We start from the raw sequence: 72089 nt of genomic DNA, 5'->3' as shown, positions 1-72089 counted from the left end.
TATGAAGACCCTAACTCAGTGACAGCAAGAACATAATTAGCTAAGCTTTTAGGAAATACTGAATTTATTAAAAGAGTTAATAACCATACCTCCTCTAGCCCTCTCTATACTTTTACTTCTCACAGCCTCTGAATGAGGAAAGGGATACATTTATGTCTAATTTATAAATAAGTAAGCTTCTTGCCTAAATAAAGACTATTGAATATTTTAAGTCACAAAATGGGTTAATTTTGTACCCGGGTTTCAATTCCAGGCACCCTCATTCCAGAGCCCAATATACCATTTTATCTCCCAACTCCTAGCTCAGTTGACTTGTTCATGAGGGATGTACAGTGAGCCCTTCCAGCAAAAGGCAGAAAAGAACTGTTCTCGCTACCACTAGTGTACCATGCCACCATTCAACTGATGGAGGTCATGTATCTGAGATGCAATAGCAAGTTTTGGAAGATGGACATTCTCATAGATTCCAATGGTGTTCCCAGTGACCATAGTAATGTAAAACAGAGAGTTGTCAAATAGCTTTCTTGTGAACATTGCATTTAACCTTGCCCCTCGAAGTCATTTATAAAATTGGAAGCTAATATATAAACCATCACAGTTACTATATTTTCATGAATCTAGACTGTACCTCACATTCCTGTGAGTTTCTTGCCTCTTTTAAACATTTTTTCTGGTAGTGAAAATAATATGAGCTAACACAAAGGATCATATTGTCAAATTAGATTCACAAGCACAGAGCTCTGATCCAGTTTTGACTCTCAGTAACTTTAAGAATTCAAATAATTACAAGGCAGAGATCATGTGAAAAAGTCCCAAACTGCCAACACCATGGCTGAGGTTCTTTTTGCTACATTCGGACATGCTCTGGCCCAGATAAAGTGTTCAAGGTCTTTGTGAGATTGGTACAGGTAGCATTTATACAAAAGGGAGCTAATTTAGTCAGGAAGCATTTCTATGTATTTCGATAAGTACATAATTTATGTGATATCTTCCCATGACTTATGCTCCAGAAACCCACAGATTACAGGTGTATTTTACTATAAGCAATTCTAAACAGACCAGATATTTATTGCTGGAAGTGTGTCATAGATGAGTATCACTCACTATTAAATATCACTAATCTGTTTGCCAGAAGGTCTGTCATTTACAAAGCATATTTACAAAGGAACTGGACCAGGTCATCTTTTTCCCCAGGCTCCCCTCCATAAAATAAGAGAATAAAAGCAGGGCTGCTGCTAACCCTTTTCCTTCCCAAATACTAGTCATCTTTGAAAACAGAGAAAAATGCAACATGAGAATAGAAATCACCTATAATTACAAAGCATCCCCTATCAGAAATATTTACTATTAAGAATACTTTGCTTTGCTTCACTCTAAGAATTTTGCTATACAGATTATATTTCTACTAGAGGCCCCTTGCAGGAAGATTCCTGCAATAGGGCTTCCTGCTGCGGTCTCAGCTGTCCCGCCTGCTTCTCTCCCTTCTCCCCTGCCCCACCTGCTTCCCTTCCTTCTCCCCTGTCCGGCTTGCTTGCTTCTCTGCAGCTTCGCTTCCTTCTGCAGCACTTGGCTTCTTTCTACACTGTCTTCAGTCTTCACTCTGGCCTGGATATGCAAATTAACCGCCATCTTGGTTGGGTTAATTTGCATACTCTCCCTGATTGGCTGGTGGGCGTGGCTTGTGGGTGTAGCAAAGGTACAGTCAATTTGCATGTTTCTCTTTTATTAAAGAGGATGCAAATTGTTACTGAGAACCATATACTCTCTATGTGATGCATTCAAAAAAAGCTTATTACTCTTGAAAATGCATTGAAACTATATTCCTATTTTTCTAAATATTCTTTCAAAATACTATTTTTAGTGGTGTTATACTATTATGGCATTTGAATAGATTATTCATATTTAATAAATAACCACCTATATATATAAAAGGTTAATATGCAAAGTGTCCCCTCAGGAGTTCAACCAGGAGTGCTTACCACCAGTGGGAGGTGTGGAACATGGCGGATGACCAGCAGCAGTGGCAGGGCACTAAGGAAGCAAGGGAAGGAGGAGGCGGGGAGGTGAGGAACAGGATAGGCCTTGATTGCCGGCCAGGCCTAGGGACGCTACCCATGCACGAATTTCATGCACCGGCCCTCTAGTTATTGTATATTTAGATTATTTTATGCTGGTGGAATTTTCCTCCCAAAAAAATTTCAATGTATTCTAAACTCCCTATGAGGTATTTAAATAGTAGGACTGAGCTGTTTCCCAATGCTAGATGTTATCATTTTTTTTTAATTTTATTAGTCACATAGGAACCTATACCAGCCTAGATCTCTGAATGGCTACCACTAGTGGGGCCCTCATTTAGCTCCACACTGGCCATGTTACAGGAACAAGAGGTAAACTATTATGTTAAGTTTTTGATATTTAGGGGCTGTTTGTTACTTCAGCATAACCTGGTCTGTTCCTACTGTTACATTTACAATTTTTTTCCAGTTTTTTTTTTAATTTAAATTTAGTTAATAGTGCTTTTGCTATGTAAAAATTATGATGGCAAATATCTTGAGCTTTTTTGAAAATTAAAAGCTTTTTGCTAAGTAAAGATGAGATAACCATTTACCTATGATTCTTCCTAATTCTTTTATGGCTTTGATTTTTACATTTAATTATTCTTTTCTACACAGCATTGTTTTTCCTAATCGTTGGATTAATGTGTACTTGAAGCAAATAAATTGTGAAAAACGTAACAATGAACAAATGAAATAAAGACAAAAATCATGTTATTTAACATCCAAAGATAACCAGTGCTAAATATTAAATTAGTATGTTGATGGTAAATCTTTTTCCTGTACAGAGACATACATTTAAGTGAATAAATGGAATAATAATTTATGTAAAATTTTGAAGCCCACTTTTCAACTACATAAAACATAAATGTTTTCAGATAAATACTTTTTAAAATTTTCTGCTTAGTATTTTTTAAGTGCATATACCAAATATATTTCTTATTTAAAAAGAATTTTTCCAGATTGTCAGTCTTTTGCACTTCAGTTTCAGTTAAAAAAAAAAAAAAACAACATAAAAAACTGTAAAATCAAAACTAATAAACATTTTAAAATGTAATTTTTAATTCATTAATCAGGGGTCCTAAAAATGTTCCAATGTTTCACTATTATACCTTATAAAAGAGAAACATGCAAATTGACCGCACCTTCGCTACGCCCACAGCCAATCAGAGTGAACAAGATGGCGGTTAATTTGCATATGTGGGCGCTGAGCAGCCTGGGTCCAGGAAACATCCTCCAGACCCAGGCTGCTCCTAGCCTGTAGGCCCGTGCTTAGGTCCTGAGCAGCAGGGGTCCCAGAACACCCCCTGGCCACTCAAAGCCTATGGGTGTAGGCGCCAAGCCCCACCCCCAGCGGCTTACAAAGGCTCCCGCACGAAGCGGCAGTTTGGGGCCATGCCCCCAGCCAGGCGCCCAGGACTAGGGGCTGGCTGCTGGCCTCTGGGGTGTGCTGAGATGCTAGTGGCCACTGCTGCGTACTGCCAGGGGTCCCTGCAAGCCTCGAGCCTGGGGCCCATGGTGGGGCTGGCTGCTGGCTTTGGGGCATTTGGAGACGGGGATGTTCCCACCCCGCCCCATAGGCTTTCCAAGCTCCAGCACCAAGTGGCAGATTGTGTCCATGCCCCCAGCCTAGCGCCCTCCACAGGGGGATGGCTGCTGGCCTCTGGGGTGTGTGGAGACCCCGGCAGCCACCATCGGGTGGCAGGGACACGCCCCTAGCCCAGTGGACACAACCCAGGGGCTGCATGAGCTGCAGAGGATACACCTTTAAAAAAAAAAAAAATTATTGATTTTTTTTTTTTTTTTAACAGAGAAGAGGGGAGAGGGATAGACAGTCAGAAATATCAATGAGAGAGAAACATCCATTAGCTGCCTCCTGCACACTCCCTACTGGGGATATGCCTCCAACCAAGGTACATGCCCTTAACAGGAATCAAACCTGTGACCCTTCAGTCTGCAGGCCCGTGGTCTATACACTGAGCCAAACCAGTTTGAGAGTAAATACCTTTTCTGACGACTCATTGGCTAAGCTCCCTGTAGGCCACCACTTGCAGTGTTCTTGGTAATTTGGGTTATAAGAATCCAAGAAGGTGATCTAGGGTTTTTCCACCACATTCTTGAAGGAAAAAATGAAGGTCCCTTGAGGGGTCCCAGATTGGAGAGACTGCAGGCTGGGCTGAGGGACAATACCCCTCCCCTGCCCCCCCTCCCCGCCGTGCACGAATTTTGTGCACCGGGCCTCAAAACTAATAAACATTTTAAAATGTAATTTTTAATTCATTAATTAGGGGTCCTAAAAATGTTCCAATGTTTCACTATTATAAATAACAGTGTAAAGGCTATCCTTATTACATATGCCAGGTAGCAATGAGAAGGACAATGGGACACCCACTGGACCCTGGCATTAGCAATGAGTGCTCCATTGAAGGTTCACCACAATCTTCAGATCTTACGTTCTTCTGTCTTCATATCCCTATCCTACCATATTTTTCGGCATATAAGACAACTGGGCGTATAAGACGACCCCCAACTTTTCCAGTTAAAATATAGAGTTTGGGATATACCCGCCCTATAAGATGACACCCAGCGTATAAGATGACCCCTGACTTTTGAGAAGATTTTCCTGGGTTAAAAAGTCATCTTACACGCCGGAAAATATGGTACTCCCCTTCCCTTATCCATGATGTCGTTATCTAGCCCACATGTAAAAAACGTAGGATCTCTATCCATCTGATTGATTTCATTCTCTCTTTGGTCTTGTTTTTAATTTATTCCAGAAATATTATTATGACTTGTGTTCATCATTTCAGAAGGCCTCGTTTGTGTACATTTTTATTGTCCTAGTCTTATTCTGGTAACATATCTCATGTCTAATTAGTTCCATATATTTCAATAGCAGATGATAGTCTGGCTCAGCTTAATTACAGCTATTGATTCAAGATAATGATATAGTGGTGATAAAAAGACCACATCTTTTTTTCATATTTTCGAATTTACTAAAAACTCCTCTGTAGCTCAAAGAGGATCCTGTTTTCTGATGTGTCAAAAATCACATTTTGGTATTATTTTTTTGCCCAGCTGGCTGTGTGGGCTTTTAGATTGCAATCTAATCTGTTTTATAAACTTTTTTTTTACCTAATTCTTGGCTTTATTCCACCATTAGATACTGAATACAGTTTTAGTTGCTAATTCCCTTGGACAGAACATCAGTACAACAAAATAGAGGCAATGGTTCTCTTTGTAGTCTCTTCTCAAGTTCCAGAGATAACTGGTACAGTTTGCAGTAAAGCCAGGAAAATACATTAATTAGTATCCCATTGTTCATAGATTTCTTAAACATCATCCAGTAAAGCAAAAATAAAGGGATGGACAACTGCCCTATAAGAAGAGCCAAAAACGATTGGGAATCCTATATAATAAAAGGCTAATATGCAAATTGTCCCTTCAACCAGGAGTTTGACCAGGGGGCGGGGCTAGCCAGCCAACCACCCGCGGTCCCTCTCCCCGACCAGACCCCACCTGTGCACAAATTCGTGCACCGGGCCTTATGTATAAAATATATGTACAAAATAATATACATATAATATTGAAATGTCTCCAAAAATAAAAAGATTCCATTTAAATTCAACTGGTGGATTCTGCCCAATATTACTCTAGTTTTAAAAGAGTGTTTTTCTTTTGTCTTCTATCCCATGTGTTAAAGGACACCTATTTAGGTTATAGTACACATAATTTGTGTCGAAATTACTGAAAGTGAGCAAGGCTTACTCTTGTCTCCCTGACTCATGTTCAAAGGGTGTCTATAGAATTGCGTGATAAATACTGGCTACATTAGCTTTAGTTTGAACATAGTTTACCTGATAAAAAAATATATAAACAAAGTTGAACAAAGGAAACCATGCAGTTAAGGGCAGATCAGCATATATCTTTCTCTGTGGCAACGGTTGGTGCAGTCCTTTCTTTTCCATCTCCCAGAGGAATAATTACACAAGTTCTGCTTTCTGCTCACCTGCCTCCTCATGTCAAATTTGGCATCTCTATTGCAAGATAATTGCTGCCTAGAATATTCAATTAGCTTTTAATTAAATATTGCTCATTATAACTACAAGACAATAAAACATATGTCATTTGACTAGCCAAAAATTCAAATATAAATTACATTCATTTTTATGCCAACATGCACTTTACCTAATGAGACATTTGTCGTCCTGTTATGAAAAAGAGTGTATGTCATCTTATTTTCTTTTAGGATTTTTTTAATGCCTGCAAGCAAAGTTTAAATATTACATGCAGCAATTCATAGTCTTTTCTTTATCTTTGCATTAACTATTTAGAACAGAAAGTTATATACAGTTACATACAATGAAACTTCTTCATAACAGCAGATGTTTAGATATTAGCTTAATCCCTAATTTTTTACTTTGTCACTTTACATATCAAAACTTATTATCTGTTAGAAGACAGATGTCTTTTAACTTAACAATGTATTTTTTCTGACTGTAACAGTCATATATAATTATATAAGAAACTTTTGAAAATAGGAAAGAGAAATCTATTAATAGATGGATGTATTTTCTTCAGTTCTTTCTTTCTAAAACCTTTTTTCTATGTTTCTTACTCTGCTTTTTAAAATTAAAGTTATAGCATATATTGTAGCATTTAATTCTCCTTTTTAAATTTAATATTATACTGTGACCATGTACCATGTCACTAACTACCCTGAAAAGAAAAGCTACATAATATTCCATCATCCAAATCAAGTATGATTTTTGGACATTAGGGTTTTTCCATTGATTGTTCACTAATATAGGTACAAGTTAGGCAAATATTTTTATGCCTAGATCTTGACCACATCTCTGCTGATTTCCATAAAACTGACTTCCAGAAATGAAATTATTAGATCAGAAGTATTAAAGGAATATTGTATTCTCAACTCCTGTGTCTTTACAGGATTTGGACAGACCAGGTACAAACACTTTCAGCCCTTGTGTAGACCCTGAACTTGATCTTCCCATAGAAAGGTTGATTGACAGGGTTGGAGAATTAGAGGGAGCTGATACCCTCTGGTATAGGTATGGTTTCTGTGATGTGCACTCCACCACACTGCCACCACCACAACCCCAGCAAGGAGAGACTGCTATTTAAAGTCTCAGAACCTGTAAGAGATATAGAAAGAATGTCGGCAGTAGGGAGTCAGAGCTAGTAGATCCCAAGGTCTAGGATTAGAAAGAGGAAAAAAGGCCCCAAGTTCTCCGATACATTCTACTTGACGAGCCTGAACTTTAGAACACTTTGTGCTTCTTGATTCAGTTTGGGACTCTATCCACAAACCCAAGTGGACAACAGGGGCAATTAGCAGGATTCAGGCAACAGACTCTTCACTAAACCTCCAACAAAATGTTATAAAGCAGGAGCTCAGGGAATATAGAGCAATAAATTCACACTCTGAAACACTCCTTCTTAAAATGTATAGCAGTGATAGAGAAAAATATGAAAGCAAGCAACAAAACAAGTAAAAACTGTTCAAAAACAGGAGATAAATGTACCCAGACAATACAAAGAAATACAAAATGGGAGCTGGGCTCAATAAACAGGAGTAATTAGAAATCCAGTTCCTATGAAGTAATGGGGAATAAAAGTTATATATTAGTCTGGGCAGGAAATCTGAGCAAAACCCACTGCCTCAGACAGGGTTTGGTGAAGGATCTCCAATTCATGAAAGCAAGCTAAAGCTATCTACTATCTGCCTAGGACTGCAGATTATGGAATCCATGGGAGGACAAAAGAAGAGGTGAAACAAATTCCAAACAATGCTTAGAGAGACATTTAATAAACTTAGCATGAGTTTGAATTTATCCCAAGTGGAACTAATTTAATAAAAGAGTCTGAATTACTTCTCAATAAATGGGTCCTTCAATGACAAGAGTGAAGGAAATACCGTCATGAAAAAGAGAGAATGAAATTATAAAATAAAAGTTAGAAGAAATTTTAAAAGGACCAGTGAATAGAAAATAGATAGAAATCTCAAAAATAAAAATATGAGCGTTAAAACCTTTTAAAATCAATGAATAAGATAAATTCTAGAAAGGATAGAGTTGAAGAGTGAATTAACTAATCAGAAAATAGTCTAAAGATTCACCAAAAGCACAGCTGTGAAGACCGAAAAAATTGTACACACATATGCATATGTGCATGTTCATATATACCTGCACATACACATGCATGCATATGTATAGAGCAGTAAGAGACATGGAGGAAAAATTTGAGAAATATCAACTTTTGTCTAATAGGAACCCCGCAGACTAGAGGAAGGGTAGAGGAGCATTTTTTATAGGTTAATGGCTGGAATTTTTCCAGAATTGAAAGCATATATCTTCAGGTAAAACATGGATTTCAACTGCTAAGGTAAATTAAAAATAAATTTATATTTAACTACAGAGTAGAATTATGAAATATCAAAAAAAATCTAAAAAGCTACCAGAGAGAAAATATATATTATTTAAAAGAAACACTAAGATTGACAGCAGATTTATCATTTTCAAAAGAAGATTTCAGGAGATAATGAAGTAACATCTTAAAAGCACTGAGGGATAATAACTGTCAGTCTTGTTCTTATTTTTATTTATTTATTAACATATTTATTTATTTTGGTTTGTTCTTCCACAATCTCTGCAACATTTAAATAATGAAACATTTCAGAGCCCAATTCTTGGATCTGTTCTTTCTTTATCTCTTCTTACTGCCATGAACTGGCAGTATCATCTATGGGTCCAAGAATTCTGTTTCAGTTACCTGTTGTTGCATAACAACAACTTGGACAAAATGGATAAATTCCTAGAAACACAATCTTCCAAAACTCAATCAGAAAGAAGCAGATCTAAATAGGCCAATTGCAACTAATAAAATTGAAGCAATAAAAAAAAAAAAAGTCCTGGACCAGGTAACTTCACAGATGAATTCTACTAAACATTCAAAGAAGAACTAACACCTATCCTTCTCAAACCACTAGTATTCCAAAAATTCAAGAAGAAGCGAGACTTCCACGCTCATTTTACAAGGCCAGCATTATCCTAACTCCAAAACCAGATAGACACTACAGAGAAAGAAAATTATAGGCCAATATCCCTGATGAATATAGATGCTAAAATCTTCAACAAATATTAGCAAACTGAATCTAGCAATACATTAAAAAGATCATATACCACGATCAAGTTGGATTTATTTTAGGGATGTAAGGTTGATACAATATCAGCTAAACAATAACTGTGATACACCACATAAACAAATTGAAGGATAGAAATCACATGATCATATCAATGTATGCAGAGAAAGTATTTTATAAAATCCAGCACCCATCCTATATAATAAAGATGTAATATGCAAATGGTCATTACACTGTGAAGCATAATGACCAACCACGTAATGACTGGATCATGGATCAGCAGGAGGGTGGGGCAGCGAGATACAAGCTGGTGGCGGAGAGCTACAGGAGGGGGCAGGGCAGCAAGCTATGCGGGGGGCGCGGGGAGAGCTACAGGAGGGCTGGGCAGTGAGGGGAGAGCTACTGGAGGGCGGCAGCGAGCTACTGGCGCACGGCTTCGTGCACAAGGCTACTAGTTTATGATAAAAACTCAGCAAAGTAGGAAAAGAGGGAACATAATAAAGGCCATATAAGACAAACAACAGCCAACATCATACTCAATGGGCAATAACTAAAAGCATTATTATGAAAGGATGTCGGCAGTTGGGAGAAACAAGACAGGATGTCTGCTTTCATCACCCCTATTCAATGTAGTACTAGTTAGAGCAAGAGACAAGCAGAATAAATAAAAGACATCCAAATTGGCAAAGAAGCAAAACTGTTGTTATTTGCAAATGACATAATATTGTATATAGAAAACCCTAAAGATTCCACCAAAAAATTACTAGAACTGACAAATAAATTCAGTAAAGTAGCAGGATACAAAACAAATACCCAGAAATCAGTTGCATTTTTATACACCAATAATGAGTTATCAGAAAGGGAAACTAAGAAGACAATCCCATTTACAATTGCATTTTTTTAAAAAACAAACACAAAAACCTAGAAATAGCCCAGCCAGCATGGCTCAGTGGTTGAGTGTCAACCTGTGAGCCAGGAGGTCACAGTTCAATTCCCAGTCTGGGCATATGCCTGGGTTTCAGGCTCCATCCCCTGTGTGGGGCATGCAGGAGGCAGTCCATCAATGATTCTCTCATCATTGATGTTTCTCTCTCACACTCTCCCCCTCCCTTCCTCTCTGAAATCAATAAAAATATATATTTTTAAAAAATTAGGAATAGGGAAGGGGGGAAAGAGATCAACCGAAGGACTTATATGCATGCATATAAGCACAACCAATGGACACAAGACACTGGGGGTGGGGAGGATGAGGGCATGCTACAGGGGGTAGGGGAGGCTGGGGGAAGGTCAATGGGGGAAAAAGGAGATATATGTACTACTATATGTAATACTTTAAACAATAAAATAAAAAATTAGGAATAAATTTAACTGAGATGTAAAAGACCTATACTCAGAAAATTATAAGACACTGAAGAAAAATTGAAGAAGATACAAATAAGTGGATGCATATACTGTGTTCACGGATAGGAAGAATTAACATCATTAAAATGTCCATACTATCTAAAGCAATCTACAGATTCAATGCAATTTCTGTCAAGATACCAATGGTGTACTTCACAAAACAAGAACAATATTCCAAAAATTTATATGCAACCACAATAGACAGCAAATCGCCATATCAATCTGGAGAAAGAATAATGAAGTTGGAAGAATCATGCTACCTGATGTCACACTACTAGCATATTACAAGGCCAGAGTAATCAAAACCGCATGGTACTGGCATAAAAACAAAAAACAAAAAATTGATCAATGGAACAGAATAGAGAACCCAGAAATAAACCCTTGCCTTTATGGTCAATTATTCTTTGATAAAGAAGGCAAAAACACACAATGAGGTAAAGATAGTCTATTCAATAAATGGTGTTGGGGAAATTGGACAGATATGTAAAAAAAAGAAAAAAGAAACAAGATCACCTTAATTCACCATACACAAGAATGAACTCAAAATAGAATAAAGACTTAAATGTTAGACTCAAAACCATAAAAATCATAGAATAAGCCCTAGATGGTTTGGCTTAGTGGATAGAGCATCGGCCTGCAGACTGAAGGGTCCTGGGTTCAATTCTGGTCAAGGGCACATGCCCGGGTTGTGGGCTCGATCCCTAGAGGGGGGGTGTGCAGGAGGCAGCCAATCAATGATTCTCTCTCATCATTAATGTTTCTATCTCTCTCTTCCTTCCTCTCTGAAATCAATAAAAAAAATATTTTTTTAAATTCTAGAAGAAAACATAGGCAGTAAAATCTCAGACATTTCTCTCAGCAATTTTTTTTCTGCTATATCTCCTCTGGCAAGGGAAACAAAACAAACAAAATAAACAAATGGCACTATATCAAACTAAAAAGGTTTTTCACAGGAATGGAAAGCACCAGCAAAATGAAAAGACAACCCACTGAATGGAATAACATGTACCAATGATACATCTGATAAGGAGTTAATATCCAAAATGTATAAATTATAAAACTCAGCACACACACACACACACACACACACACACACACACACACACACAATCCCATTTAAAAATGGACAAAAGTCCTGAATAGACACTTCTCCAAAGAGGACATATAGATGGCCAATGGACATACGAAAAGATGCTCAGCATCACTAATCATTAAAGAAATGCAAATTAAAACCACAATGAGATGTAATCTCATACCTGTCAGAATGGCTGTCATGAATAAATTAGCAAACAAGAGTTGTCCAGGATGTGGAGGCAAGGGAACCCTCACGCACTGTTGGTGGGAATCCAGATTGGTGCAGCTACTGTGGAAAGTATGGAGCTATGTCAAAAAATTCAAAATGGAACTACCTTATGACCCAGAGATTCCACTTCTGGGAATATATTCAAAGAAACCTGATACACTAATTCAAAAAAAATCTATGCACCCCTATGTACGCTGCAACATTATTTACACTAGCCAAGATTTGGAAACCATCCAAGTGCTCATCAGTAGTTGAATGAATGAAAAAGCTGTGGTACATTTCCACAATACTACTCAATTAAAAAAAAAAAAAAGAAAGAAATCTTACCTTTTGCAGCAACATGGATGGATCTGGAGAGCATTATGCTAAGTGAAATAAGCCAGTCATAGAAAGACAAATATCATTTGCTTTCACTTATATATGGAATCTAATGAACAAAATAAACTAATAAACAAAATAAAAACAGTCTCATAGATACAGAAAACAGATTGACAGCTATCAGAGGGGAGGGGATTTGGGGAGCTGGTGAAAAAGGTGAAGGGATTAAACAAAGAATAAAAATAAACTCATAGACAGACAACAGAATGGTGATTACAAGAGGTAAAGGGGGATGGGGAAAGGTAGAAGAGAGTAAAGGGGAAATAAATAGTGACACAAAAAACTTGACATGGGGTGGTGAACACACAATACAATATACAGATGATGTATTATAGAATTGTATACTTGAAACCTATATAATTTTATTAACCAATGTCTCCCCAACAAATTCAATAAAAATTTTTAAAATAAATTTTATGTTTAATAATAGTGCTCACTAAAACTCTAGACAAAAAAAAGGGGGGATTCAATGATAATGGCTTGTTTAGAAGTTGAAAAGGGATATTAATCAACTGTATATTAAATGTTTAAAGATAATCTCTAAAAGCTAAAAATTATAAACTATACTTTCTAAGCCTTTGTAGTATAACAACAGGGAACAAATATGGGAAGCCTCACATTACAGTACACAGGGATGGGCAAAAATTAGGCCTACAGTTGTAATACTAATAAATAATACAATAATTAATAAATAATACAAGAATAAACTCTGTGTTTCACATACTCAACTGTAAACCTATTTTCCACACTCCTGTATGCAAGAAAAACAGAATAAAAGAAAAGGATAATAAAGAGAAAATATAAAACAAAATTGTAGAAATAATTAATACATGTAAACAAATGAAATGCCTCTATTAACGAACAGAAGCATTTCTAATTCCAACTTTATATCTAAGAGATATACCTAAATGAAAACAATTCAGAGAGTTTGAAAATGAATGGATAAAAAGCTATGCCAGACTTGTAGGTTAAAAAAAAAAGAAATGAAACACATAAATTTACTTATGATTCATTCTAAAATCACACTGAAAATAGCAGTATAGTTTTTAAGGCCTATGATGAAGGAAAAAAAAAAAAGACAATGGTAAAAGATCACTAACCATAAATTTAAGAAGCTGTAGAGAAAGTGGAATTTTTTAAAATTGATTTCAGAGAGGGAGGGAGAAAGAGAGAGAGATAGAAACATCAATAATGAGAGAGAATCATTGATCTGCTGCCTCCTGCACACCCCCTACTGGGGATTGAGCCTGCAACCCAGACATGTGCCCTGACCAGGAATCAAACCATGACCTCTTGGTTCATAGGTTGATGCTCAACCAATGAACCATACCGGCTGGATGCAAGTAGAATTTTGGTAATTGATGTAGCTGCTCATGAAAAAAACAATAAAGCAACCTGATTTACACTGCAGTGCAGACTTAAAATGCTTAGAATGGTGACACCATCGATCGCTGAAATGAGGAAAAATAATGAAAATTATAGTGTAAATAGAAAGACTGGTTGAAAGTGTTTAAAGAGCAGTTCCCCCAGATCCTCTCAAAGGTCTTTTCAGGATTGTGTGAATAATATACTTGAAGCACATAGAGAAGTGCCTGACATAAAGCAAGTGTTCTAAATATGTTTGCTATTATTACTCCATAGTAAGAAGCTAATAAAGAATTCTACATAAAAGTGGAGAAGTACCAATATTAGCATACTATATAAAGGGAGGTAAATCCTAAAGGACTCATCTAAAAGAATTTAAAGTTGTTTCATCTAGGTAGAGGGAAATACGGTGTTTTTTCCTCTACCGTATTTCCCTAGAAAAATTACTAGATTTTTTATTGCAAGTCTTATGGAAGATTTGACTTCACAATTGTGTTATAAATAAAAACCTAAAAGGAAATAAGTAATAAAAGGCAGGGAAACTGTCTGGTATACTGGCAAATACTCACCAGAAGAAAGCTGGTATAACAATATTTATACCAGATAAAATAGAATTCAATTATATAAGAGAGATAAAGAAGGGCATTACATAATTACAAAAGTATAATACTTTTGAACTTCTGTGTTCCTAGCAGCATAGCTTTACAAGAGATGAAGCAAAAACTGACAGGATTATAGGGAGAAATGTTTTTTAAAACATATGCAATCTTATTACCACAGTCATAAGTTGACATATTAAGCAAGGGAAAAAATAGTATATTGATTATTTAAGCAATAACATTTACAAACTAGTCTGTTAGATATTCACAGAGCCCTGAACCCCACAAGAATTTAATTACTTATGGGATACTTACAAAAGTTGGCCAGGCTCGAAGTCAACAAGAGAGTCTCAACAAATAAAATGAAAATTAAAACTCATTTTAATTAGACCTCATTCTATGACCACAATAAAACTGAATTACTTATCAATAGAAAAAAAAGAACATTTTGAAAAGATATCCATATGTTTGACAACTTAGAAAAATGGCCTCTTAAATAACTCATAGGTTAAAAACAAAATAACAATAGAAATTGCTAAAGAGTGATTAATAATGAAAGCTCTATATATCAAAAGTAGTGAATACAGTAAGGCAATGCTTAGTGTTAGATTTATGCTTTTAAATGCATATATAAAAAGGCCAAAAAGATATAAATTAAGTAAGCTAACTGTTCATCTCAAAAGCCAAAATAATAATAATCTATATATTTATATAATAGGTTAATATGCAAAGTGTCCCCTCGGGAGTTTGACCTGGAGACCAAGAGTTCAACCATTCTCTATGATGTGGGCTGACCACCAGGGGGCGGCACAGAACGAAGGAAGGACCAGATCGGCCCTGATCGCCAGCCAGGCCTAGGGACCCTACCCATGCACAAGTTTTGTGCACTGGGCCTCTAGTAATAATAATAATGAAAGAAAATACCTAAAGAAAGTAAAGACTATATCAATGTCAACATCCTGGTTTTAATGTTGCACTATACTTTTGTAAGATGTTATATTTGGGGGAACTGGGTAAAGGATACACAAAATCTCTCTGTATTATTTTTACATGTGTGAATCTATAATTATCTCAAAATAAAAAGTTTATTTAAAAAAAGAAACAGAGACAATTAATAAAACAAAAGGCACTTAAAAATATCTTCACAAATCTCTAGTAAAATTGATTTTAAAAAGAGTAAAAAAATATTAGTTCCAAAAATATACACATGGAATTAAAATTTTTATATAAGATTTTTATATAGTATGAAAACTTTATCAGACTAGAAGTATACACTTGAATAAAATGGATGATTTTCTAAAGAAATATAAATTAGCAAAATTGACTCAATCCTATCTAATAAAGAGGTAATATGCAAATTGACCCTCACACCCTCGCACAAGATAGCCTCCCCCATGTGGTCAAAGATGGCTGCCCCATGTGGTCAAAGATAGCCACCATAAGATGGCTGGCAGGGGAGGGCGGTTGGGGGCAACCAGGCCTGCAGGGGAGGGAGGGCAGTTCGGGGTGACCAGGCCGGCTGGGGAGGGCAGTTGGGGAGGACCAGGCCTGCAGGGGAGGGCAGCTGGGGATTACCGGGCCAGCAGGGGAGGGCAGTTGGGGGCAATCGGGACAGCAGGGGAGCAGTTAGGCATCAATCAGGCTGGCAGGGGAGTGGTTAGGGGGTAATCAGGCTGGCAGGCAGGCGAGCGGTTGGGAGCCAGCAGTCCCAGATTGTGAGAGGGATGTTTGACTGCCGGACAGTCAGACTGGCAGTCGGACATCCCTCAAGGGGTCCCAGATTGGAGAGGGTGCAGGTTGGGCTGAGGGACACTGCCCCCCCCCCCAGTGCATGAATTTCATGCACCAGACCTCTAGTATGAAATAAAAACCAAAATGGACCAATAACCACTAAATAAAAAAGTAATGAAAAGTTTTCCTCACTCTCCCAAGTGACACCAGCCTAGATAGTTTCATGGATGAGTTTCACCGATCCTTAAATGAGCATATAATATAGTATTTTTTCATAGAATATTATGAAGCTCCTGATGCAATTTTATATTCTCTAAGAGTCACACTAAAGAGGTGACATTAATTTTAATAATATATTTTATTTACATTAGCCAAAATATTTCATTTTGATAAATAATAATAAATAGAAATTCTATTTTAAAAGTATTAATGAGATGGTTCACATACTTCTTTTATACTAAGTCTTTGAAATCCAGTGGGTATTTTATATTTACAGGACATTTCAATTCAAGCTAGCCACATCCAGTGCTCACTAACCACACATAACCAGTGATTACCATATTGTACAGCACAGCTCTAATCTCTGTTTTAGACACGCTGTTTCATATAACAGAAGAGGGAAGGCCTGACACCAAAACAAGAAGAGTACAAGAAAAAGACTGTAGACCAATCTTACCTGAAGCATAAATGGGAAAATTCTAAAATATATATTGCATCAAATTCATGTGAAAAAGCTGAAGGACAAGAATATCTAAGACAATTTGAAAACAAACAAGAAAGTAGAACTTGGCCCGCCAGATATTAAAGCTTTTATGAAAGCTAGGGTAAGAGAATTGTGTGATATTGGTGTAGGACCAAATAGGCCAAAGGAACATTGGGAACATGGTAGGTGGCAGAAGGCAAGAATGTCCTGTTCAGTTTATAGTGCTAAGACAATTTTTTACCCATAATTTATCTTTAAAAAAAAATTACATCTCCACTTCACATTCTACACAAAAATATATGCTAAATGTTTTGAAGACCTAAATATGAGTAAGAAATGAAATTTTAAAACTCTAAAAGAAAATATGACTTTGTGGTAAGGTTTCTTAAACAAGATTTCTTAAACAAAATCCCCAAAGCACAACTTATTTAGATAAACACTTGTAAATTTTACTACATTAAATTTAAAACTTCTGTAAAACAGAAAACAACATGAAAACAAAATTTAAAAATCATTCCCAGGCTGGGAAAATATATTTACAATGATAAGAATAATAAAATAATAGATTTGGAATATATTTTTTAAATGCCCAAACATCGATAAGGAAAAAATTAATGCACAGCTCTAGTCTTATTTTAGACACACTATGAAAAATAGACAAAGAATATAAAATTTAAAAAAATACACAACAACAACAACAAAAGAAACAGCCCAGCTGGTGTGTGTGGTTCAGTGGTTGAGCGCTGATCTGTGAACCAAGAGGTCACGGTTGGATTCCCAGTCAGGGCGCATTTCCCAGGTTGCAGGCTCCACCCCCGGAAGGGGACATACAGGAGGCAGCAAATCAATGATTCTCTCTTAGCATTGATATTGCCATCTCCCTCTCCCTCTCCCTTCCTCTCTGAAATCAATAAAAATATTTATTTTTTAAAAGAAACACAAATGACCAATAAACATATGAAAAATGTTCAACCTCACCAGTGATCAGATAAATGCAAATTAAAACAATAATGAGATGACATGCACACTCCGCAGATTGGTAAAATTTCAGAAATTGATGATTCTGGTTATCATTGAGAATATGGAGCAATGGGAGCTTATACACTGCAGATGGGAGTATGAATGTGAATAGGCACCATGCAATTAATGATATCTCATAAAGTTGATAATGTGCAGGCTCCATCACCCAGCAATTATGCTTCTAAATAAACACCCTTAGGAAACTCTTCTTACTTATTACACAGACCAATTGAATTCTCACTTTTGGTCCTGTCTTTACCCCTCCAGACAAGGTCCAGAGCGGGCTCCAAGTACATTACTGTGTTTTCTCATAACAAATACAAAAAACAGCTTCCTTGAGATTATCCCACTGTGCAACAATACAAAAGTTGCTACAGTAAATTTTGTTTAAAATAGCAATTTTCCTTCCTATCACAGATATAAAATTCATCATAGTAAGAAATTGTTGCCAGAAGAAGCAATAAAAATGGAAGTTATCTTTGAGTGCGGTTGCATTTAGAATAAAGTCCTACATCTTTAGCAGGCCATGTATGCCCTCCTACTGGCCTGACCCTCCATCATAATGTTGGCCCACTCTCCCCTAGCTCTTCCCCACTCCAGCACAAGGAGCATCAGCCAGCTCCTTGAATTCACCTTGTCTCTCCCACCAAAGAGATCTTGCTGTTCCCTCAGCAGGAAAGCTTTCTTCTCCACCTCTTCATCTTGCTAATTCGTGCTCAATTCACAAGTAGCATTCCTTGGCAAACAATAAATATTTGATAAATAATTTTGATCAGACATAGACTGGCCAAAGAGTCAAATGATTTGTCCTGTTTAACTATTGGTCTTCAGAGTCGAGTCTGGCATCACACCCTCTAAAATCAGGTCACAAACTAGGAGTGCACCCAGTCCCAAGAAGAGACAGGTGAGTGTGGTATTCAAATGCCAGTGGGAACAGGTGCAGGATCAAAAAGGTGTGCCATCTTTGAGAAAACGTCCATCACTTCCAAAGCATGACATGAATGGGACTATTAAAAGGAACGTCCTACAAGGCAAGACCATCTCAAGGGCACACAGCAGTTCTGTTAGGCGCAGGGATCTTTTCATGGTCCCGCTGAAAATATCCAAATTGGTGTTTTTAAAACTTAATCTGAGCTTACGACCAACAAAACTCCATTTGGATCATTTTGGGGGACTTATCTAGCTAAGTGATGCCATGGCATAATCAAAGTACCTGGGTGGGGTCCCCCAGAAGGGACAGCCGCCCACCTACCTGTTTGGCCCCGGCCAACCTGGCAGCTCTTAGGCACTGGTTCTCAGTACCGTGTTGTTCTGTGTGGTTGTCTGCCTGTTGGCTCTTGCCAAAATTCCCAGGCTAGCAGGTTTCTCAGGGGGCCAGCTATCTGTGCGAACCTTAGCACTCTAGATTCCGGGATTAAATAGGCTGACAGATAAAGGATGATATGACATTCCAATAGTACCTCTCTAGAGCACTGTGAATGTCCCAGTCTCTCTAAGCTGCCCCAAGCTTTGCTGGTCTTACATGTTTTGTTCTGGCATGGCATGACCTCCTAGGGCAGGCTTGTCCAGCTTCCTGGAAAACTGGTATATACACATGGGGTCAGGAAGTTGACCAAGGCCTCAGCCCATCATTATTTAAATGAAAAGAAGCAACCACCCAGAATTCCATGAAACATCCTTCCGGGTACCAGGACTGAGGGTATGGTAGACAGTTTCACAGTGTTAAGTCCTGCAGCAGGAAGACTGTTCACCCATAGACCCAGCACTCTAGGAGGAACTGGCTGGGCTCTCTCTCAACTTCTTGATGATCAATCACCCATAACAACCATATCTATGTTATCTTATAGGTTGTTTTCTTATTTCAATTTAAAAATTTTTTTCTGCCCCCCCCCCTTTCTTCACTGTATCTCAGTTTCCTCATCTATAAAATATAATAATACTGACCTCCTGGAGTATTTGTGGTATTAAGTTATCACTTAATAAATAGAATACACCCATGTAAGGCTTTGTAAAACTATTTATTGCAATATAATCCACACACAATAAAGTTCACACCTTTAAAGTATCTAAGGTCAATGATTTTTAGTATAGTCACAGAGTTGTACCACAATCTTAATTTAGAACATTTTTATATCCTAAGAAGAAACCCTGTACCCAGTAGCAGTCACTCCCCATTCCCCTCTCACTGTAGCCTCTGAAACCACTAATCTACTTTGTGTCTCTATAGAGCTGCCTATTCTGGACATTTCATCTACATGGAATCATACACCCTCTGTTCTTTTGTGATTGGTACCTTTCACTTAGTACAGTGGTCAGCAAACTCATTAGTCAACAGAGCCAAATATCAACAGTACAACGATAGAAATTTCTTTTGAGAGCCAATTTTTTAAACTTAAACTTCTAACGCTACTTCTTCAAAATAGACTCGCCCAGGCCGTGGTATTTTGTGGAAGAGCCACACTCAAGGGGCCAAAGAGCTGCATGTGGCTCACGAGCCGCAGTTTGCCGACCATGGACTTAGTACAATGTTCTTCAAAAGTTTGATTTGCAAGACATTTAGAATAATCTTTGGCACATGGTAAGTATGCTATGAGTGCTACTGTTTGCAATTACTTCCTGGGCTTATTCTTTCTCAACCACTAAGTTCCAACTCTTTTTGAAATTCCAGTGACTTTCCTTTCTCTGCAGTATTTTCAACTCTTCTTTTCTACTTTCATCTTTGTCGTGACATATAAACCCTCTCAAGCCTATCCAATATCTAGTTACTTCCTATCTCTCTCTCCAGAGAAAATTAATTTAAAAACTAGTCAACTGTTAATGCCACATTTTTCATAACTTCTCACAGCTAGTCAAGCATCTAGTAGTACAAAGGGCTCTTCTCTTAAAATTGCCATTGACTCTCTGAGATAGAACCTCGAAACCACCACGTTTGATCTAGTAACCTGAACTTCAGGAAATGGCCAATATGCAATCACTTTTGTCTTACAAAATTGGGAATTTTATATCATTCAGTCTGTCAATGCCCTCCAGCCAAAGAGTACCAGGATCACCCTAGCCGGTTTGTCTCAGTGAATAGAGTGTCAGCCTGCAGACCAAAGGGTCCCGGGCTTGATTCTAGTCAAGAGCAGGTACCTTGCACGAGCCGTGCAGGAGGCAATCAATCAATGTGTTTCTCTCACATCAATGTTTCTCTCAGTCTTTCCCTCTCCCTAAAAATCGATGTAAAAATAGCCTCAGGTGAGGATTAACAAACAAACAAAAAGGAGTACCAGGATTACACCTGCAGTTGAGCAGGGTTGATTGCTCCTTGCAGTGAGGGAGAATGAATATACACCACAAGAGTTAGAAAACATAAGATTTGAGCTTGTCTTAGTCAGGCGTCCTCAAACTATGGCCCTCGGGCCACATGCGGGTATTTTTGCCGTTTTGTTTTTTTACTTCAAAGTAAGATATGTGCAGTGTGCATAGGAATTTGTTCATAGTTTTTTTTTTAAACGATAGTCCGGCCCTCCAACCGTCTGAGGGACAGCGAACTGGCCCCCTGTTTAAAAAGTTTGAGGACCCCTGTGATGATAACCCTCCGTAGAGGGAAGGAAGCAGGGCTTTGCTCTGGGCTGGATGCTGTCAAAACGCAGAAACAATTCTGTAACTGGGTATCTTAACAAATCTAAGGTAGGAGGGAAAGTTAGAGTGAAGCTCTACCTGTAATTGACAAAGAAGCAGTAGTCACTCACATCACCCAGGATAAGGAATGTTAGTTTCTTTTGTGATTTGGACAATGTTCATAGACATGATTACAGAGTAGTCTTGTCTTCGTCTTGATCCCTTATGGCCACTGAATGACTTTGTCTGATGTTGATGTCCTGTACAATTGTTCGTGTTCAACAGAAGAGCCTAGTTGTGAGTGCTGGGTCAGTACGTAGCAACATTGTGGCTTGATGGTAGCATCAGGCCAACTTCTGGATGTCAGAGACTGCTTTTCTTCTTCTCAATCTTCCTTCTGGAGCAAAGGCGGGTGATATCCATGATATTCAGGTTCTCACTACTGCTGAGATTTTGCTGATCAAAATCAGGGATGTTCAGAGAACAGAGCCTATAGTTCAACAAGGGTTAATCCCTCCTCCTTCTGTCATAGAATGAGTTGTTGAATCGTCTGACATGACCTGTGCAGTAACATTTAGGACTCTGGATGAGACATATTGGTCAACTGCATAAAAACCAAGTACCTGAAACAAGATCATTATTTATTCACCTTTGATTACAAACCTCAGGTAATTGTAACATCTGGGTCTGTTTAGAAAGCAAGGTACCTTTTTTTAGCTTAGTTATGAACTATTCTACTTGTTCTCTAGTATTTAAAAAAACACAAAGTTATTGGTATAGCACAAATTTTTCTTCACTAGTTAATAATAATTCAAAGGCTATGGGACTATCCATGATAACTCTAGCTAATGAATTTAAATTTAAATGAGCTTATTGGACTTTCAGAGACAAAATTGTGTAATTTTTGCTACTCTTTTCCAGTAGGGCTTTTTTTTTAATGTGAGAGGTATAGCCCATATGCATAAAGAGGGAGTTAGTTTTCCTTACAGGAAAGTTTTCCAAGTTGCCTGCACTTGCCTATTTTTACAGGTGTCTGAGAATTCTTTTCAGGAAAATATAATTCCTAGTACTTTTAAATTTCTGAAAATATCTAACAATTATTCTGAAAACACAATTACTTAAATTAGCATGTGGCAGAAAGGTATATTTAACATACTTAGTACTATACTAGTAGGTACATTATATTAAGAACAAATTCAACTGGAGCAAGCCAAATGTTTGTCGGTCAAGTTGGGAAAATGCCTTGAATGAAGTAAAATAGGTTGGTGTGTCTCTGAAAAGAATAAATTTATTATTTCAGGAAGATCCTAATATTACTTCTTATTCCTAGGTTTTGCTGGTAATAACTTTAGCAAAAGTATTTTGCTAATATAAGTTCATGGCTTAATTTTTATAAGACTAAATAGAATTTAGGATTAATGATGTGAGTGAAATTTAAGTTATGGAAGGTCCTATAAATGGTAATCTACCCTTTGGACTGCTTGAAGGAACAGTTACTAAATTAGTCAGATGACACCTATTACTTGAGAAAAACACTTCATAAAGTTTTGTTTTTTCTTAAGTGTTCAAAGGCCATACAGATTCCACATAATAAAATGAAGATAAAGGATATCATATTGAGAAGTCTTTTTCTTAGTTTAATAAAGACTATCAAAATAGAACAATAAATAAGATTGCTAGTAAAGAAAAAGCAAATGGGTAATGAAGAATAAGAAAATTAATCTTCCATTGTCTTCGGTGGAAGCTGCTTTTTCTGTAGTCAACAATGTGTTCCATCACCTTGGGTGGAAAAATTCTATAGTCAGAAGATTCTGGACAATTCCTAAGAATCCTAAAGTTAAAGTCAGAAGAAAGTATATGTCTTTTAAGTTGAGATCAACATCCTGGAGTTTTAGTAGGATGTGGATGGTTAACATCACCAGGTGAGGTGTATTCCATTGAGACTTCAAGGCAGTTTTTTCTCTAATACCTCCTTTGGAAAACTCAATATCCAGGTTTCAGAATATGTAGAGTCCACTTAGGTAGGTGTTTTGGAAATGCAGCTTGCTGGTAAAAAAAAAAAAAAAAAAAAAAAAGCTGGAGCCATCACATGAATCTCCTGTAGCATTCTGTCATATCAGCTTGTAATAGGTTAGAATCGACTATTGGAAATAATGTCCAAATGCATGAGGCAACCTGATTTTAACTCACAAAGAGACAACTTGTAATTTTAAGAAAAGATTGATCATACTGCATCAAGTTTAGTGGCAATAATTTGGGCATTGGAAATTTTAGGGTTTATAGAGCTTTGATAGTTATAGCTTTAGAATTTTGTGTGTTCTCTTCATTTTTCCTGGAGTTGTCGATAAAGATAGTGAAGACTTTGAGTAAAAGGTAAAGCACGAATGAGATAGTTGTAAAAGATAAAGTGAGAATGGGTAGATAAAATACCCTATACTTTTTATAATCTCTCTCTCTCTCTCTCTTTCTCTCTCTCTCTCTCTCTCTCTCTCTCTCTCTCTCTCTCTCTCCCCTCCCCCCTTTCTTAAGTAGCTTGAATTGGTGTATGTTGGTTGCTTCCTTTGAATTGATGTATGTTATTCGGATATGTGAAAGATGCTCAACACCACTAATCATCCGGGAGATACAAATGAAAACCATGATGAAATATCACTTACAGAGGCAGTTTGGAAAATGGCGACGGAATAGAGTCGGGTTTGGAGTCTGTTCCTGGGGCGGAGAGTCGGAGCAGCAGAGGCTCGCAGAGGGAGTGTATGTGGGCAAGCCAAGGGACAGCTAAACTCCAGGAGAAGGCGGGGGAGTGCTGGGCAGTGTTCCTCTGACCGCGCAGCACCCACAGGGGCTGGGTCCCCTCTCGGAGCTGCGAGCTCGCCGGGCGCCTCGCCATCTTGCAAGGAAAGGAGGATTTTAGTGGAAACCTGACTTTCCGCGACAACTGCAAACACTGAACTGCTGGGAGCACCAGACCACCGGTCCCCTATCAGCGCAAACATTTGGATTCAAAGAAACTCTTCACTGCACCACGGAAAGGTCAGATTTTGTCTGAAATAAGCTGCGGTTTCTAATCCCCGCGGTGGGTGAGGGAAGCGCTGGGTGAGGGAAGTGCGGCAGCCGCAGGACCGGCAGGAGCCGGGAGGTCTGTGCCTAGAAAAATCAGCGGCAGTTGGAACTGCCGTGATCCGTGAATGAGGAGGGGGGTCTTCTGAGCTGCTAACAGAAGTGACCTCTTGAAAGCAACTCATTTTAATCTGACGAGGAGGGTCAGACTAAGAATTTTCAAAGGAGTGCAGGCTCCTTAGTCTGGGGCACAGACCCACGGTCCGCACACCTGGGCTCTTTCCGACTCTGATTGCTAAGCCCAACACATAGAAAAACCCAGGTGGAAACCCTGAAAGACTGCAGGGGGAAGGTGTTTTTTCGGAACCTGGGGCCAGAGCTGCGTGTGACCATCAGAGAGGCAGCTCTGAGGCGCACACCTCCACAAACCGGTAGTGAGTGCCATAGAAGGGGGAAAAAAAAAAGAAAAAAGAGCTAGAGAGGCCCGGAAGTCAATTCAGAAACACTGCCACCCAGGGGCTGAAACGCTAATTGTCTCTGGTGTAATCAAAAATAAATACGAGAAATTAAGACAGGGCTGGCTTAAAAAGCAGGACTGGCTTCCAACACTGAGGAGCCCTGGAATGAAGCTGAACTGAAATACCGCCCAGACTGGGAAAAAGGCGTACCAAACAGAATAATAGAGGAAGTGAATGACAGCCGCTACTGCACATTTTAGTCTTCCTATTTTTTAATTTTCAATTCTTTTTTCAATTTTTTAAATTTTTTATTCTCATATTTTTTTATTTTCATTTTTTGCATCTTTTACTTAAGAAACTAATATTTTTTTCTTTTTCCTCACTTGATTTTCACCTTTTTAATTATTACATTTTTATTTTCAATCAGCACTATTATTACTATTATTTTACTTTTTTTTTTTTTTTTTAATGTCATTTGATTTTCTCTTTCTTTTATTTTTGGATTAGTGTCCTACATTCGATTTGCATCTTTCCCTTACAATCGCTTTACCCTATCTCAAAGCTAACATTATGCCATCACTCTCCTCCTAACCTTTCCCCTTTTGGTCCCCAGTTTATCTTAACCCTTTCTGGCTTTAGATTTTCCCTACTTTTTCAGTTTACTCCCTGCTAAAACTTCACCCTACTTATATATCTAATTCCCAACCCCCTGCTCCAAATCCATACAAACCTCTCTCTACGCTACCTTTAAAAAATTATTTTTCTCTCGGGCCTTTTGTTGTTGTTTGCTTGAATGTTGATTAGATTGAATTTTTATGCTTTTTTATGAGATTGTTTTGATTATTCTTTTTGTTGGTTTGGTTGGTTCTTTTGTTTGCTTTGTTTTTGTTTGTTTTTTACTTTTGTTTTCCCTTGCCTCACTTGATATTAGCTGCTGTTGCAGTTTGTATTAATCACCAGGCTCGTGTTGCTGGAATTTGCTGGGAATAGTGGTTGTTCTAGTGGAGTTTACTCCCCATATATATAGTTTGTTCCCCTTTTCTCTCTTAGTATCATTCTTGTCTCTCTTACTTTTTTTTTTCTTTTCTTTTTCTTTTCTGTTATTTCTTTTCTTTCTTTCTGCTCTTTTCCCAAGTTCAGATTCACACTCTTTGTTGTTGTTTTTTTCTTCGTTGTTGTTCTTTCTTTTTACTCTCCCTCTTCCACTCCTATTCCCTAATTTGTCTTTCTCTGGTGGTTACCTTTATTGGAGGTTATTAATATCGTGAATACAATTCTGTTCAGTGCCTTGTCTGTTGTGCCTGGTTGTGTTGTATTTTATACCTTTAAATCAACGCCAGAGAGAGAAATCTATATAACCAGACATCCGGAGAAGAGAGACCATGAGGAGACAAAGAAACAGCCCCCACAGGAAAGAGAAGCAGGCATCACCAGAAAAGGAAGTAAACGATTTAGAGGCAAACAACCTATCAGAGAAAGAATTCAGAGAAATGGTCATAAAGTGGCTGAAAAGGATGGAAGACAAATTCGACAATATGAGTAAGAACCAAGAAGAAATGAAGAAGAACCAAGAAGAAATGAAAAATGACATCGCTGCTGTAAAGAACTCAATAGAAAGCATCAAGAGTAGACTAGATGAAGCAGAGGACCGCATAAGTGAGCTAGAAGACAAGATGGAAAAAAATACCCAATTACAACAGCTTCTAGAAACAAAAATTAGAAAGATTGAGGAGAGCGTAAGGGAACTTCGGGACAATACAAAACAAAACAACATCAGGATAATAGGGGTGCCAGAAGGAAAGGAAACTGAGCAAGGAATAGAAAACCTGTTTGAAGAAATAATAACAGAAAACTTCCCTGATATAGGGAAGAAAAAACCCACACAAATCCAAGAAGCTCACAGAGTTCCAAGCAAAATGAACCCCAAAAGACCGACGCCAAGGCACATTATAGTTAAGTTGGCAAACACCAACGACAAAGTAAGAATCTTACAAGCGGCCAGAGAGAGACAGACAGTTACATACAAAGGAACCCCCATCAGACTAGCAACTGATTTCTCAACAGAAACTCATCAGGCCAGAAGGGAATGGAATGAAATATACCAAGTCATGCAAAGGAAAGGTCTAAATCCAAGAATACTGTACCCAGCAAGGCTATCAATCAAAATTGAAGGTGAAATCAGGAGCTTCAGAGACAAAAAAGGACTAAGGGAGTTTATCACCACCAAACCAGCAATGAAAGAAATGCTAAAGGGTCTGCTGTAAAAAAAAAAAAAAAGAAAGAAATAGGAAGCAAAGAAGGTACACAGGGGTATAGAATAAAAATGGCGTCAAATAAGTACCTATCAATAATAACTTTAAATGTAAATGGATTGAATGCCCCAATCAAAAGACACAGGGTAACAGACTGGATAAGAAAACAAAACCCAGATATCTGCTGTCTACAGGAAACCCACCTCAAAAAAAAGGATGCATACAAACTGAGAGTAAAGGGATGGAAAAAGGTTTTCCAGGCAAATGGAAATGAAAAAAAAGCTGGGGTTGCAATACTTATATCTGACAAATTAGATCTCAAAGTGAAGGACATAACAAGAGATAATGAAGGCCACTTCATAATACTAAAGGGAGAAATCCAACAAGAAGAAATAACTCTGGTAAACATATATGCACCCAATACAGGAGCACCAAGATACATTAAAAAACTCCTGGAAGATATCAAAGGAGAGATTGACAGTAATACAATCATAGTAGGAGACTTCAATACCCCACTATCACCATTGGACAAATCCTCTAAACAAAAAATCAGCAAAGAAACATCAATCCTAAATGACTCACTAGAACAGATGGAATTAATCGACATCTTCAGAACATTTCACCCCAAAGCCACAGAATATACATTCTTCTCAAGTGCACATGGGTCATTTTCAAAGATAGACCATATGTTAGGACATAGGCAAAGTCTCTCCAAATTCAAGAAGATAGAAATCATATCAAGTATCTTCTCAGATCACAGTGGCATAAAACTGGAAATCAACTACAATAAAAACAACCCAAAGAAATCAAACACTTGGAGACTAAACAGCATGCTATTAAACCATGACTGGGTTACCAAAGACATCAAGGAAGAAATAAAAAACATCATGGCAACAAACGACAATGAAAACACAACAATCCAAAATCTATGGGACACAGCGAAAGCAGTCCTGAGAGGGAAGTTCATAGCTCTACAAGCCTACTGCAAAAAACAAGAAACAATGGTAATAAATTACCTAACCCAACAACTCAAAGAGTTAGAGAGAGAGCAACAAGATAAGCCCAGTGTAAGCAGAAGGAAAGAAATAATAAAGATCAGAGCGGAGATAAACGACATAGAGACCAAAGAAACAATACAAAAGATCAACAAAACCAAGAGCTGGTTCTTTGAAAGGATAAACAAGATTGATGGACCTCTAGCCAGGCTCACCAAGAAGCAAAGAGAGAGGACCCAAATAAACAAAATCAGAAATGAAAGAGGTGAAATAACAACAGATCCCGACGAAATACAAAGGATTGTTACAAAATACTACAAACAACTCTATTCCAACAAACTGGACAACCTAGAGGAAATCGACATATTCCTAGAAAAATACAACCTTCCAAAACTCAATCAGGAAGATTCTAAACAACTCAACATGCCAGTAACTATGGAAGAAATTGAAGCAGTCATCAAAAAGCTTCCGGCAAACAAAAGCCCGGGGCCAGATGGCTTCACAGGAGAGTTTTATCAAACTTTCAAGGAAGAACTAAAACCTATCCTCCTCAGACTATTCCAAAAAATTCAAGAGGAAGGAACACTTCCAGGCTCCTTCTATGAAGCCAGCATCACCCTAATACCAAAACCAGATAAAGACAACTCAATGAAAGAGAATTATAGGCCAATATCCCTCATGAACATTGATGCCAAAATCCTCAACAAAATTCTAGCAAATCGGCTCCAGCAGTACATCAGAAAGATCATACACCATGACCAAGTAGGATTTATTCCAGGAATGCAAGGATGGTACAATATCCGCAAATCAATAAACGTGATACATCACATAAACAAATTGAGAGATAAAAATCACATAGTCATATCAATAGATGCAGAAAAAGCATTTGACAAAATCCAACACCCTTTCTTGATAAAAACTCTCAACAAGGTGGGAATAGAAGGCTCATACCTCAACATAATAAAAGCTATTTATGATAAACCCACAGCAAACATCATACTCAATGGGCAAAAACTAAAACCATTTCCCCTAAGAACAGGAACAAGACAGGGATGCCCACTCTCACCACTCCTGTTTGACATAGTACTGGAAGTATTAGCTATCGCAATTAGGCAAGAAGAAGAAATAAGAGGCATCCAAATTGGAAAAGAAGAAGTGAAGCTGTCCTTATTTGCAGATGACATGATATTGTACATAAAAAACCCAAAAGATTCCATCAAAAAACTAATAGACTTAATAAATGAATTCGGCAATGTAGCGGGATACAAAATTAACGCCAAGAAATCTATGGCTTTTCTATACACCAATAATGAACTTACAGAAAGAGAGACTAAAAAAGCAATCCCATTTACCATCGCACCAAAAAAATTAAGATACCTAGGAATAAACTTAACTAAGGAGGTAAAAGACCTATACGCAGAAAACTACAGGACACTGAAAAAAGAGATAGAGGAAGACGTAAACAGATGGAAGAACATACCATGTTCATGGATTGGTAGAATCAACATCATTAAAATGTCCATACTACCCAAAGCAATCTACAGATTCAATGCACTCCCCATCAAAATACCAACAGCATATTTCACAGACCTAGAAAGAACTCTCCAAAAATTCATCTGGAATAAAAAAAGACCCCGACTAGCCTCAGCAATCCTCAGAAAGAAGAATAAAGTAGGTGGGATCTCAATACCAGATTTCAAGATGTATTACAAAGCCACTGTTCTCAAAACAGCCTGGTACTGGCACAAGAACAGACATATTGATCAATGGAACAGAATAGAGAACCCAGATATCGACCCAAACCACTATGCTCAATTAATATTTGACAAAGGAGGCATGAACATACAATGGAGTCAAGACAGTCTCTTCAATAAATGGTGTTGGGAAAACTGGACAGATACATGCAAAAAAATGAAACTAGATCACCAACTTACACCATACACAAAAATAAACTCAAAATGGATACAGGACTTAAACATAAGACGGGAAACCATAAAAATACTAGAGGAATCCACAGGCAACAAAATCTCAGACATATGCCACAAGAACTTCTTCACTGACACTGCCCCTAGGGCAATGGAAGCTAAAGAGAAAATTAACAAATGGGACTACATCAAAATAAAAAGCTTTTTTACAGCAAAAGAAACCATCAACAAAACAACAAGAAAGCCCACTGCATGGGAAAACATATTTGCAAATGCTATCACTGATAAAGGTTTAATCTCCAACATCTACAGGCAGCTTATGCAACTCAATAAGAGGAAGATAAATGATCCAATAAAAAAATGGGCAACAGACCTAAACAGAATATTTTCAAAAGAAGACAGAAGGAAGGCCAAGAGACACATGAAAACATGTTCAAAGTCACTTATTATCCGAGAGATGCAAATCAAAACAACAATGAGGTACCATCTCACACCTGTCAGAATGGCTATCATCAACAAATCAACAAACAACAAGTGTTGGCGAGGATGCGGAGAAAAAGGAACCCTCGTGCACTGCTGGTGGGAATGCAGACTGGTGCAGCCACTGTGGAGAACAGTATGGAGTTTCCTCAAAAAATGAAAATGGAACTCCCATTTGACCCAGTAATCCCACTCCTGGGAATATATCCGAAGAAACTAGAAACACCAATCAGAAAGGATATATGCACCACTATGTTCATAGCAGCACAATTTACAATAGCTAAGATTTGGAAACAGCCTAGGTGCCCATCAGCAGATGACTGGATCGGAAAACTGTGGTACATCTACACAATGGGATACTATGCTGCCATAAAAAAGAAGGAATTCTCATCATTTGCAGCAACCTGGATGGAATTGGAGAACATTATGCTAAGTGAAATAAGCCAGTCAATGAAAGAACAATACCACATGATCTCACTCATTTAGGGATAGTAAAGAACATTATAAAGTGGTGAACAAAAAGATAGATACAGAGACAGTAAAGCATCAAACAGACTTTCAAAGTACAGGGGGAAAGTTTGGGAAAGGTAGGGGAGTTATGAAATCAAACGAAGGACTTGTATGCATGCATATAAGCATAAACAATGGACGCAAAACTCTGGGGGGGGAGGGCAGGTGTGGGTGTGGGGTGGGGGGGGTAATAGTAAGATATGTACACATATAATACCTCAATAAAAATATAAAAAAAAAAAAAGAAATATCACTTCACACCTGTTGAGATGAACACAATTTAAAAAAAAACAAAACAATAAAGAACAGGTGTTGAGAAATTATAAAATTTCAGTTATACAACAGGTATAAAACTTCAGTTAAACAAAATAAAAAATTTTTCTGGAGATCTGCTGTACAACATTGTGCTTATAATGAACAATGCTGTACTGTAGACTTAGAAATTTGTTAAGAGGGTGGATCTCATGTTAAGTGTTCTTACCACAATCAAAAAATGTTTCAATAAGTAAACCTCCTGGGCTAATTTGGTTAATAGCACAAGACCCTTGGGAGCAGGACCCAGTATGTTGTGACCCTCTGGTTGCAGAACAAGGCTCCTATCGTAGTAAGTGCTAAAAAAATAGATGCTGAAAAAAAAAATAAAAGCACAATTCAGTGCTTACTTTTATGGATACATTTTCACAATATCTATTTTTTAATTCCCAAAGAGCGTATAAACATGACTTCCCAAAATGTTGTTTTCTGAGAAAGTTTGACATAGACTGCTTTAAAAATTAAAATATATCCATTACTTATAACAAGAGAGAATTTAGAAAAATAGCTCTTTAATAAGAAAGGAAGCAATTTCCCAAAGATTATTTGACACAATCCTTCTGTAAGTAGTGTATTTCTCACTAGAGGGAGCTCAGAACACACTAATCAATGGCAAGAGAAGCTGAAGAAAATGCCATTTCACTTTAGGGGGAAATGGTCTGTTTGAGTAAATATGACATCTATTTCCAGAAGTTGGGAATTTTTCATATGTCAATTTTCTTCAATTATTAACCTCTGAAATTTTAAATTGTACAAAAGGTGATTAATGCAAAGTTTCCTAATAGTCAATTGATATTATAATAAGTTAGCATTATAAGTAAATATACTGTGGGTCTAATAAGAGATGTGGCATTATCCTTGTTCTCTTATGAGAACATATTCCTAGTGTTCATGAGAAAGAGCAAATGCTATAAGGTAGTGATGATTATGGGTACCCAGAAAGGTTGTTTGAGGAAATTCTTGTTCTCTGGCTGCTCTTTTTCTGTTTCCATGTATAACCCTGGGGGGCATTTTACCCTTTAAAGTTGCACCTTCTTGGGTACATTTGGGGACGAGGTCTATCTCACAGCCAATCCTAAGCCGCTGTGCCCAGCAGCCTGCTTCTATCTCCTCTGGCACTCTCAGCTCAGAAACGGAGGAGACATCAAGAAGGTGCTGCCACCACCCTGACCTCAGGGGCCAAACCCTTCATTCCCACTAAAGACTGTGGAGGAAAGTTTCAGTAAAGGCTTGGGGGGTGTAAAGGGGGAGTGGGGCAGCACTCCATCTTAAAAGTCCCTTGTTCCTTTACCCTCTGCAACTGGGAGCTTCTCACTGACCATCTTATTCCTCAGGTTCCAGATCCACTACCATCCCCAGGATGTAACACCTTACTCTACCCTTCGAAAAATTTCCCATTTCTCTTTATCTTTTTTAAAAATATATTTTATTGATTTTTTTACAGACAGGAAGGGAGAGGGATAGAGAGCTAGAAACATCGATGAGAGAGAAACATAGATCAGCTGCCTCTTGCACACCTCCTACTGGGGATGTGCTCACAACCAAGGTACATGCCCTTGACCAGAATAGAACCTGGGACCCTTCAGTCCACAGGCCGACGCTCTATCCACGGAGCCAAACCAGCCAGGGCCCATTTCTCTTTATCTTAGACTGGAGTTCCAATATTTCCTATGCAAGTATGTCCCAAATATTAAATGGGACATGCTTATCTTTAAAAAATTCCTTGTTTATCTGAAATTCAGATTTTATTAGACATCCACCCCCCCTCCCTCACCCCTAAAGTTAACAACTCTAGAGCATTTACTCTTCTTTCCCTGGGATCAGGGGAGGAAGCCCACAGTTTCCCCCTTTATTAAACAAGTTCTGTTTCTTTCGTCCTCTCCCATCCAGGCCATACCCAGAGAAAACCACTATCTCACTTCTCTCCCTTAGAACAAATATTTGGTTTATGTTTTAAATAGCAGTTATTTTCTGTTTGTCTAGGTAGTATACCACCTGTTTGTTAACCTATTTGCAGCCTCCAACAGGTTACATGGATTAATTTGTTCTCGGGTTTCAGAATACCCTCATCCACACGTTTAGTCTGTTGAATTCATGTTCACTCAGTATTTATATAATAAGTACTGGCACATCAAGATGCATAAGAGAAGGGTCCTGTCTGTGGAGGCAATGTAGTTTAAAATGAGGAGGTAAGCAACTATCCCACATCAGCTGATGGCTCTGAACCTAGCTGAAAACACTGAAGTCACATTTCTCTTGGACATAGATTGTAAATTGGTGACATTTGAAGGGAAAGGACAGCCTTCTGGAACACCAACATCACACATATTTTTCTTAAATTTCTCCCTTTCTGAGCAAAGTGTCTGGAAACTTATCCCTTAAAATAACCCTTTCTATGAACTTCTTGGAAAGTCTTGAACTTTAAAACAGGAAAGGAAACATGCGGAGGAATTAAACTAAATGTTTATTTGCCCCACATGGATATGGTCAGAGGCACCGAAGTAAGAATGGGTCTTACCAAGTGGACCAACCACTATGAGTCCATGGTGAACTCGCTCTTTCTCCCCTTCCCCCGCATCTTTCTAAATTACACCCCTTTTTTCAGATACTTTTTTTTTCTTGTGAACCAAAGCATTTAACCAGGTCCTATTCATGCCTAGAAGTAATCATAAGATTTTTACTTATTTGTACACCTATCATTTATACGTAGATTTTACTGTTTAGCTTTCAGAAGCAATACACACACAACCACACACACTTCTTTTTAATTCCTGGTCAGAGAGAGAACTGTACTCTCTCCAGAAAGTAGGAAACAGCAGATTGGGTTCCAGGCCAGGACGCGGGCAGAGCGATTCCCAGTTAGGGTTGCACAAGGACAGCCTGTGAGTGCTGCTCTCCCAGGCACGGAGTACCGGGAGCCGGTGGGAACTTGCCGGCACCACCCGCACAGGCTGACCTCCCAGAGGGAACACTTTGCATCCCGGGTCCCCAGGTCAACCAACTCCCAGGAGGCAAGGCACGCATGCGCGCGGCGAAGAGGGCGTGGCCAGTGCGCGGAGCGGGCGCGCGCAGGCAGGGGCCGGCGGGGGGCGGGGGCGCGCGCTGTGCAGCCTGGCGGTGACCTGGGTTGGCTGCGCCGGAAGTGGGCGCGCGCGGGGCGCCCAGGTCTCGGCCATGGCCCACAGGCCGAAAAGGACCTTCCGGCAGCGTCGAGCCGACTCCAGTGACAGCGACAGCGCCGAGGAGCCGTCGGTTGAACCCGGGGTGCCGGGGGAGCAGGCAGTCCCGGGCCCTGAAGAGGAAGGGCCGCCCCCTGAAGGAGACCGCGCGGAGGCAGCGGAAAGGCCCCTTCGCGTCCGGGGCCCTCGGGGCCGGGGCCGGGGCCGGGGCCGGGTTTGGGCCACTTCCCGGCGCGCGGCCGGAGCTGCTCCCCGAACAGACGGCGGCTCGGGCGTCCCAGGTGACTTGGGACAGCGGGGTGGGCGCCCCAGGTGACTTGGGACGGCGGGGTGGGCGTCCCAGGTGACTTGGGACGGCGGGGTGGGCGCCCCAGGTGACGGGCTAGGGGCGGAGCGGGAAGAGGCCCCTAGAGGTTTCTGTAACCCGCTGCTGACCACGAGCCACGCTCAATCGTGGGATGATGGTGAGCGAGTCGGCCAGCCCGCGAGCAGGCCCGCAGCCCGCATCTCCCCATTGGGCTCCTGGGGGAGTAGAAGGAATCCTGCGCGGTTTGGGGGCTCATCTGTACCATCAGATGAACCATCACCAGGTATAGCTTTAGTGCAGGACTTGCTGTTTATGTTAAATCGTCACAAAAGAGTTAAATCAGTTATTTGCGAAAACAGATAAAAATAACAATATGTATATATCACTAAGTAACAGTATATTGATGACACTGTAGACTGTGTCAAGCCGCGTTAAATACAATGCAATAATTTTTTAAGTACCTATGTGTTCTTAAGTATAGGATTCAGGCAGCATAAATGTGTTTGCACAGAATGTATGTTTTTCTACTCTATGTGAGTCATCTTGTCACCGGAAAGGGACTGGGACTGGAATGGGTCTGCCCTGTCATGGTCTGGAACGTGTGGGTTCTTGACTTCGTGTAGGACAGGAGTCTAGGTGGTTTTGAGCGAGTGTTTATTAAAGCGTGGAACAGAGAAACAAAAGAAAGGCTTAAGATAGAAGAGGCAAGATCACAGCAGCAGGAGTGAGCCTGGACTGGGCTGCCTGGACTCAGGGAACAAGTTACCCAGGCACCAGGAGAGTCTTGGAGAGGGGTCCAGAGCTGCTGCAGCCTGCTGCTCCCCTGGTTGCAAGTCTCCTGGGGGCGCTTGGAGCTTAGGAGAAAAGGGAAGGGGGTGCCACCAGGTGTGCTCAAAAGAGAGCACACACTGGGTCCTTTGTCTTAAGGGTTTTTATCTATTTTCCAAAGGCCAGAGGTTTAGATGAGGTCTAAGGAGAGGATCCCAATAGAATATTCAACAGCTTTTCTGGTGTGTCCTTTGATATATGCTGATGAATCAAAATGAGCTAATAGGGGAATGTGGGACCATTTCTCTGGTGAGCTTCACTGCTTTACTTTTATCTTGGATTTGTTTGTCCCTAATTGGGTTTTGGTATTTATCATTTTCCCCGCCCCCCCATGAAATTTAGTTGAAAGCCCTGCTTCTCCACTGGTTAACTTTGTGATATTGGACGTGTTATTTAGCCTCTCCAGTCCTGATGAAGATGCTAGTTCTCCTCAGTAATAGCACTTACTTTATACAATTGTGAATATTAAATGAAATAAACTATACAAAACAAGTTCCAATGTGCCTAACACATTCTAAGGGCACATAAACTTTGTTGTTGTTTTATACTTATTCTCTACAACTATTTTTTCTTTTTTGTTTGTTTTTCTCTGGTGTTCCCTTTCCTCTTTTCATTGCATCCTTTAAAGGAGTAAAATACTCCTTTAAAGGAGTTCAAGTAGGGTAAGTCTTTGTATATTTTTTAGACTGTCCATTGGTTTCAGAGAGGACGGAAGTTGGAGAAAGATCTGTATGTCTACTTTAAGTATGTGGAGTAAAATTAGAACACCATATTATACGTATGCCATGGTGTTGCTCAGAATTCTAATTATTGATTCTAATATCCTGACTCTTTTTGTTACATTAAAAAATATTCCGTTAGAATGCAGAACAGTTGACCTTTCAACAGATGAAGAGGATGGAACATACGATGCCTCAGAAAGTAAGGATGATCAGAGTTCATCTTCCGACAGCTCTAGCTCTCTGGAAGAAGAATTTTCATCAATAGGTTGGTAATATTTGTGATTTTGTTTAGGAACTTTATTTCTAATATCAGTATTTTCTGTACCATTGATCTTATTATTAATAACATAAATTGTAGTCAAGTATGGGGCAAGTAGGTTATTACTGATGATGGTCAAAGTTTCTGCATTACATTTCCATTACATAACACGCCCAACCTCAGACAGCTTATAAGAAGCACAGCTAAGATACAAACCCAGCCACTGCCCCAGAGCCTGTGTCCTTTTTTTAAAAAACATGTTTTTTATTGATTTCAGAGAGGAAGGAAGAGAGAGACAGAAACATCAATGATGAGAGAGAATCCTTGATCGGCTGCCTCCTGCATGCCCCACACTGGGGATCGAACCACATCCTGGGCATGTGCACTGACTGGGAATCAAACCATGACCTCCTAGTTACATATTGGTTTCTAGTTATTACCACGTACTAGCAGTAGCACTTCAGCAGCTACTGCTTCATAGCACTTTTTGTTTTTCTTAAGCACTGGTTATTTGAAATCTGTCTCTTTTATTTATTTTTTTTTCTATTTAAAAAATTGGAACATTTCTACATCTCTAGGAATTTGACCTTTTTTTCTATTTATTTTCAAAGGAATTTGGACCAGTTTGTGGGAAAGGTTAGAAAATAATTACTTGAGCCTCAATGACTTGACACCCCTCATTAATATTTTGAAGTGCTTGAAATGGTAAAAATTTCTCTTGCCATTTTGTTTACCTTAGTATTTTGCTTACGAAACCATTTCTTCCCACAATGTAAAGATTAATTTCAGTTTAGATCATGCATGAAGAAACTTGTTTTGAATTTAAAGAGTCCATATTAATAAGGTTTATACTGTATAAAATAAAGAAAAAATAAAACAAAGCTCTATTAAAAGATGTTACTTAAATATTTTTTCACCTGGTAAATGAACCTGATTATTTCCTATACATTTTTTAACATCTCACATGTATTCACATGGGAATCACCACACTACCTTGAAGGCTAACTTGGCTCTGTGATGATTTTAGTCTGTTTCTCACTTCCCTATACGCCTGGATGTCCATTGGAGAGGCGTGGATCATAGTATAGTGTCCCTGTTACTTTGTATGTCAAACTGGTTTATCACCAACTGATCTGTTTCTTCCTGGTTGAAGAAACAAGTACATATTTAATTTATTTACAATATATGGACATTAAGGCTTTTTATTAGGTCTATCACCAACTAACCTCTTCAGTCATCACTGACTGAGCAACTCATGCTAGGCCCTCTCCCATCTCTACCCTGACAATCCAGAGCTTCTAGAAATAAAATGGCTAGCCCTCAACAAAAAGTCAGCAACAGCACCTGATGAATAAAAGAGTTAAAAGATAAATTGGAGTGGTTTCAGAATATTTTCTGATACTTTTTCATTTGGTTCATTTAAAAATAAATTTTAAAAATTAAAAATTATTTAATCTCTGTCAAAATAGTGTTCTTCTATTTCAGAAGTACACTGTGAGCCATTTACATTCATATCAAAATAGTGAAAAAAAATTAGAAAACCAGTTTGTTTGTTTTTAATGTGAAGAGTATTTATTTCTGTTGGTGTTTGGTTTTTAATATCCCCCTCTTTGTTTCTTTTAGTAAATATCCCTGATGCAGCTTTTATTCAGGCAGCCCGCAGAAAACGTGAATTGGCCAGGGCCCAAGAAGACTATATTTCTTTGGATGTAAAACATATTTCTACCATTGCTGATACAAAGAAAGATAGTGATGAAGATCCTGAGAGTGAGCCTGATGACCATGAAAAAAGAATACCATTTACCCTAAAGCCTCAGACACTTAGACAAAGAATGGCTGAAGAAACAAGTACATATTTAACTTATTTACAATATATGAACATCAAGGTTTTTTATTAGGATACTAGAGGCCCGGTGCACGAAATTCATGCACGAAGGGGGGTTGTCCCTCAGCCCAGCCTGTACCCTCTCCAATATGGGATCCCTCTCACAATCCAGGACTGCTGGCTCCCAACTGCTCGCCTGCCTGTCTTCCTGATTGCCCCTAACCACTTCTGCCTGCCAGCCTGATCACCCCCTAACCACTCTGCTGCCAGCCTGTTTGCCCCCAACTTCCCTCCTCTGCCGGATATTAGAAGCCCGGTGCACGAAATTCGTGCACAGGTGGGGTCCCTAGGCCTGGGTGGCCATCAGGGCTGAACAGGTTCCCCGCCTCCTCCTTCCCTCACCGCCTGCTCATGCCGCCACCACACGGTTCCCTGCCTCCCCGCCTTTCCCCCTCCTCCTTCCCTTGCTGTCCTCGTCCACCGCCACCCACCCCCGGCCGGGGGAAAGGACCAGGAGGTTGGCTGGCAGGCCCCATTGGCGATAGGGGCATGTGGGCTAGGGGCAGCTCCTGCATTGAGAGTTTGCCTCCTGGTGGTCACTGTGCATCATAGCGACTGGTTGTTCTGTCATAATGGTCACTTAGGCTTTTTATATATATAGATAATACTATGATTAAAATCTGCATAAAAGCATAATGTAGTGTCTCATAGTCTAATGGATATTAAAGTTGTTTTTCTATTTAATACCAACTTGGTCAATGACATCATGACCTCTAAAAAAAATCTGTATCAAAATTTTATCAAAGGGTATGTATATTATTTACTGCTAGAGGCCCAGTGCATGGATTCGTGCACATGGGGGTGTGGCCTGCGGCAATCGGCCTACTTTGGGAGCGCCGCTCATCCTGGTCAGCTGAGCGGCTGTGGACCCCCTCTCTGAGCAACTGCTGAATGAGGAAATTAGTCTGAGCTGATATTTTAGGGTAATGTCTTGGGTAAAAGCATGTTCTGTGTCCTGGAGGAACCTGGCAGAGAGCTTTGCACTGCAAAGCCACTCAGTGAATGTCCTTGATGTGTGATGCCAGGTCGGTGACACCATTGGGGATATTCAGGGCATCAGTGCTCCAGGAACCTCAGCCATCAGGACAGCCTCCCTGGGGGGTCCACAGTCACATCCCCTCTTGCCATCTGCCTATGCCAGCTCCCCGTGCTCTTTCTAGAACACCTTAGAGGGCTTGCATCAGCTGGTGGGGTCAGGCCAGAGTCTAGATTGTCTCAGGTATTTGATAGGTGCAGAGACTTAGCCTCACCATGGGCCTGCTAGTGGCTGCTCCTGCTGCGGGAGCAGCCGCTTATCCCAGTCAGCCGAATGGTGCTCCCACTGTGGGAGCGCACTGACCACCAAGGGACAACTCCTGCATTGAGCGTCTGCCCCTGGTGGTCAGTGCGTGTCATAGCCACAGGTCATCCAGTCGTTCTGGTCATTCCGCCATTCAGTTGCTGGGCTTTTATATATATAGACAGACTAGAGCAGCAGTCACCAACCGGTGGTCTGTGAGGTCCGAAAGGTTGGCGACCGCTGAACTAGAGGCCCGCGTCATGAAATTTGTCCATGGGGGGATCCTTTCAGCCCAGCCTGCGCCCTCTTGCAATCCGGGACCCCTCGCTCCTAATCGCCTGCCAGCTCGTTCCTTACCGCCCGCCTGCTTGCTCCTTACCACTTGGCTTGCTACTCCTTACTGCCCACCTGCTCGCTCCTTACCGCCTGCCTGCTCGCTCCTTACCACTTGCCCTGCTGCTCCTTAGCGCTGCCGCGGAGGTAGGAGAGGCTCCTGCCACCACTGCTGTGCTTACCAGTCATGAGCCTGGCTTCTGGCTGAGTGGCACTCCTGCTGTGGGAACACACTGACCACCAGGGGGCAGCTCCTGCATTGAGTGTCTGCCCCCTGGTGGTCAGTGCGTGTCATGGTGACTGGTTGTTCTGGTTGTTCCTCCCTAACGGTCACTGGGCTTTTATACATATATTGGAGGCCCGATGCACGAAATTCTTGCACAAGTAGGGTGTCTAGGCCAGGCCAGCAATAAGAGCCGATCTGTGGGGTGACCGGCAGGGTGAACAGGGACCCCTGCTGGCACCTGCCTTGGCCAGCCTGGCGCCACCACTTACCAGCCCCGCCCCCCACGCCACTGGTCGTCTTCCTGTATGGGGTGACCAATGGGGCAATCTGGGGGCCCCTGCTAGCACCCGCCTTGGCTGGCCTGAGGCCTGTGGGCTGGGGGCAGCTCCTGCATTGAGTGTCTGCCAGCCCCTGGTGGTCAGTATGTGTCATAGTGACCGGTCATTTGCTGTTTGGTTTATTTGCATATTAGGCTATTATTATATAGGATAGATCATTTGATCTCTGCTTGATATTTTTGACAGGTTAAAAAATTTCAGTCTTATTTTTGGTATTAAAAACTTTCATTGTCACCTTTATAAAGATGGGTTTTTATTGATTTTGTGGTTTTTGGGGGGATTTTTTTAGAGTAGAAGAGAGGAGGAGAGAGAAACATTGATGTGAGAGAGAAACATTGATTAGCTGCCTCCCACACACACCCCAATCGGGAATTAAACCTGAAAACTGGGCATATGCCATGGCCAGAAATTGAACCGGTGACCCTTCAGTACATGGGACAAGGCTCAACCAACTGAGCCATGCTGGCCAGGGCATATAAAGATTATTTTTTAAACGTGTAAGCATCTACAGGGATTTTAGATGTCAGGTATTAAAATCTTCCCTGCTATAATAAACAATTTCTTCAACCAATAATCTAGATCTCAAAGGACCATTTTCACATTTCTCATTTATAAACAATATTATGTTTTGCCAACATTTTTGTTACTTCAAATGCTATTATTTCAGAGTGAGACTTGGTTCCTTATAACCTAAAAGTTATTTTTAAATATTTAGAGTCTCATGCAGAATTGAGATACTGATAGGGAAAATCAAAAGTTTTTTGTTTAGTTTTTCAAGCTTTTTTTATGAGTCTGATGTTTTGAGTAGGACATTTGGGTGATGAATACAGTTTCTGGAGTTAAATTGATAGATTCAAGGCCCAGCTTCAACACTATCTTCACACAAGTTATTTAACCTTCTAATAATTGAGTTTTCTCATTTATAAAATGAGAGTAGTAATAATGCCTTCTTCCCAGAATTATTGTGAAGAATAAGTTAACACATCTAAAAGGCTACTAAGCCAGTACATAATAAGTCCCCCAAAAATGTTAGTTGCTGTATTAGAATTGGAAAATTATTGAATATTTATACATGAACTGTTGTTTTTTCCTAGCCACCAGAAATGAAGAAACAAGTGAAGAAAGTCAGGAAGATGAAAATCAAGATACTTGGGAACAGCAGCAAATGAGGAAAGCAGTTAAAATCACAAAGGTAAAAAAAATTTTTTTTTATGTCATGTATTAGTTTCCTGTGGCTCCTATAACAAATTACCACAAATGTGACAGCTTAAAGCAAGAGACATTTATTCACCCACAGTCTGGAGTCTAGAAGTCTGAAATCAAGGTGTTGCAGGGCTATGCTCCTTTGAAGGCTCTCAGGAAAATCCCTTTTTTGCCTTTTCCAAGTTCTGGTCACTCCAGGTGTTCCTTGCTTTGTGACTACATTACTCCTTTGCCTTCTTCACATGGACTTCGCTGTGCTTCTACACAGTGTCTCTTATAAGGACACTTGATGGATTTCAGGCCATCTTGATAATTTAGGATGATCTCATCTTGAGATGCTTCACTTAATTATACCCCACGAAGACCCTTTTTCCAAATAAGTTCATATTTGTAAGTTCTAGGGGTTTTGGCAGGCCACCATTTAACCCACTACACCATGTACATGTGTGCTTTTCCCACTATTTAAACACCTTCCACATATTTATTACAAGCTATTTGAAAGGAATGTATCTTTATCTTTTTTTAAAATATTTTTATTGATTTCAGAGAGGAAGGGAGAGGGAGAAAGAGAGGGAAACATCAACGATGAGAAAGAATTATTAATCATCTGCCTCCTGCATGCCCCACACTGAGATCAAGCCCACAACCGGGGCATGTGCCCTGACTGGAAATCGAACTGTAACCTCCTGGTTCATGGGTCAGTGCTCAACCACTGAGCTGCGCCAGCTGGGCTGTATCTTTATCTTTAATTGTATAGTAAATGACAGTATATAGTATATGGTAAGTTTCTTAAATGTGAAGTTTAAACAAATAGGTTTAAAACAAAACTTACAAACAAAAAGAATATTGTACTTGGGGTCAGAAGTTCTTGATTTGAGTTCTAACACTACCATTAAAATATATGTTCCAGCCTGGCCGATGTGTCTCAGTGGTTGAGTGTCAACGTAGGAACCAGGAAATCATGATTTAATTTCCGGTCAGAGGTTTCTGGCTCCATCCCCAGTATGGGGCATGCAGGAGGCAGGCAGTCAATGATTCTCTCTCATCATTGATGTTTCTATTTCCCTTTCCCTCTCCTATTCTCTCTGAAATCAATAAAAAATATATTTAAAAAATTAAATATACATCCCATGAAGTTAAGAATTATTAACTATCTTGTTCAGTGTTATATCCCTCAGTCCCTGATATTGTGAGTGCTCTATAAATATTTGTATGACTTTGAGCAAATGATTTAATTGTTCTAAATCTCAGTTTTCTAAATCAATAACATGGGGAATGATAATGTTACTTAACTGAGTAGGTTATAATGCTCAAAATTATAATGATCTAAATCACAGTGCTTATAAATTGTATAATACTGTAAAAATACAAGGTTTTATTTAATCTTTTAGTAAAAATGCTAAGAAAGTATTGTAAAAATCTGCATGTTATTAAAATTAAAAAACTAAGTAAAGGTTGGTTTTTGGTTGTAATTTAGAAGTTTCTGACCAGGGAAATGATTTAGAAGGCTATTTATGACTATAACAGGCTTAGTCTCGTCCCCCCCTCCCCTTTTTTTTTTTTATTAAAGTCAGTATAACAACAACATTTAAAAAAATACTTTTGAGAAAAAACATGCCACAGTTCTTATTCTTAACTACTTGTTTGCATAATTTTTACTTTAGATAATAAACCAAACTAGCTTTAAAAACACTGAGAACCATGTTTTTGTGAAAAATAAAATTTTGTGCCCTGTCCAGGTGGCTCAGTTGGAGTATCAGTCCATACACCAAAAAGTTGCATGTTTAATTCTTGATCAGGGCACACACCTAGGTTGTGGGTTTGATTCCCAGTCAAATGCATATGGAAGACAACCAGTCAATGTTTCTTTCTCTCCTTCTCTCCCTCTCCCTCCTTCTCTCTCTCTCTCTCTCTCTCTCTCTCTCTCTCTCTTTCTCTCTTCCTCTGTCTCTTGTCCTCAGGTGAGGATTAAAGAAAAAGAAAAATAAGATTTTGTAATTTGCCTCTTACATGTTAACTTAAAGTTCTTTATATGAAAACTGAGAATTTAAAAATATTTTATTGTATCTATGAAAAATGTCAATGGCATAGAATTTTGACCTAGTAAATTCTTGAAGTATATAATCTGCTTTTATGTTATTAATAATTATAAGATTAATGAATGTTGAAAACTAATTTTAATTTTTATATTATTTTTAGGGAAGAAACATAGATCTTTCTCACAGTAGTAAATTTCAAACAGTGAAGAAGTTTGATACTTCCATTTCATTTCCACCAGTAAATTTAGAAATTATAAAGAAGCAAATAAATAGTAGGTAAGTAATATTCATATTAAAATTTACACTTGTCCTAGACATTTAATAGTGAAAATTTAGCACTCTATGTATAGTCTTTTAAACTATTAACTACAAGTATTAATCTTAAATAGATTGATAGGAAAAATAGCATCACCTATGTTACCACACTAGCACAACTGATTTCTTTTTTCGTATATGTCTTTTTGATCTTTATAAGAGGTATGTATTACATGGCTAAATTCAATAAATATCAAATTCTGCTGGGGTTTTTTTGTTTGTTTGTTTTTTTAATCCTCATCCAAGGATATTTTTCCATTGATTTTTAGAGAGAGTGGGAGAGAAATACCGATGTGAGAGAAACACATCGATTGGTGGCCTCCTGCACGTGCCCTGACCAGGGCCCAGGCTGGGGAAATTCTATGTATTTTTTCTTAGTGTTGTTATAAGCATTTATCTGCATTGTTATATAGCCCTTAATTTTTTAAGTATTATATTGGGAGTGATGACAGCAAGATGCCAGAATACAAAACTCTAGATGTCATTCCTTCACAGAGATACCAACTTAACAATAATATGTGTTATAAAAGCCTTATGAGAACTACAGAAAGCAGTTAGGAAGTCACAGTACCCCAGGCAGGCTCAAAGCCAAGAATAGTCACATTGTAGTGAGTAAAAAAAGCCATTTCATTTCAACTGCATCAGCCCCACCCATAAGCTATCACTGCTTGTGATTAGAGAGAAAAAACTGAACTCATGGCTTCTCCATTGGAAGGGAAAAAGAAGAGTGGAACATACATCCAACATTCTTGCTTTTAGGGAGACTGCCCAAAGTACTAATTTCTGCCTTGTCTATCTTGGAACACTAATGGGGAACTGTCATACCTTGGATGCCTGGGGCCACAGAGGATAAAAGAGAGTTTAGTGGCTTATTGCAGAGCCAGCCAGAGGGAACAAGAGACTACAAACTCCTGAAAAAGAAACCCACAAACCTCTGTGTTTGGGAAATTTCATGTAGAAGCTAAGAGAAGATGCATCCCCCATAAAAAGTTTGAGAAAACACCCTCTCCCTAAAGAATCTCTAGCCAGGCTACTTGGTGAAGTTCCTCTCCAGTACAAAGCATTTTCAATACACAAAAATAACCAAACACATGACAAAACAGGGAGACATTGTTCAATCAAAGAAACAAAGTAAATCTTCAGAACCAATCCTAAAGAAACAGAGATCGTGAATTACCTAAGAATTTATACTAATCCTCTTAAAGAAACTCAGTGTGCTACAAGAGAACATAACTAAATGAACTCAGGATAACAATACATGAGCAAAGTTAGAACATCAACAGAGAAACTATAAAAAAAAAAAAAACCAACAAAGATTCTGGAGATGAATACAGTAATTGAATTGAAAAGCTTGCTGGAGAGGATCAATGGGTTTGATCAAGCAGAAGAAAGAAGCAGTGACTAGTAAGACTGATCATTTGAAATTATCAAGTCAGAAACAAAAAGGTAAAAGAATGAAGAAAAGTGAAGAAAGTTTAAGGGATTGATAGGACACCATCAAGCAGAACAATATATACATTATGGGAGTCCAAGAAGAAGTAGAGAGGCATAATCAGGCAGAGAGTTTATCCTATATAATAAAAGGGTAATATGCAGATTGACCCTAATGGCAGAACAACCAGGAATGACCAGTCGTTATGATGCACACTGACCACAGGGGGAGCGCTGCTCAGCCAGAAGCAGGCTCATGGCTGGTCAATGCAGCGGCGGAGGTGGCGGGAGCCTCTCCCGCCTCCACGGCAGTGCTAAGGATGTCCTTCCCACAGGTATTGGGCCTAAGCCATTAGTCGGACATCCCCTGAGGGCTCCCGGGCTGCCAGAGGGATGTCTGACTGCCAGCTTAGGCCCGATCCCCCGGGGAGCAGGCTTCAGCCAGCAGGTGGACATCCCCCGAGGGGTCCCAGACTGTGAGGGTGCAGACAAGGCTGAGAGACACCCCCAAGTGCATGAATTTTCGTGCACCTGGCCTCTGGTGTGAATATATAATGGCCAGAAACTTTTAACCATCTGCGGAAGGAAGTGAATTTCAATAACTTTAAAGGACTCCGATGAGATGAAGCCAAAATGGCTTACACTGAGACACATTATAATTAAATTTTCTAAAGGCAAACAGAATTTTGAAAGCTTCAAAAGCACCTTATCATGAACAAGAGAGCCCCATAGATTTCTCAACAAAAACAGGTGAAAAGGGAGTAGGATGATATATTCAAAGTTCTTAAAGAAAGAAACTGCCAACGGAGAATACTACATCCAGCCAAACTTCTTCACATATTATGAAGAAATAAAGCCCTTCTCGAATAAATCAAAGCTGAGGAAGTTCATCACCACTAGATCTGCCTTAGAAAAATTGCTAAAAGTCCTTCAGATTGTAATGAAAGGACACTAGACAGCACAAAGCATACACAAATATAAAGTTCTCTAGTAAAGTTAAATATATAGACAAACAGAATTCTGTAATACTGTAAGGGTGGTGTGAAAATTGCTTTTAATTCAGATATAGAAATTAAAATATAAAAAAAAACTATAACTGTGTTAATGAATATAAAATTGTAAAGTGTAATGTAGGACATTAATAATAATAAGTGGAGGGGAAGATATAAAGGAGTAGTTTTGTATGTGATTATTACCAAATTAATATATTACTACAACTTTAAAATGTTTTGTAGCCTAGCCAGTTTGACTCAGTGGATAGAGTGTCAGCTGTAGATTGAAGGGTCCCAGGTTTGATTCTGGTCAAGGCCACATACCTCAATTGCAGGCTCCTCCCCTGCCCAGGCCCTGGTTGGGGCTCATGCAGGAGGCAACCAATGGGTGTGTTTTTTTCACATCGAGATTTCTGTCTAGTCTTTCCCTTTCTCTTCTACTCCCTAAAAATCAATGGAAAAATATCCTCAGGGGAATATTTAAAAAATAAATACATACATAACTACATACATACATACATACATACATACATACATACATACATAAAATGTTTTTGTAATCCCTGTGGTAAATACAAAGGAAATATCTATAAAAGAGGCACAAAAGAAAATGAGAAAAGACTCCAGAGCATATCATTACCGCCCTCCCCCCCAAAGAAAGCAAGTTAGAAAGACAGAAAAAGAGACAAAATGGATATAAAATGGTTTACAAAATGGCAATAGTAACTCCTTCCTGAAATTTCAGTAATCATTTTATATATAAATGGACTAAACTCTACAATCAAAACACTTCCAGTGGCTGAATGAATCTATAATAATAAAAGCATAATATGCTAATTAGATCAGACAGCCAAATGACCTTCCGGACCTCCTGCCAGACGACTTTCCAGACAAAGCTGGGGCTGCAAGGGTCAAGGCAAGCCACCGTGGCTGCGAGGGCCGAGCCCCTTGCTTGAATTTTGTGCATCGGGCCTCTAGTTAAAAAATAAAAAAAAACAAGATCCAACTATTTGCTTACATTAAAGAAGGGATATCTCAAATCAGCAACCCAACTTTATACTTCAGTGAATTGGTTAAACCTAATTGCAGACCCTTGCCAACCATAATTTTTTGGCTATGGTTTCTATATCATGTAGTTTTAAACTACATTATCTACCAAAAATAGAATTACATGATCCACCAGTCTCACTTTTGGATACATAGACAAAAGAATTGAAAATAATTGAAGAGATATTTGCACATCCATGTTCATTACAGACTTTAATTGTAATAACATAAATGGAAGCAACCAAGTATTTATTGACAGTTGAATAGATAAAGAAAATGTGGAGTATTATCAACCTAAAAAACAATGGAAATCCTGTCATGCTACAAATTGATGAACCTTGAGAACTAAGTGAAATAAGCCAGTCACAGATAAATAAATACTACATGATTCTACTTACATGAAGTATATAAAGTTGACAAACTCTAGAAACAAAAAGTAGAATGGTGGTTGCCAGGGGAATGGGGAAGAAGGGGAAAGAGCTAGAAATGCAGCAATTACAGTTACATTGTTGATCAGTAGGCATACAGTTTCAATTTAGCTAGATGAGAAAGTTCTAGAAATCAGTTTCACAATGTGCATGTATTAATACTATAATATTGAACATAAAATGGTTAAGATTATAAATTTTGCTAAAAATTCTTGACTACAATCCTATATAATAAAAGCCTAATATGCTAAGTGTCCGGTCATTCAGTCGGCCATTCAAAGTGCATTATGCTAATGATATGCTAAGGTTGCTCAACCACTCACTACGACATGCACTGTCCACCAGGGGGGCAGACGCTCCAACTGGTATGTTAGCTTGCTGCTGGGGTCTGGCCAATCGGGACTGAGTGAAACTGGCCGGACACACCCTGGAGCCCTCCTGCAGTCCCTCCCTGGCTGGCCAACCTCCCACATCCCTCCCCGGCCCTGATTGTGCACTGGTGGGGTCCCTCAGCCTGGCCTGCAACCTCTTGTAATCTGGGACCCCTCTGGGGATGTTGGAGAGCCGGTTTTGGCCTGAAGGCAGAACAACTGGTCACTATGACGTGCACTGACCACTGGCGAGTGCAGCGGCAGTGACAGGAGCCTTTCCCGCTTCCGCAGCAGTGCTAAGGATGTCTGACTGCCGGCTTAGGCCTGCTCCAAATTTTGTGCACCAGGCCTCTAGTAAAAAATAAGCATAATAGTAATATTTGTTCATCCATATAGTTGACATATAATTTATGTAAGTATTTCTCTTTTGGACATTTTTCTAAATTTTCTTGATTGTAGATAATGCTACAGATAGTGAACATTTTGTTTCTGTAGATCATTTCATCTATTACTTCTTAAAATAAATATCCAGGGAAAGTTGACCTTGGCAAAAGTTATACATATTTTTTTAAAACATTTTTTTCTTGATGTTTAGAGAGGGAGGAAGGGAGAGAGAGAGAGAGATAAACATCGATGAAAGAGAAACATGGATCGGCTGCCTTCTACATGCCCCACACTGGAATCAAGCCCACAACCCGGGCATGTGCCCTGCCCCAGAATCAAACCAGCGACTTCTTGGTGCATAGATCGATGCTCAACCACTGACCCATACTGGCTGGGAAGTTATGCATATTTTTATGGCTCTTGATAGAGATTACCTTTCAAAACACAGCTTTATTCTACTGCTCCTTTAAATAGTATTAATCTTAATGGCAGTTTTGCTAAAATTAAGGCAAATGATAGTTTCATTTTAAATGTTTTCTGTTTTACTACTCAGGATGTAGTGTTCATCTTTAGATGTATAAAAGAATAAGTCTGATAGTAAAAGTCTAGTTATTATAAGATTTGATAAAAGGAGAGATTTTATTTCTCCTGCCAAAGCAAGTACTGTATTTTTTTTTTTTGTAAGTACTGTGTTTTTAAAATTTTTCCTTTTTTTTAATACCTGAGAATTTTTTCTGATACCCTAGGAAGAGGTTAAAATTTTTCTCCCTTGTATCTTTTGTATAAATCAGCTTTAAAGTAACTTCATACCTTTACCATATTGCAGCCATAATGTCTTGGTCATAGTTGTTCAGTTAAATGGTTTGATGTAGAAAACATTTTATAGCATTTTATAGTGAAATAAATATATGGAAATCTTCAGTTGTACCAGTTTTTAAATATTATGTTATCTGTATTCTAGATACATGGCTGTTTTTGTAAATAAAAGTTTTATTGGAATTTATGCTTGTGCATTTATGTGTCTGGGTGCTTTCATACTACAACACAGAATTGAATACATAGTTGCAACACAACCATCTAGCCTCCAAAGCTCAAAATATTTACTATGTGGACTTCATAGAAAAAAATTCTCCAACCTTAATTCTACATCATTGCTTTTCAGTAGTGATATTAAATGATGAGGTTGCCTTAATTCAAGATTATTTTTATAACAACTATCATTTATTCTTTTTTTAATACTCTTTTAGTTGGAAGAAAAGAACTAGAATTACAACTATTTCATGTAGTATTGCATATAACTCAGGATTTTATGCAAAAGGAAAGTACTGAAACGACCCTGTTATTAGCTTGAGCACCTAAAAACCTAAGTGTCCTTTCCCACCTTTCCCTTCAAGACCACTTTCTTTGTATGCTCTCCTCTGCTCAGCAAGTCTCATAAGCCCAGGTTTATGAGATTGTCAGTTTCCTTGGTGGTCTCTGTAAGGTAGCTTTGAAAAAACTCTCATCAGACTGCTACTTACTATAGTAGAAATGAAAGTTTGAAAAATAAGTCAGTTTTTATTTGTCTTTATTTTATTTCTATAGATTAACATTACTACAGGATACTCACCGCTCACACCAGAGGGAATATGAAAAATATGTAGAAGATGTCAAGAGCTCAAAGAATGCCATCCAGAACCTAGAAAATTCATCAAATCAAGCTCTAAATTTTAAATTCTATAAAAGCATGAAAATTTATGTGGACAATTTAATTGACTGTCTTAATGAAAAGGTACATGACTATAGATATTTATATCATTTATTTTTTATAGAGAAATTCTCTTATCATATGATTTACAAAAAGCCTAAATTCCACAACAAATACTTAACTCTAGTATTTTTCCTTATACATTTTTATATGCTGTGATATTAAGCATTTGCTTAATATTGGATAGCTAGGATAGTATAAAGTTTTGTATATAAATGTATGTGTTAAACTTTCATCTGTTTTAGAAAAATTCCTAAAAAGTGAATTAAGTCAAAGGGTCTAGATATTCCTAAGGCTTATGAAACATTGCTAAACTATTCTCTAGAAAAATTGTATGTTTTATTTTTAGTTAACTACATTAAAAAAGGTTATTGTTTTCATATATTTATTTTTATCTCAGACATGTGTTGTTTTACTAACACATACACATGTAGCTTTTCTCCTTTTGAATTATTTTTCCCCTTGCCCGCTTATCTTTTTGGTTCAATTGGAGATTTCCCCCCCCCCTTTTTTTTCTTGGTGTTTTTTCTGCAGCTTTTTAGTGCTTTAAATTTTTAATCCTTTTTCATACTTGATGTATATAAACTTTCTAGTTTGTTTTGTCTTCTGGTTTTGTTTTTGCGATGGTTTTCCAACAATCACATTTTTTGAGAATTTTGTGTTAATCAGATTTATGAATCATATTTTTTTTTCTTCCTTTATAGTTTCTGGCTTTTTTATATACATTCTAAGTCCATATAGTAAGATCTTGTTCCCTTTTTTTAACCATTTTAGAAATACAGTACACTCTACTTTCTGCATTATTTTTTATTTACTATTATTTTAAGTTGACCACCTTTTAATATCACTTGGTAGTTACTTTCTGAAGTATTTATTACAATGTAGTTTTCTTCACTCATCCTTAAAAAATCACACTGTTAAAGTCTTACTAGTCTACACATTGATGTGTCCATAGCAGCATCTATCTATGAAACATCATTGGAGTGGAGGAAATTACCTCAGAAATACAAGAATGCCAGTTTCAATTAATCACTCATTTCTGCCTCACAGCCTTTTTACCTGTCTAGTCTCTTCCATTCTCCACTTTTTATCATTTTACCAGTTTTCTCAAGTTCCCCCCACCACCACACACACACAGACTGCTCCCTCAGCCTGTAAAATTGGCTACACCCAACAACCCATGGTTTTCTCCTCTTCTAGTTCAAACAAATAAAATTCTTATCTGTCCACTCTTACCTATGTTCCTGACTTCAGCCCATTTGGTTTTATTATTTATGACATTTATAGCTGTGTAGTACTGTAAGTTGATTTTCTGGTTTTATTAATATTGAAAGTATTAGCAGCTAGATCTGTTCCTCACAGCATTTTTTTTAAAACTAGAGGTGATAGTATGCAAATGTTTATATGAGAATTGAGCATATATACATGCTAATACATAAATGATTACATTTTATTATTGATGATCCACAAAATGTTACTTATATATGTATTGCAGATTATCAACATCCAAGAAATAGAATCATCCATGCATGCACTCCTTTTAAAACAAGCCATGACCTTTATGAAACGCAGGCAAGATGAATTAAAACAGGAATCAACGTATTTACAACAGTTATCACGTTAGTGTTTTACATCTTCAATATAATTCATTATTTATTATGCTAAATTATTAGCTAGAGAATAAAAATATTCCTGTATTTAAAAAATAATGTTTTTACGTATTTTTCCATGAATCTTTAACCGACTCCCTTCTAAAAATCCCAAAACATTTAGAGCTAGGATTTTAAAAGGTCTTAACCTTTTGCACTCAGATATTGAGTGTGACTCAACACGGTTAGCATTAGAATAAAGGAATTGAGAAAAAAGCAAGCGAGTGCAAAGGGTTAAGTCTTAAAACTAAAAAATACAACTTCCAGTTACTTAGTATTGAGACAAAATATGTATATGGCCATTTAATGACTATTTTGATATGAGTTGGCATAAATTCATAGACTTGATCAGAAATCTAACTTTATAAAATTTCCATGGCCCTTCCACAGATTGGTTATGGAGGTTAAAGAAATTCTGGTTGATTTCAGTATAGTATCATCCATAAAATCTCATTATTTAAGATTGGGGTGCTTTTAGTTCTCACACTGGTTTTGTATTTTCTAATATGTGTTTCTTTGATTAAGGTGCTCAAGGGATAGTGAAAGTAATGAGATTATCAAGTAGGTGATAATAGCAAAAGCAAAATGACTTTCAAACAGGACATTGAGTTGGTCAGGCATTATGGTACATGCCAAAATAGGAAATAATATGAATAACATATTGGTAATGCAAATGTATCTAGCATTTAGCTACAGGGACAAAAAAACTGGTGAAAACTACTAAAACAGGATCTGAGACAAAGAAATTAGAGGAATTTTGTTACTGTCCTCAATATATATTTTTTTAAGCTCCCAAACTCAATGCCTATTAATATTGTGATAGGGAATTAACGTTGCACTTTCATTGCATGATGTAATATAGAATTTAAACATATAACATATGTTTATAGACACACACACACACACGACCAAGATATAACTTTTGTTTTCAAAGTGTTTCACTTTATTTCTTTTGAAAATAGGCAAAGCTGAGACATCAACAAATGGAAGCTTGGTTATAGATGAAAAAACTCAATGGATTTTAGAAGAAATTGAATCTCGAAGGTAGCTATATAAAGTGAAGACTTAAAAGCATCATTGAGCAAGTATTTTTCACTACTTAAATATACTTAACTACATGGTATAATTAACCATAACCTAACAAATTAATTTGTGAGAATGATGTAAAACCAAAATAGCTTAGCAATCTTAATTAAATATAATTTAAACCCTCAATCCCAGGGTTTAAAGACACACTGGTGTATTTGGATCAGTCAAAAGGAATAAATAAAATGGCATTTATCAGGCTGGAAATTGCTGCTTAGTAGAAGCCAGTCCTAATTATATTGTTACCCATTTTTCAAAGTCTGGATAGCCTATGGGAATATCCTAAATGGGAATATCATAAGAAAAAAGAGGGAGAACAGCCAATTCAAAATAATGGCGCTTAAATGTCAAAAATATTAACATAAAATTGTGTGCCAATATAATGTATTTCTGGGCATTTTAAATGAATTATGACTTCTACCTTCTGTTTTAAAGCATTTACTTTCAGCAGGGGCTATTTTTCATTGATTTGGGGTTTATTGAAAAATACAGGGCACAAAGAAGACAAGCAAGGGCACTTTCTGGGAATTGTGATCATCAGGAAGGGACATCTAGTGATGATGAACTATCTTCAGCAGACACGGCTGACTTCCAAAAAAGTCAAGGTCAGCCACCAAGTTTCTAATGTATCTTTATTCGAAGTGGGAATTGCTTTGTATTGATTGTCCTTAAATACATAAGCTGTATAAAATAGGAAATTTTAGGGAAAAGAAGTGTTCTTGGAGACTTTTCCTACCTTTGAAAAACTGGGATAAAACGGAGGAGCAATGTGAGTATTACTGCATCTTTATAGTTATTTTCCCTCAGCCTTCCTCATTTCCTGTTATAAAGGAACCATGAACATTATGGGTTTCATTGCTCACCACGTACTTTCTATATTAACACTTGTAATTTAAAATAATTGAATATAGTAAAGCCATTTTACCTTTATGAGAAGGTAAAATATGTATAGTTGAAAGAGTTGTGGGCTTTGCAGTCAATGAGATGGCTTTGAAGAGGGCCTCCATTCAGTGTGATCTTGTACAGATTCCTTGACTTCCCTAACTCTGATGGTGTTTTCTTACTTGTTTATTGTCTGTAATAGGTAGGCTAGTAACACCTAACTTTTAGGAAAGATAGTTATGATGAAATGAAATCATGTATTTGTAATGTTTTATCATATAGCAGGGGCTCAATAAATGGTAGATTTTGTTAGTATTGATATTACTATTACTAAAGTAACTTTTTAATGAAAACTAGTTTATATGTCAATATCAAAGGAAAGTTTCAACTCAGTTGATTTAGTAGTTATATATGACTGCTTATAGGAAGCTCGGTTAAAATGCATAATAAAAACTCATTTTGTTCACAGGTGACATTTTACAGGATCATAAGAAGATCTTTGAAGATGTGCATGATGATTTTTGTAATATCCAGAATATTTTGTTAAAATTTCAACAATGGCGAGAAAAGTTTCCTGATTCTTATTATGAAGCTTTCATTGGTTTATGCATACCAAAGCTTTTAAACCCCCTAATACGAGTTCAGTTGATTAATTGGAATCCTCTTAAGGTATTTAAGCTTAACATATGAAAAATCCTGATCACATTAGTTACTTAAATTCCCTTGTTATCAAGTTAGCTATAAAATACCTCACCTTTAGAGTTGGAGTTGATAGTTGGTGATTTGGAGTAATAATCTATATCTATTCTTGGTTTGCACTTTATTTTTGAAGCTGAGTAACACTAAACACCAGTAAAGGAAACACTTTTTTTTTTTTAAAGCTGCTGCTTTGATAAGTTTAAGGTCACTCAAAAAATAAAGGTAGTTTTAGGCCGTAAGAATTTTAGTCTTGGAAAATCGACATGTACCAGGAATTCTGAAGTTGGAGATGACTTCTTGGGAATAGTTGGTTAGTGAAGCTAGTGCATTGAGGAGGAGGGATTTTAATGGGGATTTGAAAGGTATATAGGACTTAAATCGAGGGGAAACAGGAGAATGTATTTCGTAAAGGTGCATAGGGAGAAATAGAGTTCAAGAGGTAGACACTGCACAGTGTTCAGGTCCTAAATTAATATGTATGAACTTTCTTTGGTAAATAATGGGAGGAGTGACATGGTGAAAGTAATGATTTGGGAAATCTTAGCAGTAGGCTAACTTAGAGGGAAGGAAGATAAAAGGTGGGGGTATATATTGGAAGGATTTGCTGTAGCCCAAGTCCAAGGTGATGAATTCCTTACGTAGGGTGGTAGTAACAAAAAGAGAAAAAAGTTGATTACAAGAGGTGTTATGAAGCAAGAATCAGTAAAATGCTAAGAATAAACCTAACACCTCACATCCAAAGATAACCCCGACGTTTGGATTCTGGGTTGTTAGAACAATGGTAGTTTCATTAATAGAAATGGGGACTTTTCAGAGAGGGAACAGTTTTTGAAGGAAGTTTCACTTTGTAGAGAATGAAATAATAACAGGACATCTGTCTCGATATGCCTAATAAGGAAACAGAAATGAGATAATGAAATTATAGGAAGAGAGGGGAGCTGAAGGTGAAGATTTAACAAAGAGAAGGATGGCGTCATGTTCTTTTATCTTTCTCTGCCCTAGTCATGCATGTCTATTGGCTCTGTGTTAGGTATAGTATAGAAACCAAGCTTATCTCTAAGAAAATGGTAGGTAGTTGATGGGACAGCAGCCTAGTTGTTAACCACTCAAGCTGAATGGAGTACTCTGTTAGGCCCAGCAGAGATCTGTTCATTCATTCATTCATTCAACAAATAACTGGCCATTTGCTATTTGCCTAGTAAGCTAAATCACAGGCAAAATACATATTTGTGCTTAAGAGACTTTAGGGAGCCAGATATGAATTTTGCATGAGGTAAATAAATTTGTATAAATAAATAAGAATAGCACTTAATTGAGTTATCTTAAAAATGTGTATTTTGCTCCTGACAGTACTTGCAGTATGGTCAGCTTTTAATGCACAGTGTGCATTTTGGGATTTGTCATAAAAATGTATGAAACGCATGCATATTGCATAGACATCCTGTCTTACTCATGTCATCCTGCCTAGCCTTGGTGTACTAGTACTGTATATATGGAGTTAAATTATGGAATTATTTGCTTTTGATCTTTAGAAAGATCCATTAGTTACTGAAAAAGTTAGTCACTTAAAAATAAGCTAATGCTTAAGAATTCATTTATAACTGATAATTTTATTTATAAGTTTGATTCCATAGGTTTAAAACAGATGCCATGGTTCACATCTATAGAAAAATTTATAGATAATAGTATGGAAGATTCAAAGAAGGAAGATAGTTCTGATAAGAAAATCTTATCTGCTGTCATCAACAAAACAATTATTCCACGACTTACAGGTACTGTTTTGTAATCTTAATTAAATTGTTTTGGGGCAAAGTATAAGATCATTATTTTCTGTTACAGTTACAATTTTTTTCTCAGAAGTTTTTTAATACAAGAAAATGTAATAAGCAGTAAAAATCAACAGGTGTCATAATTTAAGCTGGTTAAAAAATGCTTCTTGGTGCAATTGATTTGCTATCAAACTGTTGATAATCTTTGGCCTTTAGCATTTGTGACATTAGTATTGCTTTTATAACTCCTAGGTCATTTATTAGTGGCACACTTCTATCCCTACTACATGTATTTTTTTCTCTTCCTTAACTTGTCCCCTTATGTTTCTCCTCAGTACTGCCCTGGCCAGTGTAGTTCAGGGTTCACTTCAGTTTCACGGTGGTGAATTTAAAGTGTAGTTTTTCCCAGCCACCTTTTAGTTGCATGATTACAAGAACAGACTCAATGACAAGGTGGATTTAACAAGGGGTGGTTTAGCCAGACAAATTCAGCAAAGCCCAAAAGGACAAGGAAATTGAGGATGTATGCAAATATGTAATGGTAATGATTGGTGTAGATTTTAAACCACAAGAGGCAGTAATCTTTGCTAAAACGCTTCGGTTGTTTACATGTAACAAGCAAAGCAATTGAGTAAATAATTGTGCACCACTGAAATTTTTGTTTCAGACTTTGTAGAATTCATATGGGATCCTTTGTCAACCTCACAGACAACAAGTTTAATAGTTCACTGCAGGATGATTCTTGAAGAACTTTCCACTTGTGAGAATGAAGTTAGTAAAGGCAAACAGGTAATAATTTCTAGAGTTAGAAATTTATTTATAAATCAATATAATTTATTATAAATCTTTGTTTACAGAAGAAGCACAAGAAGTAATTATCAGAAAACTATTTGGGAAAAAATATACTTAGTTCTGATTTATAGAAACTAGGGCTCTGGCCACTGTAGTTCAGTGGTTAAAGCATCAGCCTGCACACCAAAGGGTTGTGGGTTTGATTCCTAGTCCAGGGCACATACCTGAGTTGCAGGTTCAATCCTCCGCCCAGGTTGGGGAGCATTTAGGAGGCAATCAATTTATGTATGTGTATCTCTCTTCCCCCCTCCTTCATCCTCCCTTCCACTCTGTCTGAAAATCAAGGGAAAAAATATCCTCAGGTGAGGATTTAAAAAAACAACCGGCCCTAACCAGTTTGGCTCAGTGGATAGAGCGTCGGCCTGCGGACTCAAGTGTCCCAGGTTCGATTCTGGTCAAGGGCATGTATTTACCTTGGTTGCGGGCACATACCCAGTAGGGAGTATGCAGGAGACAGCTGATTGATGTTTCTCTCTCATCGATGTTTCTAACTCTCTATCCCTCACCCTTCTTCTTTGTAAAAAATCAATAAAATATATTTAAAAATAAAAATAAAGAAACAACAACCGCATTCTGATGAGGGTGTAAGTAAACAGGTTTTCTCATACACAGCCAGTGGGACTATAAATGGGATACCACTACTACTTCCTATATACATGGGCAGAAACTTGCATAGCAACATTATTCATAATAGCCCCAAACTGGAAACCATCTAAATGTCTTATCAGTAGCATTCATGCAACAGAACACTATACAGCAGTGAAAATGTACCAACTACAGTGACATGCAATAACATAGATGAACTAAGTTCTCTTGTACCTAATTGATATTTTAACACCTAATTCTGTGTGTGTACAAAATAAATTACTTCTTTTGGTAAATATATTTCAACCCCTGACTATCACTGATGCTTTTAAATTTTCAAATAATAGGACTTACTTATATCCATTGTTTCAAGAATGAAGAAAGCAATAGAAGATGATGTTTATATTCCTCTGTATCCAAAGAGGTAAGAGCTATTAATGTCTAGATTGTATAAAATAACCATGTAATACAGATTTAAGAATGTAATACAAAAGAAACTATACTAAGTATTTTCAAAGTGTATATATATACCTATTTAGATGCAAATTGAGATTTCAATATTTCTCAGTTACCTTCTATATACCATGTACAATGCTTGATACTTGGAGATAGGGTGGTTTGTTTGTTTTTAATGTTATTCTTAAGAACATGATAGGTGGCATAGCAGAGTAATTAAGAGCCCAGATTCACCAACTTTCTATAATAATAAAAGGGTAATATGCTAATTAGACCGGACATCTTTCCGGATGTCATTCCAGACGTCCTTCCGGACAAGCCAGGGCTGGAGGGAAGCCCACGTCCCGGGTGCCTGTGGGCGGCAGGACGGAAGCCAGCCCGGGTCCCCGGTGCCTGCGGGTGGCAGGAAGGAAGCCAGCCCAGGTCCGGGTACTAGAGGGAAGTCGGTGCCGGCAGTGGGGGGAAGGAAGGCCTACTCTTTCACGAATTTCATGCATCGGGCCTCTAGTTACTAGATAATGACCTTGGGCCTTTCTCTGTCCTCGAATGTAAAATGGGACATTAAATTAATGCCCACCTTAAAGGACAGTGTGAAGATGAAGAGTGTGCCGAACAATGCCTGGCACAGAGAAAGCACAGCAGAAGGCCTGGAACATCACTGAGGGGCCAGAAACTGTATCTGTGAATTCTGTATTTACTTAAATTATGAAAGAAGTCGTATTTGATACATGTTCATACATTTGCAAAGAAGACATCAGTTATAGTTATGGATCATGATCTAAGCTACCCAGCAAGTACTCACAGGATTGAAGAGTTAAATGTTATTTATATTTAAAATGAAGAGTCTTACTCCATCCCACTCCTGACCTCCATCCACCCAATTTTTGACCTTTCTCCATTGTGTACATGAATGCATGCAATAATAATAATCAGTAATTTTTTTTTACCTTTCCAGTTCCTTTTTGCAGTTAGAATTAAATACTTATATATTGTAATCTTATTTCCTCCCCCTTTCTAGAGCAAAGAAAGTATATTGTAAACAATTGTACATTGTTTTTTGGACTTAGTACATCTTTGAAATCTTCATATAAGTAGTTTGTCATCATATATATCATTATTAGTTTCCTCACTTCTTTTTTTAAGCTGCATTAAATATGCTATCATATAGATGTACTATAACTGATGGGCATATAAGTGGCAAACTATTACCAACAGTGTTGTGAATAATGTTACAGATATTCTGTACATGTGTAAGTATATCTACAGAAGCCATCCTCAAAAATAGGTTTCTTAGGTCAAAGTGTGCATGCATTTGTAATTTTTATATTATCAGAACACCTCCATTTATATTCCATTAAAGCTTAGTTTGCTTGGTTAAAAAAATACAAAACACTCAGTTTTTTAAACTCTGGTTCTGAAAGATTAACAATTGTTTGTATTTTCTCCTTTGTCTTTCATTTCACATTAGTGCTGTAGAAAACAAAACATCACCACATTCAAAGTTCCAAGAAAGACAATTCTGGTCAGCTCTAAAGGTAAGCAGAGAACTGCAAAAATAAAGAATTTTCTTTTATCTCCAGTTTACTATGTATTCCATTACTATATCAATAAACTCTGTGAAGGACCAGACTATTCTTGGCCACATAGTCCCTGTTGAACTATTCAGCTTTGCTGCTGTAGTGTAAAAACAGTTAACAGTAGTGTAAAATGAGCATGGCTATATTTCAATAAAACTTCACTTATGGACACTGAAATTTAAATATATAATTTTCACATGGCACAAAATTTTCTTCTACTTTTTTCAATCACGTCAAAATATAATAACCATTCTTAGTTCACCAACTCTACAAAAACAGACGGTAAGTTGGATTTAACCCACAAACCATAGTTGGCTAACCCCTGGACTAAAAGATTAATCAGTGGCAATAGGGATGGTAAAGAGAAGATGGGTTCAAAAGATATGTAGGCTGAATCACTGAAAGGACTTGATGACTAATTAATAACATGTGAAGGATGTATAGTGCTAGCCAAGGTTCTGACTTTAGCAGCCTCGTAATTTATGACATTCTTTGGGGCCATTGGAGGGGATACAGGAAGAACAGGTTTGGGAGGGAAGATAAGATCTGTTTTAGACATAGTAAACTGAAGATTCCTGATAGAGGTCTAAGAGGCTATTGGATATGTGAGTCTGAATTATAAGGGACAAATCTGAGCTAGAGATTTGCAGGCCAACCACATGTGGTATTTGGAGCCATAGTCATGAATCCAATCTCTGAGGAGATTGGATGAAGCATGAAAAGAAGGCCCAGGGCAGACCTTCAAAAACACTGACATAACAGGTGGGCAGAGAAAGTAGAGTCTTCAAAGAAGCCTTAGAATGAACTATGAAACTTAGAATGGTCACAAAAGAGTTCTGGGATCAGGGAAACTAAGCAAGGGGTTATCGAGAATTAAGACAGTGTTAAATGCCAGTGAAAAGAATTAGGAGAAAGCCTGAAAATGTTTATCAGAGTTGACTATTAGGAGATCATAGGTGACCCCAGCAAGAATAGATTCAGTAGAGTGAATTCATGTTTGTCATGTGGTTGAGTCAGGAAAAGGGCTTTCCAGGAAGAGGGAGCAATATCACAAGGACAATGTATAAAAAAGCATTGTATATTAGTACAATTTCATGTAGTTTAGCACTTAGAGTAATAAATACAGTATTGGAAAGAAAGTGGAAAGCACTAAAATTCATAGATCTGGATTTAGAGGAGGGAAAGGCAACCCATATTAATTGTATTAGAATTTCTTTTGAGTATTTTATCCAACTTATCTCCAAATTTACAGGTTATTATTTATCTTATATATACACGCAATGAGGCTCTCGGTTTTGATTGATTTCTCAAGGTCTACATTGGTAGCAGTGGCACTGGCTTAAAGGCAGTCCTTTATGAATCCTGGGGTCCTGCGGTCTTACATATAGTGGCTCCAGACTCTGGGAGAGTATGGATTGAGGAGGAAGGTTGTTGATTTGTAAAGGCTCCCAGCACATTTATTTGAGATGGATTTTGGGTGGTTGTCCTAAAAAATGAAAATAGGATGAGCACATATGTCGAGGTTGGAATGTATATGTATCAGGTATTTATTTAGACATTTTTTATTGATTCTAAAATTGACAGTTCCAATTAACTATTTGTAGTGAAAGATTAAAAGTTTGACCAACTTATTATGTTTGTTGGAGACTATTCTAGTTTTCCTTTGGAGAAAAGGTACATAGTCACTTGACATGTTATTTTATTTTAGCTCTTCCGCAATATTCTTTTTTGGACTGGACTCCTCCCAGATGACACCTTGAAAGAGCTAGGACTGGGGAAGCTACTAAATCGTTACCTTATCATAGCTCTTCTTAATGCCGTGCCTGGGCCAGATATCATTAAAAAGTGCAACCAGGTGAGTTACATATGATATGATTCTAATTTTATCATCATTTTTTAATTCAATTTTTAAAATCTGTCTTGTTGCAAAATAATTAAAATTGTGATGTTCACATAATAAACAAGTCTATCTAACAGACTAGAAACCCAGAGAGACTCCTCAGTATTTAAAAATGAGCATACTGGTTAATTGTTTACAAAAAGAATGTTAGATCCTTACTTCCCACTAAATACCTACATAAATTTCAAGTGAAATAAAAAATTAAGTGTTAAAAATGAAATAAAGTATTATACTAAAAAGATAAATGACTTGATGATAAGGGAGTCCTTTCTGAGCATAAAAGCAGAAGAAATTAGGGAAAAAAGTGATAGATTTGATAAAGACATAAAACTTCAGTGGCTCAAAAAATATTAACCAAAAAGGTATCAAGATTTTTCATCACTGTTAAAACTGGAAGATGGGTTCATTGAGCCCATTATACTTATTCGTTCTCCTGTTGTTTATGTTTGAAATTTTCTACAATAAAAAGTTAAAATGAAAGTAAATTGAAAAACAGAAATAAAAGTTGTCAGGGGTGGGCAGAAGTAGCTTAATAATCTATAATAATAAAAGCATAATACGCAAATCAACCGAATGGCTGAACAGTGGGACGACCACACTATGACACCCACTGGTGCCAGACCAGCCAAGGCGGGTGTGATGCAATTGGTCAGGGGCCCAGCCATCGCCCCATGATCACCCTGCAGAGTGAGGCCCAGGCCACCGACTGGCGGACTGTGGTGGGTGGGCGTGGCCTCCTTCTGTGGGGTACGATTGATCGCCCCAAAGAGAAAGGCCCAGGCCACCTTCTGTGGGCGATAGATGGGGGTGCTCTGCAATCGATCGCCCCACGGAGGGAGGCCCAGGCCACTGGCCGAGGGTGATCGCTGAGGGGGAGGCTCCGCAATTGCCCCAAAAAGGGAGGACCAGGCCACCCTCTGCAGGGCGATCGATTGGGGGGTTCTGCGGAACCAGGAAACTGGGGGTGTGTGGCTGGCAGTGCACATGGGCAGTGCCAGGCCAAGGCAGGTGTGTGTGTGGGGGGTAAGGGGACTGCGAAGGCCTACCCTTGCATGAATTTCTTGCATTGGGCCTCTAGTCTATATATATAAAAGCCTAAGCGACCGTTCGACTGGTAGCTATGATGCACACTGACCACCAGGGGGCAGATGCTCAATGCACAGGCATGAAAACATGGAATAGACTGATGAATCTCAGAGGGGATGGGGAGGGGGAGGGAGAGGGTGAGAAGAGATTAACCAAAGATATTACATGCATACTAGAGGCCCGGTGCAGGATTCGTGCACTGGTGGGATCCCTCGGCCTGGCCTGTGGGGATCAGGCCGAAACTGGCCTGGTGCACAGATTCATGTACTAGTGGGGTCCTTCGGCCTGGCTTGCACCCTCTTGCAATCAGGGACCCCTTGGGGGATGTCGGGACTGCTGGTTTCGGCCCAATCCCCACAGGCCAGGCCGAGGGACCCCACTGGTGCACAAATCCATACACTGGGCCTCTAGTAACTAATAATACAGTAATTAATAAATTATAAAATAAGAATAAACTTTTTTATTTACAACTGTAAATCTACTTTTGCCCACCCCTGTATATAACAGGGATTAATATCCACATACAAAAAAGCTCTTTACAAATCAGTAAACAATTCAAACATTCCCATTAAAAATGGCCAAAAGACATTCAACAGGCAATTCACAAAAAACTAATATGCAAAATAACCTCTAAACATGTCGGAAAGATTACTAATAGAGAAATGCAAATAGTACAATGAGGATATTATTTTACCTGTTATGTTGGCAAACTTATTGCTGTTATTTTCATTCCCAGTGCTATCATAAGCACTGGGAGGCAACAGCCCCTTACCATTCCAGATCCACCTGACGTGTGGCACGGCAGTTCTGGAGAACAATCTCTGCGCTGTGGAAGGAGGGATACAACTCTGGAAACTGTTTTGGCATGATTGATACAAAACCTATAAAGTTCATACCCTTTGACTTAGGATAAATTCCTAGAAGTAACATTGCTAAGTTAAAAATCAGAGGTGTACATACAGATTTGAAGTATAAGGGAATATTAGTATACCATTATTTTTAACAGAAGTTAATTAAAAACAACCTAAATGTCCAAAATCATTATTGTCTGTCCATAAGATAAAAATCACATTGTTGAAGAACTTTTAAGAATATGAGAAAAATTACTTTAAGCTTTACATTTTAAATATATATATATATAAACATTAGGTTGTAGATCCTAGCCAACCATAATTTTTCTGGCTATGGTTTCTTTTTCATGTAGTTTTAAACTACATTATCTACCAAAAATTTAAATCATCATCCATGCGGTGTGTGTCAGGTTCCATATAGTCTCCTTTGACCACAGGAGTGTGCCATGCAGTAGAGAAGACATATGACGTTCCCTCCACAGCTTGTGGCTAGAAAACCAAGCCAAGATCTTGTGGTTTTATTTCCTTGGATCATTTATGAAAAAGCTACATGATTCCATGAGACTCTTATTGAGACCTGTAATACAAAACAAAGGGAAAGCCTGATGCAAATAATACAAACCAGTAAAGTCTGGTTTCAGAACTTTAAAAAAGAGATGCAGTTAGCATAACAAAACTTATAGGGCTTTCTGCCTTTAGGCTAAGCAAAGCATCTGCATTTTTTATGGGTAATTGCAAAAAGTGATTAAGGAGTTGGATACATCTTTTTTCTCACCTGTGTTTTCAGTGGTAACCAATCAGATTTATTTTAGAAAGTACTTCATATAACATTTAATAATATAGGGTGCATGTCCCTTCTCCCTTTGACTTTATATAAGTAGTGATCTTGATGTTATCAACTGGACCATAACCTATTTGATTGTCTAAGAATTTCTTTGAATAGTATGACCTCAGGTTTTTCCTTTCTCCCCTTTTCTTTCCTTTTTATTCTTCCTCTGCTGTGAAGTTTTTATTTTGTTAACATTTTTGTTTTTACCAAAACTTTTCCCCAAGTCATATTACTTTTACCTTTTTTTCCAAAAGAAAAATTGAATGCACTTACATGGACTTTTTATGCTTCCATAGAGATTTAAAGCAATGTATTAAATTAGAAGAAAATCAAAACCATACTTTTTTTTTCCTGTGTATCTTAGAATTACCTACTTGATTCCTTAACTCTTAATTTGTTTATGTAGATCATACGCTAATGAAACCAGACAACAAATGGGTCCAGGCTGCTTATCACTACTTAAGCCAATTAAGAGGGACAGGTTTGAATCATGTATGAGCTTTTATTCAGTAACTAGAGGCCTGGTGCATGAATTCGTGCACCAGTGGAGTCAGGCCAGCCTGCCCCAGTCGGGCGATGGGGCCTGGCTGGCAGGGGGGAGGGGCAATGGGAAGTTGGCTGGCCGGCCCCACCCCCTGATCGAACTCCAGGTTGAACTGGTCGAACTCCCAGTTGGGGACAATTTGCATATTAGCTTTTTGTTACATAGGATGCTGGCAGAATGGGAGAGCTACAGGTCATCCACAAAAATCTGCACTAACACCTCCTACTAGCTGGCTGATTATATAGGGACTAGGGGCCCCGTGCACGAATTCATGCACCTTGAAGGGAACTGTGGACCGCGAGGCTGCAGTGGGCACAGGGGCGGGTCTCAGCTTATCCTCCACACCCTTGCCTAGCCCCTCCTGCCATGGCCCCCAGTCCTGTCTGCTGGCAGCCCCGCTACCACCGCCACCTCTCCCATGCGCTGACAGTGCCGGCCCCACTCACACCCGCTGACGGCACGGAGCCAGTGGGGCTGGCACCAGCAGCGGGTGTGAGCAGGGCTGGTGCTGTCAGTGGGTGTGAGCGGCGGCTGCTGCCCCAATTGCCCCTCAGGAGCAGGGGGAGGTGGAGAAGCCATCAGGGGCAATCGGGGCTGACAGCTGCCGCTCGCACCTGATGACAGTGTTGAGCGATCAGGCCGGTGCTGGACACCAGCAGCAGGTGCGAGCAGCAGCTCCAACACTGGCTGCAGGTGTGAGCAGGGTCAGTGCTGGCAGCGGGTGTGCGAGGCGGCTGCCAGCCCCGATCGCCCCTCAGGAGCAGGGGGAGATGGAGAAGCCCTGAGGGGCGAGTGGGACCCGTGCCATGCGCCAGCAGCGGGTGCGAGTGGGGCTGGCGCTGACAGCAGATGCAAGCGCCAGCAGCAGGACTGTGGTGCATGGGAGCAAAGAATTTTCAGTAACCACCAGAGGCTCGCCCTAATGACAGCGACCGGCACCCCACCTTGGTCTGGTACCCCCGCTCACCTGTTCCACCATCCCACTGCGGCCAATGCCCACCATGTTCCGCACGCACCCCCCGGTGGTCAGCCCACGTCATAGCGAACGGTTGTTCTGCTGTTCGGTCTATTTGCATATTAGGGTTTTATATATATATGAAGAAAGGCTGCGTGCAAAGAGGCAGGGTGGAGGGATGGCTTCAGAGTCTGTGGTCCAGGATCTTGAAGTCCGATAACAAGGTAGTTAATTTTCTGTGATGTTAAAAACTGATCCACCTGTTCCTGGGACCTTAGAATGGCCAGCCTTCCTAAGGCAATTCCCAGAGGGGGTCAGGGTCCAAGCATAGCAACCAAATGAAAGTGTCTCCTGTCCTTTATCCATTCTCAAAATGTATTTTCTTTTCGAGTAATGGACCCATCCGGGCCCAGATGTCTCATCCTTTCACAGCCCTGTTTTCTTCTTGTAGCACGGCCTCCAATTTCCCAGGTTCTGTAGGAAAACCTCTTCCCTATAGTTAGTAAGGTGAATAATCATTAAACGACTGTGGTCCTATTCTTATTGTGTGCCCTTCACCCCTATCACTAGATCACCCAATATCTTAGTGAAATAATACCAAATGTGTTTTATAGCTGTGTAAACTAAAAATGTTTTGTGTAGGCATTTCTGGTGTTTAGTTGTAAATAGTGTTTTGTACAGATTTAATGGCTCAGGAATACAGAGTATAGAAAGTATTACAAGTACCACTAGAAAGTATTCGTCAAGAGTAGTCTATTTTAACCTCTTAGTATTAAAGTATGATTGCTTAAAATGTGTATAACCCCTTGACAAAGAAAGGAAAAATTCTCAAAATTTACCTGCATGATCATTATGAAGATTAACTGGCATCATGTTAGCTGAAGTCCTTAGATGATAACTGTCATTATTAAAACCAACCATTTATTTTATCAGATAACAGCATATTTACCAGAAAAATGGTTTGAAAATTCTGCCATGAGAACATCTATTTCCCAGCTGGAAAACTTCATCCAGTTTTTATTGCAGTCTGCACAGAAACTATCTAGAAGTGAATTCAGGTAATGCATATTTAATTGTACCTCCATAAGCATAACTCAAGGATTCTATTATATTCTCAGCAATTTTTAGAAAGATTTTATACTTTTACAAACCTGTTGAGACTATTGCTGTAGAATTACTAGATTTTTTAAAATATATATATTTTATTGATTTTCTTTTTTACAGAGAGGAAGGGAGAGAGATAGTTAGAAACATCAATGAGAGAGAAACATTGATTAGCTGCCTCCTGCATACCTCCTACTGGGGATGTGCCCGCAACCAAGGTACATGCCCCTGACTGGAATCGAACCTGGGACCTTTCAGTCTGCAGGCCGACGCTCTATTCACTGAGCCAAACCAGTTAGGGCTACTAGATATTTTTTATGTGCAACCTTTGGAATAACTATTTTATACTCACACCTCATGCATCTATATAGTTCATATTTTTAAATGTAAATCTCTTCCAAAATAAGCACTTCCAGAAAACTATAGCACAGGGGAATTTAGAATTAAAAATGTAAATTTGAAAAAAAAAAAATCAAAAGTTTCTTATTAAGCATGTTTTTAATATGTTTTAAATTTTCCTGGGCATTTTTAAAGTCTGAACACTTTTTAAGTACAGGTCTGCAGTTTGCAGCCTGGTGTTTACCCAACAGTAGCCAGGTCTCTGTTTTGCATATCTCATTCCTAGCATTGGATGTCTGGGGCTTAAGAACAGTAGTGTTCTGATGAACCACCTCTCCAAAACTAGAAAGCCCAGATCTGTGGCATTAGGTGATGCCTGTGGGGTAAATACTCCCCCTGAGGCTCCCACCATAATAGCCCATACAAGCTGGTAGCAGCACACCACAACTCAGATTTCTGATGACTCTGTGCCTTTCTGCATTTGACAGTCATTCACATTCACGTTCTTCCAGAATAATACACAAAATAGTATGAATTTATAAGTATGTGGAGAAAGTAGCATCTGAATATATAATGCTATTTTAGATATTGGCTTAAGGTAAAGTTTTTGTTTCAGATAAACAACTGATGATTCACTGTGTTCTCCTACATTGCATTTTTAAGGAGGAAATGCTTTTTGTTTGTTTGTTTTTCAGGGATGAAGTCAAAGAAATAATTCTTATTCTGGTGAAAATAAGAGCTTTAAATCAAGCAGAATCTTTCATAGAAGAGTATCACCTAGACCATCTTAAACCAGTAATTAACCAAGTTTGAGTCAACTTTATAGGAAAGTACTAAAGGAGATTTTAGTGCAGTCACACTCTGCTCCTTTGCTGGGGGCGAAAAAAGCTGGTGCTTCTTTATTCCTAGTAATGGAGGCGAGGATTTGAAAACAAAACACTGGTTTCATCCCTTCATTCCCTCTGTTTCAGGAAAGGCTGCCCTCCTGATTCTGTGGAAATTAAAGCACATGGGCAGTTAAGAGTTTAACATATGTATTTCCCTTTGATTCTTGTGGCAGCTTTTCCAATTTAAGAGAGGAGTTGGCAAGACCTTGCTTGTAGCTGCTTTGACTTTAGTGAGTCTTCTGTCCTGATCCACAAAAATGCCTTTTAGTTCTCTTCATTTTAATATTTGATTAAAAGTGTAAATCAAAAGCTTATGTACAAATCAGTTTAAATGGAAATCTTAATTGGAATGAATTATTTAAGTATTAACTGATTACGGCTTTTTAAGGCTTTGATAACTATGATTATCAAATTGTCCTTCAGAAATATATACGTGTATGTACCAACACAAGTGCAAGAGAGGCCATGAATCCCCCAGCAATCATTTTTTAACTCTGCAAATTTAATCGGTGAAAATATCTTGTTTGAATTATGTGTTTGGGCTATTAGAGAGTGAATACTTGTTCTTTGGCCATTTATAATTCTTTTTGACATGTTCATTCGTCATTTTCCTATGGATTTGTGAGAGCTTCATATATTTAAAGATAATGTTTTGAATGTCCTGTGTCAGTTGCCATTTTTCATTTAATTTTGTGTATATTTTTGGTATAATAAGGCATTACTTGTTGGGTAGTTACTACTCTTTTATTATAATTTTTATCATAAAAAGCCAATTTAGATAAGAAATAGGTATTTTAAGTATCAGAACATGTAATTCATTTTCTGGATAAAATATTTGTATAATTAAGAAAATCTGAGGCAAGGGATAGAATTGAGAATCTTTTTCAAAGTGAAAGATTACTAATAATATTTCTTAAATCTATATGTAAAATAACTCAGTGGCAACCCTAAATACATATTTTGCATAGCTGCCCAAAAGATAATCAGGAAAAAATGGATTTTTTTGTAGGATTTCAGCATTTGGCCTCTGACACTATCACCCCTAACTTCGAAGCTGCATATATTTTAATGGATTAATGTCTTTTTTAAGTTTATTTTAGTTACACAGATTATACAAGAATAGAGTCTCATCTAAAAGATTCAAACCATTGCTGAAAAGCATTTAGCATTCCCACACAATTATTGTTCCCAGAGGTAATTGCTGTTTTCATTTCAGTGTTACTCTTTCAGACCTTTTCTCTTTTTACGAGAGAGAGTGAGTGTGTGTGTGTGTGTGTGTGTGTGTCTTTGTTGTTTACGTAAATGACAGTATTTATTGCTTTACTGCATATGAAATTTGTAAAATTTTTTACTCTGTAAGTAATACACATTTGGGAACTTCCCTCTGACTTTGCATTTTTCTTAAAGATGTGTTGGATGTGTTCTTACATTTTTAGCTTGGGCAGAGAAAGTTCTCTTGCTTTTCATAAAATGGAAATAAATTTTTATAAAAATAAAATTTAAAAAGACATACATTGCCCTGGCTGAGTGGCTCAGTTGGTTGGAGCATCGTCCTGTACACCAAAAGGTTGTGGGTACAGTTCCTGGTATAGGCACATACCTAGGGTGCAGGTTCAGTCCCCAGTCGGAGCATGTACAGAAGGCAACCGATTGATATTTCTGTCTCACAATCTCTCTATCTCAAAATCAATAAAAACATATCCTCAGGTGAGGATTTAAAAAAAAAAAAGACATATGCTGAGTCTAAATGGACAGAAAAAGATACTTCAAGCAAATGGTCACACAAAAAAGGAGTAGCTATACTTATATCAGACTAAATAAACTTTAAAAATTATAGAGACAAAGGTCATTCTGTAATGATAAAGGGGTCCATCCATCAAGAAGATAGAATTGTAAATATTTATGCACTCAAAGCAACTAACATTTAAAACAGCTAAAAGAAATAAACAGCAATATAATAAAAGTTGAGAATTTAGTACCCAACTCTCAACAACTGATGAGTCATTCAGACAAAGAATGATGAGAGTGGGTTTGAACATTAGAGACCATATGGAGCTAATAGACATATACAAAACATTCCGTCCAACAACAGCAGAATACACAGGACCATTCTCTAAGACAGACGATATTTTAGGCCACAAAATATAGAAAGAACTATAACTCAATAGCAAAATAACAAACAATCCAATTTAAAAATGGGCAAAGGACATGAATAGATTCCAAATAAGATATAGGAATGGACAACAAGTATATGAAAATGTGTTGAACCTCACTAATCATCCAGAAAATGCAAATCAAAACCACAATATCACCTTATGCACGTGAATGGTCATCCTCCAAAGGACATAACAAATGCAAGCAAAGATGGAGAGAAAAGGGAACCCTTTCGCACTGTTGGTGGGACTGCAAATTGTCATAGCCACTATGGAAAGACAGTATGGAGATGCCTCAGAAAATTGAAAATAGAACATCTGATCTAGCATTTCCTCTTCAGGATATGTATCTGAGGAAACAAAACACTGTCTCAAAGGATTATCTGCACCCTCATGTCAAAGGATTATAGCAACATTATTTACAACCCCCAAGACATGGAAACAACCTAGTGTCCATCAACAGATAAATAAGGAAGTTCTGACACACAACACACACGGTAGACTATTATGTAGCCATTAAAAAGCAAGTCCTATGTTTTTACATTTTTCATCTTTTAAAATAAATGCAAGGCTCCTATTTTAAAACATGATTCTCACTTCCTTAAATTTTTTACTGGTAGAAATGCTCTAAAAATGTCATTTTTCATGTGCACTGAGATAAGCAAAAAAGCTAGAAAGTTCCTCTTGACTGTCTTCATACTCTCTTTAGTATCATCTGAAGACAAATTAATTCTTAAACTCCATGCTTCATAATGACAAGTAGAAAACTAGATTCACCATCTGTATCTTTTTCCAAGGTTTTTCTTATGATTGAATTCCAAAGTGCAGTTTCATCCAAGTGGAACAATTTGTCAAGTACATGCTATGGTTGCCTAGTTTCAATAAAGGGGAAGTAAACTGGGATTCTTCCCTCGCCACAAATCCAGTCGAGCCTAAGCCAAGAGCCAAAGAAAAAGAAGAAAATGGAACCTACCTTTGGAGCACCACTCACCTGTGCCTCTTCCCCATGTCAGTGGCCACTCTTCCTCCTGAGATCCCTGGCGTTCACACCCGTGTTCATCATATTCATAGTGAATACTTTCGAGTAGGGAGCGGCTGGATACGTTCTGGTTTTTATCTACATCGCTAAAATGAATTTCCCTCAATTATGTGACAGCTCAACAGAGTCTGGTAGGAAAAGTAAAATTTGTTTCTTGCTCTGTAGGACATCACCAGTGTTCTAAAGCTTTTTGTCCCCCATCACCTCATTGGCTTTAAAGCATTTT

At 38.3% G+C, this 72089-nt stretch overlaps 1 protein-coding gene across 6 annotated transcripts; it reads left to right on the top strand.

The window, feature by feature from the left end:
- The first annotated feature begins 34402 nt into the window (after positions 1-34402).
- GCFC2 (GC-rich sequence DNA-binding factor 2) lies at positions 34403-70052 on the top strand. Of its 6 annotated transcripts, XM_028154318.2 has the most exons (17): positions 34403-34768; positions 36484-36609; positions 38227-38451; positions 41759-41856; positions 44067-44182; positions 50459-50645; positions 52117-52240; positions 53233-53314; positions 53849-53961; positions 54708-54907; positions 56559-56709; positions 57374-57495; positions 58491-58567; positions 60068-60134; positions 61885-62031; positions 67275-67399; positions 68480-70052. In XM_028154318.2, exons 1-17 carry the CDS (start codon positions 34483-34485, stop codon positions 68595-68597), a joined length of 2364 nt encoding a protein of 787 aa, XP_028010119.2. In that variant the 5' UTR covers positions 34403-34482; the 3' UTR covers positions 68598-70052. The 6 variants fall into 6 exon arrangements, with proteins under 6 accessions (XP_028010119.2, XP_054584007.1, XP_054584008.1 ...); XM_054728032.1 differs by lacking the exon at positions 54708-54907 and having other exon boundaries at positions 56572-56709; XM_054728033.1 differs by lacking the exons at positions 57374-57495; positions 58491-58567; positions 60068-60134; ... (1 more) ...; positions 67275-67399; positions 68480-70052 and having other exon boundaries at positions 56572-56633.
- The last annotated feature ends 2037 nt before the right edge of the window (positions 70053-72089 follow it).

Source organism: Eptesicus fuscus, chromosome 16 (assembly GCF_027574615.1).
Source record: "Eptesicus fuscus isolate TK198812 chromosome 16, DD_ASM_mEF_20220401, whole genome shotgun sequence".
NCBI lineage: Eukaryota > Metazoa > Chordata > Mammalia > Chiroptera > Vespertilionidae > Eptesicus > Eptesicus fuscus.
Note: the sequence above shows the minus strand (reverse complement) of the source record. Positions and strands in the feature narration are given on the sequence as shown.

Bases quoted from the DNA above. Each gene is read 5' to 3' on its own strand.
- GCFC2 (XM_028154318.2), top strand. From the start codon at position 34,483: ATGGCCCACAGGCCGAAAAGGACCTTCCGGCAGCGTCGAGCCGACTCC. The intron at 38,452-41,758 runs GTACATATTTAA...GTTTTTTCCTAG, and splicing joins AAGAATGGCTGAAGAAACAA to CCACCAGAAATGAAGAAACA. The intron at 56,710-57,373 runs GTACTGTTTTGT...TTTTTGTTTCAG, and splicing joins AATTATTCCACGACTTACAG to ACTTTGTAGAATTCATATGG.